This window comes from Erithacus rubecula, assembly GCF_903797595.1.
Source record: "Erithacus rubecula genome assembly, chromosome: 1".
NCBI classification, from domain to species: Eukaryota; Metazoa; Chordata; class Aves; order Passeriformes; family Muscicapidae; genus Erithacus; species Erithacus rubecula.
The window spans coordinates 52,551,252-52,623,340 of record NC_136658.1 but is presented as its reverse complement, the minus strand read 5'-3'; the positions used below and the strand labels follow the sequence as shown (position 1 = coordinate 52,623,340).

The window sequence follows — 72,089 nt, the reverse complement described above, 5'->3', positions numbered from 1 at the left end:
TTTTCCTCCATTTTGGGTCCCCCATGAACTGCAGGAGCATCTGATTTGGTGCAATGCTACAGGCTTGGAGCTGGCTCCCTGGAAAGCTGCTGGAGGCAAGAAAGAACCTGGAGTTGTTGCTCCACAGCCCTCTGAACATGAGCTGTCAGTGCTGGACTAGCAGCTGGACTCAATGATCTCAGAGGTCTTTTCCAAACTAAATGATTCTATGACTCTCTGAAGAGATTATAGGTACCAAATTTCAAATAACGGTTTTAAATATAGCCTAGATATATTTGAGTTGGTTTGGTGGTAGTTAATAAAGAAATCATTTTAGACTATAATTAAAAAGACCATGGTTTTGACATATAATCCATATCAAGAAGACTGAAAAAAACCACACAAAAATATTTTAACACTGTTCATGCCAAACTAAAGAGAATTGTAGGTTCTCTGAAATTTTCAGAGTAATGTTTAGTGTTTCTCATTTGACTCATTGCTACTGCCCTGCCAACCATCCTTTCAAAGAACTGCCTCCAAACACCTCATACATTAACATTCCTTCACCACGAGGAACCTTAGTATTTTTTAGGGGCAATATACCAGCTGAGCTTTCCTCAGCAAACACTGATTTCCACACCTCTTGCTGAATGATTCATGAAAAGTCAGTGAAAACAGATTACACATGCTGGCTTAATGGATGGACATACTTTATCCTGTTTAGCAGCTTTATCGTGGGGACAAGGGGAAGGATGGCTTTAAAAGAAATAGCCCTGCATTAGTTATAAAACTTGCACTACCTCAGCATGTTGAAAAATGCCAAATTAAGTAATTTCCTCAACATTACTTGTAATTATGCTGCTGAATAAATAAATTTTAAGGATAAAGGCTCCATAATGCAAATTCTAGCCTAATGCTTTACTTAATGTCATTAAAATGCAAAGCCCAGTTAGTGAATTGCTAACATTTCTGCTTCTGCCCAGCTCCATACAGATGAGCGTGCAGTACCTTAGAGCTACCTTCAAGCAACATAAAGGGGACAGGTTTTGATCTCAGAGTCATCCAATCTATAAAATGAACAGAAAATGCTGTGCTTGTTCAAAGTGAGTGTTTCACTAAGCCTAACTCTTTTATAATATTTCTGAACCGTAAGCATTACGAGGACGAATCCCTTAGTATTGAAGTATTGGATTACTGGATTCAGTGAGTTGCTTTGGGAGTCTCTTTTTTGATGTCCTTTATTGATGCAGCATTAACTTGTCAATAAACTATTAGAGACTATTAGATAATAGACTATTGCAAATTTTTTTTTTTTTTTTCATTGTGGGTTACTACCATCTTGAGAAGGATAGAAGAAATAAATGACATGTTATTGTGTAAGGTTTCTGTTGGCATGAAGTTATAATGTCTGGAGCTTCTGAGTTGTTCAGGTCAATCCAAATGACTGCTTTATATCTTTCCACTAAATATAATAAAGAAAAATTGTCCTAAAAAGTAACTATAAAAATGTGTGTGTGATGCACAATTTCCATGAAAATTTAGTGATGATAGAATTTGCAAAACAAAAAAATGCAACTTTTGTCAGGCTTACTCAACACCACTCCTCATCTATAAACTCGTCTCTTTTGAATACTTCTTTTAAAGCACTGTAAGAAAACAAAGGTAGAAAAAATTAAATTCTCTCTCATGTAGATGAACAACAAAATTTCAAGGTCTCTGTGACTTCAAGATAACACTATGATGGTTGTAGGGATGACACAGACTTACAGATTATACTTCAAAGTCAGAGGCACTTAAATTTTAATAAAAAAAGGCCTTCTGCCAAGCACAAACTACCACCTTAGTAACTAAATAAGTAAGCAATGAAAACAAGCCTTTAAAATTGTACATCAATGAGCTTCAGAGTATTGTTAAATTATTTTATTTATGTTTTGATCAATATTTTCAAACTTGTACTAAAAAATTATGTTTCTTAAAAATAAATAGGCTAATTTCTCAACTTTGGAAGTATCAAGACAAATTCCAGAGTTCTAGATAATTTTAATGAGATATCTATTGAGTTAATGAAATTAGAGTTCATTTGAAAATAGATTTATTACATAAAAACTAAGATAAGGTAAAGCAAGTTTATACATTTGATGTTGTTTTATAAATTTTAAATCTTATAGCAATTTTTACTACACTAATAGACAATTTAAGATTTTAAGACTTCCTAGTTAAGAAACAGAAAGTTTCATGTCATACATGGATCGAGACAGTAAAGATATCCAGGGAACATGAACACTGCAACACTAACATAAATTTTTCTGGAAATCCTTAACCTGGTATGAGTAATAAAAAGTATTATATAAGTGAGTTTAACTGTCCATCTTTAGTTTTAGCTCACACTTTTGTCTTACTTTTGCTTTCCTTTAATTCTGAACACTTTTTGCTTTTTATACATATTTAATTCCTAGTGTAGCTCAGATTCTTTCTTTCCTATCTTTTGTTGCCTATTTTTATTCTTACTTTATATTCTTTTTCCTCCTTTGAAATCTTTGTTTATTCTTCTCTCTTTTAATATCTCTTTCCCAGTTATATTTTCTTAAGTTCCATTCTTTCCTGTGTGATATTGCTGTTGCTGTCATTTCGCTTGTTTCAGATTTTTTAAATTTAATTTAATTTTTAAGTTTACACAAGCCTGCCTTTCAAAATAATTTTTGCTTGTGCAAACACCATACTTTTTCAGCTGTCTATCTGTCTCACATCAGTAACTTCTGAATGTGATGGCTCATTAACCAAAGCTGACAGAACAGTGCAGGGTGTTAGAGATGAGGCATTTCCCAACAGGTCTGGGGGAGCTGGCAGTGGGCCGGAGGGCAGAGATCCAAATCAGTGTCCCATCAAATGGGAGGCAGCCCTTGCTTGCCCTCATTCTGAGCAGCAGCAGCCAGAGATGTTGGTGCTGCTCTCAGCCAGACTCACATGCTGCAGCTTGCCTTGCCCTGCAGGGGAGGAACAGGGGTGGGTGCAGCCACAGACACCAGCAAGGGAAGAATCTGTGCCAGCAAAATCGGGCAGCTTCTTTGGTTTCCTTGATTTAACTTTAATTTTCCCCTCTTCCTCCTACACTTTCAAAGTTAAGTAAGCTAAGCCCAATGTTTTCACTCTGCAGAAAGCTGTCACAGTGCTCAAGCTGTCTGACTTGTTCCTGACATTAGTGACAGCTGACTTTGATGACCAGGCTTATTTCCCTGTGTACAAAGCTGACTTATTTACTAATGCTGGATGAGGAAAGCAGATAGAATTATGGTTATCAAATTGATTCTTTTAGGATTAAAGGTCCTAAGTTATTACATAAGAAAAGCCAACTCAGTTTCTGAAGGCAAGAACATCTGAATTTCTGTGTTTTTATTGTACCAGGAACAAAAATTTTATATTGTCCAACTTTTCAACATTTGTCTTTATTTATAGGGTATTTAATAATCCTATTCATTCCAATCAAGGAAGTAAAAAAATCTCAAGTCATCTGTTGAAACAGAGGAGGCAGGGAAGAAGGAGGAAATTATGCACAAGGTACACTAAATTGCTCAGGAAAAAAGATGCTTCAGCAAGAGACATGCCCAAATCTTCACCTAAAGCATATGCACCACAAGAAGTAAACAAGAAGGAGCTAACAGAAAACCCAGGTAGCAACACAATATATAAATTCAGCTTTTTACAATTTTTTTAAAAAGGCACAGCCACCCCACCCACTACACACTGAGGGAATGCTGCTAGAGAGGGCCAAAAGTATTCTCTGCAGAAAACAGCACAAGAACAAGCCTGCTGTCTTTCAAAATCCCAGTGACTCTGTGAAACTACACTTCCTTTTCCAAAAAAATATTTAACTGTAGGTTCCTCTCATATCCTACTTAAATCCTAATTAATAACCTTGATGATACAGACACTTGTGTAAGGGAGCAATTTTATATTTAATCTGTATGAACCAGACATGGCATATAATTAAAGTTATACTTACCCTTGTCCAAATACCATAGCTGTAAAATGTAAAAAGTGGGCATAATCTACTCCTCTTCCAGTCACTCTGTTTTGAAAAAGATGCATCTAAGTATTTTTTAGACCACATTTATTCAATATGCAAACCAATTGGTATAAGTGAAGTGTATACAGATTATATTGGAAATCAGATGCCACAACAGAAGTATGCAATATTTTGTTTACTTTCTGGATCATTTTATGGTCCACCTGAGAGCCAGACAACTTCATCTAGATGGGTATGAAAACACTATGAAGATCCAGATCAACAGGGAAAGACTAGTTAGTTTATGAAACATCAAGAGATGATGGATGTCAGTATTTACTGTGTTTTGGAGACATCTGTGGCATTCAGTCTTACCCATTTTTAAGTGAAAAAAATAATTCATAGCAATCTAAGCATCATTTAAACAACAATCTCTAGAGCTAAAGAAATAAAGGAGAATAAACCTGGTGAACAATATTGAAAGTGGCCTCTTAAATGAGATGGTCATGAAGTAAATATTTTACATGCAGATATATAACCAGTGCCTTGGAGAAATGATTTTTCAGTTAGTTTTCTATTCACACTTACCTCAACAATTCTAAATCCTCTCTCCAAAATCCTTGGGGTTTATATTCTCCTATCTGCCACAAAAAAAACGGTCATTTTTTATTCAATCTCTACCTTTAATCCCACTTTATCAGAAATGTTCATAAGAATGCATTTATTTAATAGTCTTCTTAGCCACTGCTCTTGAGAGCATCACCTACAATTCTGAATCAAAATAAGGTTGTTTTTTTTTTTTTTAAGATTGCATTTTTGATATAATATGCTTAATTCTAGATTGATCATTACCAAAATGTCATAAGGAAGCTGCTGAGGAAGCCATGGTAAAAACTGGTTTTATATATCTTTAGAAACACAGGAAAGCCTGAAACTCCTCCTCAAATATTTCCTCTATTTGCATTTCATTTATCTACTCTGAAGTTCAATAAATGTACTTTCTGTGGTCATAGTTTAATCTAATCTAGACCATGTCCTTAAAAATTAACTCTTTTAACTTTCGTTCACTTCACAAACTCTGATACATTAATTCAAGCAAATTACACACTTTGGATAGCTACCTTTCTAGATTAGAAACAATGGGATGATCACGTAAAAATCATAGGAAATAAAGGGGAAATGAACCACTGTGATCAAATTTTAAGGTAAAAGAGATGTGAAACATTGTTACAAAATAATTAAGGCCACTGAATTTGGATTCTGTATTTAAAGCTTAATCTGGATTTAAAATTAGAGCAAATGAACGAAAATAAGATAAAATTGAATTTAAAGTCGCCACTCCAAACCACAAACAGCCCCCTAAAATTAAACAACAATCCCATAAAACCTTCAGGGAAGCTTATCAATCACTGTGCCTCCAGCTAAACAAAGCTCTCATTTTATCTCCAGCAACAAAGGCAGGAACTACTCCCAGTAATTTACATGCTTGCAGTTTACAGTTGTAAAATGTTCATTCCTATGTTCTTTTAAACATTGGCTCTTTGAAAAGAGATCATTTTCCTCTTTTAGATCAAAAGAGAAGGAAACTGTGTATTGAATTTCAAAAAATCTTTCTGCTGGAGTTTAAGTAATGACTAAATGAGAAGCCATGAAGTAATTGCTTTATTCAGTTTCTTTACTGACATCAGCCTGTTTACACACTGAACTGAATTATCTCTTGTACAGTATATTTGTGTGACCCCAGCAAAACAGCCATAGCTGAGACTTGTTTCACTACAGAGTCAGATATTAGCTAGAGTGCCTGGAAATGCTCTTTGCCAGCTGTTCTTGACCTGGTGCTAACAGATATAGGAAAAAATCTCTGCACAGTTTAGCTAGAAATTCACATGCCACTGGGGCAAGCACAAGAGGCACTGACAACTGAGGCATTCCTCTTGTCAGATGTGAAACAACAGGGCAATTGAGAGCAAAGATCATGGTATGATGATCTCACTGTGACCATAATTTAGATTTTTGTTTTGTGTACGCCTAAAAGAGAGCACTTATGGCTGAGAAAAAACTTTGTATGAGAGGAGAAATTATTTTCGAATAAAATAACTCACGCAAGTTCTGTCTTTTTTTTTTTTTTTTCTTAAAACTGAAGTCAGCCCCAAAAACACAAAGTTAAACTTCTAATGTAGGCTAAGTGACATGAGCATTAAGTAATGACTACAGGAACACAGAAATGCCATTGTGTCAGTAAACCAGAAACTTATCTACATTTAATTAAGTTAGGGAATTTGGTATGCACCTTTTCAATTATTTAATAAACACATTTTTCTATTAAAAATTCTATACTATAGAAGTGCCTTCCTTTCAGGTAAGAAGTGCACCACAAAATAAACTAGCAGAAGCCCCTTTCCTCCAATTATATACATATTTGGGGGAAAAAAACAAAAAAGCAAAACCCACTGAATTGCAATATAATACTTGGTTTGCAGCAGTGCAGCTGCTTTCTTTGGATCTTGCTTCTTCTTTCTCATTGTCAGTCAAATTGTTGATTTTTTTAAACTGTGGAGTTGTATAACATTCTTATGTAAATGTTTCTTTATCCTCTGCTGAGAAGACAAGCAATACTGCAGAGCTCTGCAACAAGATGTGAGGATTTGAGATGTGACCTTTGGGTGAGTACATTTAAACCAGGAAATTTGATTATCATGCATAACACCATTAGGGACTGCTTCTCCTTTGCTTGATGTAAAAAGGCATGAGAAACTCCTCCATAAAGCCCAAGTTATTAGTGCCTATCTTGGAAAATTCTGCACTGAATTCCTGAAGTTATATAGTGCTAGGTTTGTCAGCCTTCAATTACAGTGAGAAATATGGTTCAGGGCTCCAATAACCTGTTGTGCAGTTCTACCCATATGGCTGACTATGCTGAGGCATCAATCAATGTTTTTATGCAAAGCATCATCCTCAAGTGCTGAAGTACAAGCTAACTGCATCTATGCTGCAATTGAAGTTACTATGTTGTAATAATTCTTGAGGTTTAAAAGCCCCAATTCGTGCAATGCTCAGAGATTTAATATTTTTACAATGAAGAGAAGAAAGGATATGATAAGAAAGTAGTTCTCAGTCTTGCCTTGCTCATTGTCTGTTATTTTTTATTTATCCTCCAGAAGTTGAATAGCTTGAGAAAAAGCTAAATACTTCTTGGCATCTGATTTAGGTTCAGCCTTCATCTAGTCCTTATTAGTGCTACAGTTCCTTGCTTGAAAGGGTACAAGCAGCTTAAATTCTCCCTTAATTCATTCCAAAGCATGTTAACCTTAGAGACGTTTATTTGAAGTGAGTTGGGAAAAAGTACTTTTTTCCTTTTGTTCAACAAAATCCTTATTTAGCTATGATGTTTATCCTCATGCAGTCTGTACTCTTAACTGATTTTAGAAGAGGAAAAAATTACATCAAATTTGTCTGGAGGCTTCAGCCAAATCAAATAATTCCCATCTCATAAAATATGCTTTTAGGCTCTGATTTTTAATTTACCATTAGAAAATTTTAAATTGTCCATTAAAATCACTACTGAGGGAAAAGAAAAAGTCAAATGAATGATTTTGTAGAACTTATTGCTGGAGTTATAATTATGTCCTCAGAACATAATTATTTAGAACTTTTGCTTTAGTGGGTCTTCTGAATAGGCAAAATTATTACGATTCTGAATTAATTAACATCAGGCTTTTAACAGATTTAATATATAACTTTGGAGAACAGAGAGAGGTCAAGCTAAGGCCAGGACTGGGTAGCTTAACATGCTCCTTTCTTTCAGGCATCTCAGGTGTCAGTAGTTTTGACAAGTAGCTTTTTAAAGCAAAACACAAAATCTCCCATGTACAAGCCCTAGAAGTATTAACATGCATTTGATGAGTGAAAGGTTTTAGAAGTGTTTCAAACCACTATTAATGTTAACATCATGCCAAACTATAAAAGTAAGCAGATTTGATCATAAGAAAATGACACCAAGTTCAAACAGCCCAGCCAGTGAGAATATTGCCAATAGAGTTGCAGGTTCATAAAAAGCAGACATCTGAGTATGAAGCTTTCAGTTAATTTTCCAATATCTCTTCCTAAGTTTCTCAATAGAATTGAGAAATTACAATAAATTAATAGAGGTGTGAATGAGGTCCCAGACTTAGAAAAAATAGGAGGGAGATTTTCCTTGATGAATACTATAGAAAAGCAGAAAATTAATTGAAATTGTGCACATTGAAAACAAAATATATATGTCATCATCTGAAACATCATAAGCATTATTGATAAAATAACATGGCTTGGTAAAAACTCTTATAAAAGCTCCAAAATTAGGATTTTATAATTCATATAACAGCTTCAGTACCTCATTCATTGAGTTTACTTAATTATCTAAGGTCTTATTTTGTTTTACTACTTGGAAGTACATTGAATTTCTATTGATTTTAGAAGGGGCACTAAACAAATTTCTCTCACAAGCTGATCTTCCATGAGTTGATGCAAATCAGTAATTCCTGTGCTTTATTTCACTTCTTTTGCACACTTTTAATAGCAGATTAGGATATTCCCTGGAAGAGTTTTTTTAATGCTAAGGGAGCTGAAACACCTGTGTCAAAATGATTTTTGCAGATTAAAGTAGAAAGCTGCTGTGTCATTCATGTTCATAAAGTCTTGCACACTGTTTTTAGAACTGTAATGGGAAGATACTCCTCCATTCCCTTTTCATGATCCCCTTACTATCAAGCTAGGGGATCATCATTCTAGCTACAGCCTTTCTATCCATATTATTTAATCAGTCTTTGACTATCCACAAAGATGACTAGCATTTTTCTGGAGGTTTATAAAGAAGCACTGAAATGGCATTCAGCCACTGGATCTTCATTAACATATTTTGGTTTTCAAAAGTTGGGAAACTTCCTCCCAGATTGCTGCATAAAAAAAAGTCAAAGTAGGTGTGATATGTTAGCCCAAGGATGTTTAGTCCTTGTGTTGTATAGGGGCTGCAACAGAAAAATGTAAGTAGAGTTAAACCAACAGTGATAATTTTTTTTTTCAAATATTCAACTATCACCTTCTGATTGGAAGGAAATTGAGAGTGGTTTACAGGCTATTTAATTATTTCTTCTTTTCCTTAAGGATAACATTCTGAGCACAAAGTTGTGTTTAAAAAAAATCACATCAGAACAAGACTGACTGAATAACCAAATCCAAGTAAGGAAATATGACCTTATTGAATTATATTTGTGGCATTCTACATAACTATCATTTGCTAAAATAATTTAATAAGAACTAAATTTTCCTCCTTATACTTCATGCTTATATTGAAATAAGTTATGCTAGGCAAAATATGTAATTTTACAAAAGACTTGGTGCCAGAAAATTATAAAGATTATATGCAAAACTTCCTCTGACTACTTCAGAAATGGAACTTGATATTCCGTTTCCTTCAGTCTTTCCTTTCATCCAAAATCCTCCCAAAAGATTTTTCTTTGTTAAGTGCATCTAGAAACTTGAAGAGCCATTTAAAATGACCCTGAAATATATTTTTGAAATTGAAGAACTCCTTCATAGTTCAGAAATTTGTCACTGGAAGATTAGTTCAAAACAATCATATTATACTTTAACCATTGACCTTTCTTTGGTGATGGAATGATTTTTCTTTATGGCTTATCTACAAATGAGACTTGTAGTGATCCCAGTACATCATGTCTGCCTTATTACTGGGAGTTAATAGTATTCTGAGGACTCCTTTTGTTCTCAGCTCTGCTGTTTATTCATTTTACCCAGGGGTTAGTGCTTGCCCAAACCATCAGAAACTGCTGAAAATCACATTTATTTTTAACCAGCTTCTGATTCTGAGACAAAAGACCTTATATGGAAATACTTAGCAGTGAAGACATATAAAAAGTAGTTTCCGAGAATATATTAGAGGACTAACATAAGGTTTGACAGAATTATTTCCTAGGATTTATAATAGAATTAGACACTGTTCAAAAAAACCAAGGTATTTTACATAGAATTGGATTAATAAAACAAATCAGGGCTGACTGATATAATTGCAGGTACACTGCTATCATTAAATGAGTTCCCTAATTTTTCCACAAGACAGTGTTCAAACATTTTCTTTAATGTTGCAGATAAAAAAATGAGTAAAAATAACAGTGTTTTCTAGTATTTTGAACAATTCCAAAGTGATGAATTTGTCTTTAAAAACTAAAATCAAATGAAAATTACTTAAGGGTCTCATTTTTCCTATTGAAATCCCATAATTCAATATTCTTTCTGTTTCGTCAGTTATACAAGTTGTCTGATTTAAAATAGTGAAGGAAAATATGTTTGCAAGAATAAGCTTAGTAACAAGGTTATATAAACCATGTAAGTTAAGGTTTTTCATGTAAATCAAAGGGAAGAGATTTTAAAATCATTCCTTCAATGAAAAAATAATGCCATTACACTGGATCACATGAGGCCAAATGTATTACTAACAGCTCACTGAAAGGTCAAAGTAAATACCAATGGAATAGAGCTCCCCAATCCTAAACTGTCTGGAAAGCAAGTAAGCCTGAGTAAGGACTTAAGTTTTAGTTTTAAGCTAAAGGCATACTTCAGAGATGGATTCAGAAAAAATTTCCGTGTCTTATCAAGTGAAATTCATGTGAAAAATAGGTCCAAGAGCCCACATTCTGATGGGTCTGAGGAGAAGGGTGGTCTGCCTTCATGTTTTTTTGAGAGGCAGTCAGTAGAAGTGCCCCTGCCAAGGTGGAGCATGATGATCACTGACTGTCCCCTACGAGGTCTCAGCGGAGGTTGCTTAATGTATGTGTAGCACATCAGTTCAATCGGGGCCATGCAGCAGGGTGCTATATCAGCAGGAGGCATTACTTTCCAGGCTTTTGCTCTTGCTAAATTCAGCAGAACAAAAGTTATTTCCCCTGAAGTTTGTTGTCTCGTAGGGATTGCCTGTGTTTGAACGATGGGCTTACAAAACAACCGGAGTGATGTAATTCTCTCCCTAAAACACATCGCTGATAGTCTGCTTTTTGCCCTGAAACATGATGCTCTGTCTTCTCACAGGTTTAGGTTGACTGATTTATGATGTGTACTTAAGGTGAGAGAAAAATGAAAGTTTATGGACTGCAAAATATGTTATCTGGTTAGAAGTGCTGGTTTATTTAAATCTAAACAGTTAAGAATTAAATATATTTTAGGAAGAGGGTCTTGTTTGGTTGATTTAGTTTGTTTTTTAAAGGCAAAAAAGAATTGCAGCAATGTTGGCACTTGGCTAATACTTTGATTTTAATGAACTTTAGGGGTTTTTTTTTACGTTAACTTTTTCCTTTAAAGCATCTGCCACAGCAACTAGAAAGTTTTTAATTCATCTGAAAGCATTTTTTTCCAAATTTTACATTTCTTTAAAAAAAACCAAAAAACGAACCACAGAATTTGCAAGGAAGATAAAATCCTTATCTGATTGTATCTATTAAGAGGAAAAAAAATGTGTGCATTATAAATTCATTATATGCCAACACACATGCACATATTTCAAAGCTGATGTGTGGACAAGGACTTGGGAGTCTAGCGGATAGATAACTCAACATCACCTGGATAATGGGCACTTGCAGTCTGAAAAGTAAACATATCTCAGAATGCATCAAAAGGTATGTAGCCAGCAGGTTGAGGGAGGTGATTCTGGACCTCTACTCTGTTCCTGTGAGACCCCACCTGGAGTGCTGCATCCAGCTATGAGACCCTTGATATTAGGACATGGATCTGTTGGAGCAAAACTGGAAGAGGGCCAAAAAAGATGCCCAAAGAGCTGGACTACCCCTCTTATGCAGACAGGCTGAGATTTGAGATTGTTCAGCCTGGAGAAGAGAAGAATCTAAGGAGACTTTACAGCAGTCTTCCTAAAATACAGTACCTAAAATACAGTTTACAACAAAGCCAGAGAGGAAATTTTCAGAAGGGTATGTAGGGTACAACAATGAGGAATGGTTTTCAACTAAAAGGGGATATATTTAGACTAGATATAAAGCTAGTAAAACAGTGGAACAACTTGCCCAGCAAAGTTGTGTATGATCTATCCCTGGAAGTGTTCAAGGCCAGGTTGGATGAGTCTCTGAGAACTTGGTCTCTGGAAGGTCTCACCACCTCTGGCAAAGTGCTTGGAACTAGATGATCTCCCAACCCAAACCATTCTATGATTTTATGATTCTATAAAAAATGCAAAAGAAGACCTGAAGAAGATCTATTATTTTAATAGATTAAGTCATATATTATTCTTATTGAATACTGCTGGGGCAGCAGTATTGGTAAAAATAAGAAAAACAGGAACAGCAATGGCATTTTCAGTATTGTGTTAATGCAATTCTCTTCAGAAAATTCAATTAGTTTACCATGTTGATAAAATGTATGAGAAGTGTTTACACCTCCTGTAGTTCTTCCCTTGAGGAGCTGCAGAGCAGAATTACAAACCACGTAGAGACAAGTTGTAGGATTCATGACAGACAGAGAGGGAATTGTCTTGTCAGTCTCACAAGTCTGAGGACTGCAAACGGAATCTCATCAAGTGCAATTTCTATTCCACTTTGTACATCAAATGCCTCAACTAAAATTCCACATTCTACTGTGACTGAATGAACCTGCTCCTTCTGGACAGCTGCATTCCCTGAGCCTTCCAGTACTCCGAAAAGATAAAAAAACTGTCTGTAAGAATTAAAAGTGAAAGATGAGATAAGTAGTGGAAATTTGGTGGTTGTTAGTGTTGTGTTTTTGCCTATCTAACTGCAAACAGAGATAGACAAGTTTCTTCAGCTTGAATTAAGCATCCTTTCATCAAGACCAGGGTACTCTTTGGTGAAATGGCGGGAAATAGCTGATATTACAATAAATTTAATTGCAAGCAAATACCAAAAAGAAAGCAACCCTTCTCCATTTTGTCGGTTTTGCTTCTGTTTTACAAAGGCTTACACATTCTTATATCTCTAGAGAACAGAGCATATTTCTCAGTTCCTTGTAGATGTGAAGTTTGTCTGAGGTGGCCTCAAAGTTGCTGTCAAAGGTGAGACCTATTTTTTTTGATCACCAGCCATACAAAATAATGCTGTCTCTACATGTACAGTAATTCCAAAATATAATCTGGATATTCCAGGGAGCCCATGATGGGAGCTAGCAGTGTTGAATTTCACCTTCAATCTAACTGAGCAATGATGTCTAAGCAGTATCTAGCAGGTCATGTGAGGTCAGGAGTAGCCCAAGTATGTTTGTGTTTCATTTATTACAAAATGAAATGGGATTTCCTGGTGATCCTAACTAGTTCTGATTCAATAATGTCTAGGTTAGCATTTAAATCCATGCTCAGTAGCAAATCCTATGATGGTCTGACAAACCCTTCGAAGCAGGGAGCTTTGCTCTGCAGCAACTTGCCACCAAAGGCATCTCTGTCATGTAAGGTGAGAAGATGTCACTGCTTAGTTCTCAGTGATTCATATCCTCTCTGAACACACTCATTCTGATCTTCTGATTATTTTTCTTTGGAAGTCTGTGTTTTTGACCACAAACAAAACTAATTCTGATTTTCAGGAACCTTGCACAGATAATTGCTGAATAAATGTGCATACACTATATAAAAATGTATATTTATATACAAATATAATAGTTAAAGAGGTAAATAATAATGAAATATATGTTTGTATATAAGAAACAAATCTCTCTTTACTAATAATGAAGAACACAGCCAAGGGAAAATTATAGTAAGCTGGAATCAATATTTAAAGCAGATAATATAACTGTAGGGGTTAAAAAATTAATGTTACCCTAAAAGACAAATCTGAAAAATCATGTGGTTATTTAAACCTAAATATCCAAATGTATTAAAATATGAAGATGCATTTTCAACAACTGCAATTTTAGCATGCAGATAGTTTGAATTTCTTGAATGTCAGAAACCAACCTTTTGAATGAGATTTTAACAAATTTTGCATTTAATCATAACATACAGCTGTTGAGATATAAGGCATTTTAAATTTGAATTTAGTTTCTACTTGAGTGGAAGTGTGAAGAAGATACTCTAAGCATGGTATTTTTTAAAATTGCATATTTTTAGTATGAAATATGACATTTAAAATGGCATATTTTAAATTAATTCATAATGTAAATAACAGTCAAATTTTCAGAAGTTTTTCTTCTGAAATTAACATCTTCAGTTTAGGGAAACTGCAGCATATGCTCATTTAAAGCAAAATGACTTATTCAAAATTGTATTGACATCTTTCTGACATTTGACATACATCAGGCATGAGAATTCAGATTGCTAATTGATGGATGAAAAAATTAGAAGAAGGAAAACTGCAGGTTGCTCTAGTAGTGCTAATCATATGTGCTATTCTTATGGAATGTGTTGAAAAATAAATTTAGATGTCTTCCCAAACACTGACAACTAGAAAATACTTTCAGTGATTCTTATCTGTCTGAAGAAAGCATGTAGTCCTATTGTGAGTATTTTGCTTTTTTTTTCAGGCAGTCAATTCTGCTACTACCTGTTTATAAACAATTATCAAAGTCCTATGAGATTAATCAAAATGAATCTTGAATTATTTCAGTTAATTATATTAAGTAGAAGATTGGCTGAGAGGGTCAAGTGTCTTAATATGCACTCAAAGTGCTCAGAATTCTGGGATAAAATTACTTTGATCTTTGAAAAAATTCATAAAAGAGGAACGAGTATTGCTAGCTGCATAACTGTATATTTTTCCAGTATATGCATTTTTTTCTAAAAGATTTTACTAGAGCTCTAGAACTTTACAAGATAAAATTAAATTATTCAGAAAAAAACTTACTTTCTTGTAACCTAAGCAGAATGCCACAGGTCTAGAAAGGACCAGAAAAAAAAAGGAAGTGAAAATTGCAATACATCCTTTCTATAAAAGACATTTATGCTATAAATTAGTTGTCTTATAGATCAGATTGAAAATATGGAGAGGAAAACAGAGTTATTTTTCTTTACTTCCAGAAGAATAAATACACTCAGTCATCTGGAAAGCTTGGGTTTTGCCATTTGTTTGGTTCTATTTGGTGTTCATTTGAGAGTACAGAGACTCAGGAAAAAGTTCTCTGGAATCCATGTACTCACAGCCAAGATGGATATGGTATCTGTGCTCATGGCAGAGCAAAAAAAATTGGTTATTCATTAGATCAATAAGACATATAGATACAGAAGGAATTGTATGCACTTAGTATTTAGCCATATGTAATTATACACATTATTTAATGCTAATTAAAATAACTCTTCTTGAAAAATGTGTTGCCAGACAACTTTGCTCAGATAAAAAGTACAAGCAAAGCCTAATCCTGAGCCAATATTGCAATATGTTAAAACTAAAAAAAAAGGATATGTTTCTCTGTACAGGTCAGAGTTTCAGTACTGAAAAGGATTTATTTTTCTTTCCCAAAAATAACATTTCACCATTTCACTGGAAGGATCAGATCTGTGATGAAAAAAAGTAATGAAATAAGTACACTCCAAAATACATTAGTGAAAAGTGTATTGCATAGGGCTGAGCTGAAATGTCAGTCTTAAAAAGCAGCATTGAATTAACAAGATAAGAAGAGTTTTCTTCCACGAGTTCCTGAGACAAAGATTTATCACTTGCTTGTTGAACTTGACTGACTGTGAAAAGAAACAAGCAATTTCACCTCACAGACAGCACATCTTCAGAATTTACTGTGACACCCCGACTTTCAAATTTTTCAGTCAAGTCCTCACAAAAGATCCCTATGATTCTACTTGCCAGAACTCAGGCTCAAAGTTTGAATTAATGCCAGAAGTGAAGTTTAAATTTGAAGTTAAAATTTTCAGCTGGAGCTGGACCAATTAAATTGTTCAGCTTGATTCTGTCTTTAAATTTCATCAGGCTATTTATGTTTCTGTTAGCTTGCTTTCCTGGCTTTGTAAGATATACTGCTTACAGTTAATGGAACATGTTTTGGGGCCCTTTTAGCACTCCTATTGTGGTTCCAGAACAGAAAAGAAGTTTCTGGGGTGCTTTGATCAAGACAGAAGATTTTCAAGAGAATTTTTTATGGCATACAGGGCTTTAAAGTCTGTGCTGTATGTGCTGCAGAGCTAGAGAGTTGAGATTTTTATGCATCTGAATTAGAATTAGGCTTCATGAGAGCTCAGCCACTGAAGCCTGCAGAAGTTCTCTAGAGAACACTTACAGAAAATTATTTTCCTCAAATCATATGCTTTTTATGGTTGAATACTGAGAGTCTGATTTTATTTCCTATGGAAATCAGGGTCAATATGGGTTTTTTTTATGTTCAGAATATGACAGGCCCTGGAAGGTAGTTTCTCAATGTCCGCTAAATCCCTGCGGGGGACACTGTGGAAGGCAAAGGAAAGGCAAAATCATTGAAATAGAAATGAATTTGCTTTTTCTGCATATTTTTCTGCTTCTTGAAGATAAATCACTCTTTATTTTTCCATTGAATAGCTATAAGGGAGACGGAGAGAATATATTATATTCAATTTCTTACTGACTTTATGGCATTCAAACAAATGGTATTTTGCTTTCAAATTATTTAAAATTCATTATTTCTCTGCATTGTCCCCTAGTCTATGGATCCTAATTCAAAATGATAATTCTGTTCTAACACTATTTCAGGTGTGATCAGAACCCTTTTGATAAAGTTACCCCCAAGCCTAAATTTGTCATCTGTGATGCTGTTTGTTGATGACATTTTGGACACTGACTCTACTCCGAGGTTCTTTGCCAGTAGTAAGGATTTCACCATAGTATCTCTGTCTATTCAACAAGAAGAAAACTTTTGTTAGTATCAGAAAATAGGGAAGAGGAAAAAGAAGTAAGGAGAAAAACTGTCAACTATATCAAATAATGGCAAACAAAAATAATTGCCTTTGGATCTTTTCTATTGGTTATCTTGCTCCAATATCATTACAGGACTTGAAAACCCTATAATGATGATGATTAGAGTTTTATATTGCAAAATATACATGATAATGAATAATGCAGGAAATTTTCTGTTTTTAGGACAATGATTTAGTTCTTACACAAGGTATAAGGCTATCTCATATAGTGAGGGAAGAAGCAGAGATAAGGGGAAAGATATTCTTCCTAGTAGATGCATGAAATAAAGGAATTCAAAGTTTCTAAAAAAGAAAAAAATACTAAATTCACTTATTCTTTAAATTTTAGAGTTTACTATCTAAAAATGTCAGCAGAATAATACTTTTAAAGCAACTCTTATGGTGATAACCATGTACCTGATTAATAAACTTCTGTGCTGAAGAACAAGCTCTGGTTTCAGAACTGAATTTAGTCCTAAATCCTATGTCAAAAATATTTAAATTATAATATAATAATAATAAACATTTTAATTTTCTCACCAAAAGAAAGGTACAGTATCAGCTTCTGAACTGAAATTTAGGTTTGCATACTCTGGTGCAGAAGTTTCAGCAACTCATATTTTTAACTTATTCATCAGAAGAGTATTGCAATTAGGAACCCAGATTAGAGAGTTCTGGGCCAATTTTGTATAGTGTTTATGAAAGAGTCTTTTAATGAGAGTCCTCAGCTCTGACCATAGGATATTTTTTGTTCAAATTTTTTGTAGAACTATCCACTTCCCTTTTCATGCAAATATTTAATAAATTCCTTGGAAGATTCATTCTTATTTGTGTTAATCTTTTATGCATGTAGTTGAATATGTGAGAGGGAAGGAAATGAAGCATTCAACTCCTAAATGATAGAACTTTCATGAGATAATCACAGATTATACTGCGTAAGATCTTTTCACACCCTCTTTCTACTCATTAATTTTCAAGAAGTAGACTTTAAAAGACATAATATTTTTCTTTGACATAAGGAAATAATTAAACTTTGGTTATAAAATATAATGTAACATGCACCATTTGAGCCTCCATAATCAAAATCTGAGACATAAATGAAGTATTATAAGACATGCTTGCAGAGTTTTTATTTGATAGTCATTGATCTCTATCTTCATACTTATTTTCACTTTATGTAGATATTTTTTACTGTTTTTGAAATAGATTTTTATTATCTCAGGTATTTATTACTCATTTACTTGTTTCTCACACATATGCCTTCTTTGTGATTACTTTATTAAAATACTTTATTAAAATGATGTTTGTGTCCTGTTCAAAGTCTTTCTAGTAATGTTCTAGAAGAATTTTTAGAGCAAAGATACCAGAGAAAAGCTTCAGCAAACTGAGATTCTAGACTTTAGGAGTAAAAGTAGCATTATTGTTTATGGTTAATCTACCAGTGAGGGAGTATGTTAGAGATTTTCTTCAATAAATTCACTTCAGGTATGTAATACTTCAATCTCCAGCCAAAACAAAAGTTTTATTTAGAGCAGATTTTAGTTTCAGTATGTACAGACCAATACTTTCCTTGGGTATCCCTGATGCTTTTGCAACTCATTCATTATTTAGACTTTCAATTAGAAAAATAAAAGGAAACACTTTTCTTTCAAGGATTTCTCCCATTAAACTAGTTGAAATTCTGGCAAAAAATGTGAAGTCAGAATTTAGTCAAGTAATGGATACACTTGTTTATACTTTGAATGAGTAACTGGATGAATTTCCAGGTCACTACTCAAGTGAACTGGAGGTGGACTTGCCAGTTAGTAGTTTCCTGTCAGTTAGCTTATGGCAGTGCCTGGTATCAAAGTGACGCCTGCAAAGCAAGCAGCACTGTTGATTTTAAAATAACAGCTTCACAGTTTAAAAAGGGATCATGAAAAGACCTATTCTTTTCTTGACTACAGTTCAGAGTTCCCTCCAGGCCTCAAACAGTTTCTCTTTCTTTCATGCCATTGTCAGAATTAAATTTTCCTCCTCTTTAATTTGAGAAGTAAAATTAGTTTAATACCACATCAGAAGCAAATTCTACTCAAGAGCACAATGAACTGTACTTTCTTTCATGGATGTATTAAAGATAGCTTAAAAAAGGCTAACAGTGATAAAGAAAAAGGATATGAGTTTCTTCCTATGCTATTGACATCAAAGGGTGATATTTGAAACTAAAATAAAAACTACAACACTTATAAAGTATTTTTGGGGTGTGTGTGAGAACGTGAGGTTTTTGTTCTCAGTTACACCAATTTAAAAGAAGTCTCAATTGATTTGTACTTGATAGCTGGCTAATTCAAAGGGGTTCATTATTGACTTCAGTACTCAGTGGTACTAAAGATACTTTGTGTTTAGTACTGAAAGGATGCCAATGTGTGTGTCTGTATTTCTGACTAGTCAATATTGATGTTCACCTTAGCTGTAGGCACAGTAAAGGCCAGGCCTTTTGATTTTCTTTCTTATGAGGTGAATGCAGGAGTGTGTATAAGGTCATGGCTTTCTGTGGCGTGTGATGTGGCATGTAATATTATAATCTATTGCATTCTGTATCTAATGTGATTGTATAGATTATTTTTGGTGGACATGGTTTTCTAAATATGGAATGGCAAACCAAAATGTATAGCCTAATGTGCTCTTTTGTCTTAAACAGAAAATCAAATATTTGGGTACAGATTTACAAAATTGGAATACTGTTGGTGTGTGCTTCAGTGTGCTGATCTCCAAAAGCAGATACTTAGGCCTCTTGAAGCATCTCCATTTCTACTTGCTTTGTTAGAGAACCTAACAGTTGCAAAGCTGTTATCTTTCTTTATTTTGATAATATTTATTAACTTTAAAAGCTCACAGACCTTATTTAGTATGTTTAGTCCTATGATTTTGTAGACATAAGTGCATGTATGAATTAATTTCATTTGTTCTATGTGAAGTAGATAATTGCATTACATAACCAATTAAATCTGCAAAAAAGGACAACTTTATTGAAGAAAAACTTCTCATATCATGGTCTTGTAAGTATCTCAATATGAACAAGTATTAGCACTCATTTGGAACCTGAAAGAAGATTAGCAGGTTCCTCTACAGAAGCCAGCTTGGACAGACTTAATAGTAGGATTTGTCACCAAAGCCATTCATACAGTGGTTTCTGAGATCCTGTGAAAGAAAACCATCAGAAAGTCCAAAATCAGACTTTGTCTCCTCCTATACTGGGAAGTAAATATCAAGCACAGGTCTAACACAGATAAGGAAATATCAGATATAAATTTCAGGTGGAAAAAAAAGAAATAGTGTACTTAGAAAGGGAAGGTAGATTTTTTAATTATGCTGCATTCTTAAAAGAACTGGTTTTTATGCTCACTGAGCCAAATGAGAGAAAAATATAATTTCACTATACGAATAACCCAAATCTGTGCAATAGAAATGTAAATTTAGTGGATTTCCCATCAATTATTTAAAGCTATTAGATTAGACAGTACAAAGAAAGAGTTGAAGCTGCTGTTTAACTCTAGTGTTGAGACTGTGCTCCAATATGATTTTTCTGCTTGAAGAGTGTTTCCATGAAATCTTTACATATAAAGAAAAAATTCACTGAAGATACACAATGAAATTTTAAAATTTATTCATGAAATGTCTATTCTAAGTTAGTCTTGTTGTTTACATGTATTTTTTAAAGTCCTAAATTCTGAAAAGTGTTCAAAGGAAAGGAAATAGAACAGTTCAAATACATATGCCTTGAAATTACTTCAGAGGCTTAGCTAACAGGAGTAAGAGTTTCCATTATATAAGCATACATTTGCCATCCAAATGAGGGACTCATTAGAAAATAAAAAACACATGTTGGAGCAGTCTGCAATGCACTTCTTTCTATCACAGTGCCTTTGCTTATGCCAACCATGTAATTCTATCTTGATCCTTCCCAAAACAGTTCAGATGTATTACTGTACAAACATTTATATATTTACTGACTGTAATGAAACTACTCCAACTGCAAAAATTTGCTCCATTATGTTTGTGCAAGACCAGGCCTGCTTCAGAGGTTAACAGTGAAGATTCAGAGAGCAAAACATAAGCAGAGAAATTCAGGAGTCATACGCTAAGTTACAATAAGTATGAACTAGTTTGTGTGATGTTAGCTAGAAAAATTTCAGGATTTAATTGTGACCACTCCAGACACTTTTTAAAATATAGAAAAGCAGGTGTAGTAACAGCAGTATTTCTCAAACAACCAATCTGCAGTCTCAAAGAGTAGCAGAGAAGCTTTGACATTTTTAGAAATGACGGAAGCAAAAGGATCATATGTATATCTGCTATTGATTCTCAAATTAAGAGAAAGAAGAAAAAAGCTTAAGCAATGTGCACAGGAATGCACAGGAAATCCTGTTTTCAGTGCTATGCAGAGTAAAAATATCTACTGGAATAAATAAAGGACATTTATAAGTCATAAAAAACCCCAAAATCATTAAATTATTTGAAGGGCAGAGTAAACAGACAAATCAAAAAAGAAAAAATTCTGATAAATTCTGTTAAAAGTGGAAAAAGACAGTAAAATGTGCAATATCATAAGCAACATAAAAATTATTACAAATATGATGCTAGCATGTTTGGATTATTTTCCATGATACAGGTGTTCTAAAAATATATAAAAAGTATAAGAATATATAAGAAATAAGGTAAGAATATGACAAACTATTGAAATATTTAACTACAGATGATTTATTATTCAAATTTTAAACCATTAAATAAACAAACATTTTCAAATGAGAAATTTATGCAGATAATTTACAAATGAATGGAATGGTTCTACCTTTCAAAAATACTGTATATTTTAAAAAGTGTGGCCATTTCTAAATCTGTCACAGGACAGATTCTATTAAAAACATTTTATGTTCTGATTTTATGGATTTTCTGTATTTACATATCAGTTAAATAAGAAAATAATTGTTTAAAATTTTTTATCACTATGCCTCCAAGGAATCAATCCCATATTCAATTTCTTTAGGTTTTATGGCATGTCGCATATAGATCATGTGAAGTGATTTCCTGCCTTTTTGATGACACTGCTGCTTCCACTGAATATAAACAGTAGGACTAAAGAATTTTTTCCCACCTTTTAACCTTTAGAATGTATTTAATTTTATTTACCAAACATACATGATTCTCTAGTGCAATTTAAGAATTGAAATAATTTGTTTTAAAGTGCATTTTAGTTAAACTCAATGATGCTTGAAATGTCACCAATGTAAATAACTTTTTGAAGGCAAACCCAAAGAGACTCATTTTATCTCTAAGAAGCTTAAATGTACATGGAAACCATCTGTGTTTTGTCAAAGACATTAAAGTACATTTTCTTGTACTGATTGTTCAATCATCTGTGAGCAATTCTGCTTTGAACTGCTTTGGATAATGGAATGAGTTACTTTTAAAATTCATGGCAAGAAGATTTTTTGCCATTTTTAGCAGAAGCAAATACTAATGTGACTTTTATTCTAAATGTTAGTAAAGTGTATGTGGGAGTCCAGGGTCTGGACAGGTGTATATTCTGGGGATCTACTTTTTAACATGTTTTTATTTGATCAGTTTGAAAGCAGGTTCCTTGTAAAGTATTCAGGAATCTTTGGTCCCTCCTTCCTTCCTTCCTCACTTCCTTCCTTCCTCCCTTCCTTCCTCCCTCCCTCTCTCCCTCCCTCCATCCCTCTCCCCCTCTCTCTCTCTCTCTTTGGATTACATCTACTTTGATGAAAGGCCCCACATTGAAGCAACTAAATTAAGTGCATTGCATCTGTTTCTCCCAGAACCTTCTCCAGGCTGACCATCCCCAGCTCTTCCAGGCTCTCCTCAGATGCCAGATAATCCAGCCCCCTTGTCATATTCATCATATTCATGGCTTTTCACTGAACTGCCTCCAGCATGTCCAGATCTCTCCTGCATTGAGAGGGCTGGGCACGAACCAAGAAATCCAAATGTGTTCTCAGCATGGCTGAGCAGAGGGGGAATCACCTCCCTTGACCTGCTGAAAATGCTGTACCTAAGGCAATGCAAGAAATCACTGACTTTCTTTGAGATGGGGTACACTGCATGTTCATGAGATATTTTCAAACTATTGCTTCAGATTTGATTGTCTCTCATTTCTTCTACGCTAGATGCTGTTGATGTTCTGGATTTTTTCTTCTCCTGACCTTATATAAATTATAATTGTAACATATATATATATATATATATCCCTTTTTTCCTATTAATGGCAACATTTAATTTTTTTCCTGGATATAATAAAAGGAATAACATGCAAAACCAAAATAGATCATTAAAGTGAACAGAATTGCCACACTCATTGTTTGGCATGTCACTTTCATATACATTTCTACTACCTTTTATCAGTGTTTCTATTCCAACCATAAAGTTACAAAATCTATCTGACTCCAAAGACATGTAACAAGGGTAATAAAAATTCGATATTTTTTTTTTTCCCTGCAGTAGAATATGTTTTCTTTAGGAAGAAATTATTGAAAAAATTGTTACTCTCTTGTGAAAAATCAAGGATGTTTCAAGAAATTTTATGTTTATAAGGAGTCATATAAAGATCTTTTTCGGAGATTTTTAGGTAGTCGTTTAAACGTAGGTATAGTTCCTGTTTTCACTCATCTAAAATTTTTACATCAAACTAAATAATTTAACCAGTGTAGTAAAAAGGAGCAGAAACTGGAAATGAGTAGATAGTTCTTTTTTTCCCCCTTTATTGTTTTTACTTTTTGAAAAAATTATGGCTGCTAAGAGGTTCTTTTTCCATTTGTAAACAATACTTAATCTGTGACATATGTGGCAACCAATATATTGTGTCATTTAAGCAAACTTTGCATTCATAATAAAAAAATGTGCCCCTTCTCAGGGTTATTTGATCTATAAAGTTGGGTGAGTTATATATTCTGTTAATTTGTTTTACTAACCATTACAGAATATATGCCATTATGATGTGATATTTACTTAGAAAATTAGTTGAAAAACAAATGAAAAAAGCCGTCTTCTATTAAATCCTTATGAGAAGTTGATGTGGTTTTTTTTCACTTTTTTTCTTTTTTTAGTTGCTAGAGAACACAAAGTCACCCAGAAGAAGAAACAAATAAAAGAAAAGAAAATGCAAAGAGGATGACTCCTAGCCATCAGACACAATTCAACTCTACATACCACTATTCTTTTACAAAGACTAGGGTTTTCTTTGGGAGAAGATCCTGTTCACAATATAATGCTCATTTAAATGGGACCTTAGGAGAAGGACCACAGACTGTGCCTTTAATAATGCATTGCTTTGGAGCACTCCTGGTCTCTGAAATACAGCTCCATATCCCACTACCCTTTTGCAAAGGCCTCGAGCATATTTTGTCTAAATGCTAATAACATTGTCCCTAACAGTTTCTGGGCACAGTCTGGGAGGTTGAATTTTCCAGGGATTGTTCAACATAGTTGGTTCTCATGCAGTAACCTTATGCCAGAAGCAAAAAGAGCATCCCACAGCAGCTGCAGACAGCTCTGTTTAGCCAGCTCCAGTGCTCTTGAACACTCTTGAGCATATTTTAGTTTACTAGTATAGGCATAGCCAAATATTTTCCACCAGAGTTTTCCAGTAAAATATCAGTGATATTTATTAAGATATCTCTGAGAGAAAGTAATAATGGTTTAGTTTAGGAAAGATTTAATAGTTGCAGCAGACAAATAATTGCAAGTGGTAGAGATTTAGGCAAGCTGTTTAGCTGTTATTGTTAATGAGAGATTAGTTTGAATAGACCAACAGCAATGTGAGTTTACTTATGAGCTCAGAAGTGATTGGTAAAAGGACTAAAGGAGTACCTGCAGTGACTACCAAGTAAATTGTACTAGCACTATCTTCAAATATTTATGGAGTTTTCACTGACAGCTCTGTCAGGGGTGGGTTTTTTCCTCCTTGAAACTGTAATAGTGTTCATTCAATTAGAGTTCCATCAGGCTGACCAGGTTTACAAATATCTGAATATATTTTAAAAATAACACATAACTTTATATTATTTGCCTGTCACAAAACACTGGTTTAAAGGGCTTTTCAGCTGTGTGATCTAGGATTTTGTGCTTGTCTGTCAAGCACAGGAGACCTGCAATCTAGGTACCCTGATGTTTGATTTACACACCTGTGCATACAATGTATGCACATTGTATTCTTCATTTCTTTCTGGTTTTGGAACAAATGGAATAAAGCTGGAGGGGTTTTTGTTTGTTTGTTTGTTTTTGGGTTTTTTTGTTTTTTTTTTTTTGTTGTTGTTGTTTTGTTTTGTTTACTTTTAAAGTAAATCAATTAATTAATGGACATTTTTCAGGGGAAAGGTACAAACAATTTAGAGTCTGCTCTAACAACAGAAAGCAGACTAGGAAATGCAGAGTGAAGAATGAAAACATTTGCTTACTAGGCCCACATCATGTGTTAATATAAATAATTTTTTTGGCTTTTTTTCACCACCTACTTCAGATCTTGAGTACTGGTTACAATATATCTCCAAAAGTGATACAAACAATTACTATTGCATGCATGACAATATATTGCGTGAAAAAAGTGTTCCAAAGATGGGCTGGATGCCCCATTCCTGAAGTGCTCAACATCAGGTTGGATGGGACCCTGGACACCTGATCTAGTAGAAGACATTGCTGCCTATGGCAAGAGGTTGGAGCTAGATGACCCTTTAAAGTCCCTTTCCAGCCCAGGCCATTTTATGATCCTGTGATTAAAAACTGAAAGCAAATATGTTGGGTCTAAAGTTGTTATATCAGAATCTTTCATCTTGCAAGTCAATGTGAAACTACAGTGAACCAGTGCTATTTGCAAAGATGTAGGACTTAATTATATTTGTATTAAAACTGTGGAATAGAATTGAATATGGTAATACAGCAACGATATTTTCAAGATAAGTGATCAAATGTAATTATTTAAAGGGTCTTTTTTTGTTTAATGCTGTCATGTACTATCTAAATTAATTCCGATTAATTAATTTAAAAAATTATATGTATACATATACATACGCATATATATTAGTGTTTATCTTTTTTCTTCTTTTTGCCTTTAATCAGAGTCAGGATTGAAAGCACGTTGACTGAGTTTCGTGCTCGGACTCAGTTGTTTATTAATTAATATCTATAGTACAAGAGAGTGCTACAGCACTTCTAGCTAAGGTTAAAAGCGAGAAAATGGAGCTCTATTTCACTTGTTACAAAGTCTTTTAAAGATAAACAGTCCAATTAAAAGCCAATAGCTTCATTATTTTTACTTTTTGGCCCAATGACCAAACACTTGTGACCTGCAGTGCGGCACTTTCCAAAAAATATTGTCTAAAACCAAGAAGAAGAAGAAGAAGAAGAAGAAGAAGAAGAAGAAGAAGGAGGAGGAACAAGAAGGAAGAAAAAGCCTTTGCTTTAAAACCTCCATCTTGTCCCATACTTATTACTATATTCTAAAACCCCAAATTCTAAACTGTTCACCATGTGATATTGCAACTTTTATTCAAACTGCACACCAATTATTCCAACTCCATCACTTAATGTTGGAAGCCTTCTCCAAGGCCTCAAGTCAAAAGCAGTGTTCCCCTGGAGATTAGAGTCAGAAACACAGAAAGTTCAAAACTTCTGGGTTTCAGAGTTCCAACACATCTACATCTATCTACACCTACATCTACATCTACATCTGCATCTACATCTACATCTACCTTGTTCTACACTGCTTACATTCTAATCCAGTTGCAGTGTTTACCACCAATTTGGAGATTATTTTTAAGTCTTACTGACTGCTGAAACATGTAAGTGCAAAATTGCTTCGTGTCTTTGGAGACATCTTATTGTGGCTTTTCAACATGAGACAACTGATAAGAACAAGGATTTATACCAAAGCCTACAATGAGACAAGGAGCAATGGTTTTAAACTGAAAGGGGATAGGCTTAGGTTTGGATAGGAGACAAGAAAGAGTGTTTTTACAATAACAGTGGTGAAACACTGGAAGATGCTGCCCAGAGAAGTTGTGAATGTCCCATTATTGGAAGTAACCAAAGATAGATTGGATGGGGATTTGTTGGTGGAAGGTGCCCTTCTACATGGCAAGGGAGTTGAACTAAGTGTCCTTTAAAGACCCTTTCCAACCCAAGATTTGATGATTCTATGAAGGTCTGGCCCAATATTTAGCTGCTGTGTAATCTCTGTAAAGGCACAGAGAACCTTGGTAGAGAACTTATGTGGATGAGTACTGGCAGTAAGTGTGCAAGTATACTAGAAAGAAATGTTGAGATTTTTAATCTGTATTTAGGATTTTTTCTTTGATGCTTTTTATGTGTATAATTTCAGCTTGCAAAAGTGAAAAGCTGTTATTTCTTTATTTAAATGTATTGTTTGTTTTCTGTACACTTCTATATTTACTGGAAACAGTAAAACTGGTCATTGAAGAAACAAGATATTACCTACCCAAAGGACAGCTGCTGCAGATGGTTTGTCTTTGGCAACCATATGTCATATGCATTTGGCAAAAAGGTATATGACTTTTTATTTGCCAGCTATTGTGCAGTAGCCAGATATTTTTGAAGTAGATCTATAAATAATACATTTCTCCACCTCTTTGTCTCTGTTGTTCCTTCTGTCTTTGTTTTAAACCTAATAATATCTTCTGTGAAAAAGATGTAGTCTGCAAAATAACAGTAGATGAAGGTCATATAAATTCAAAAGGGAAAAATGAAAACTTTTTAATTCTTCAGGACTTTCCTAACAAATCCTCCCTCACAGAACTGGAAAACATTGAAGAGACATGTCTCAAACCTGGCGACGCATGATTTCATGTAAGCATATAGAAAATGTTGCAACAAGGTCAGAGTATTTTGTTTTGCAAGGTGTCTCTAACAGGCTGCATGCATATAACTGGATGTATAAAGACAATTTAAGATACACATTTTAGTCATGCTATTACCTCATACCAGGATGTAACTTGGATAATGTCATTCCTTTTAAGTCCTCCATGGGAGGGAAAGTCACCTGTGATTGTAACACTCTGTGATAGATATTCTGAGAAGACAAAGCACTAGAATCTATGTGTAGGAAATACTGCTTTGTGACTCAGAGCTGCAATATAACATTTCCATTTTTGAGGTGAATAGGGATCATAACCTTGAAATCACTAAAGCAACACCATGCTTGCTCCTAAGATTGATTGAGATAGTCAGGTATGGGCAATAATCCCGTTTCTCTTTTCCTTTCTTGTTTACTTGCTGGAAAATCTACTTACCTGTACAGTACCTGTCATGGAAGAGGCCCTTAGTGAAAAAGGGTGTTTGTTTTCCAACTGCAAACCTTTGCAATATACATTTGAGGTAACTTGATAAAATTGGCTTTGATGTTGATGTCACTCTTTAGGGAACTATGCTTTTTTAAAAGGAGCTAAAAGAAGTCAGATAATTCACACTCTAAAATTAGGGGTTTTTTTCTACAAAGGTCTTGTGATTCAGAAGTAAACCACATTATTGAAATGTTAAAGAGTTGAACTTGGGTGAACACTTGGGTGAATGCGATGCCATTTCCAAATCAACCGCATTGAATGTTTTTTATATAATTTTATAACCAAGTGCCTTTGATAAAATATATTTAATAATATGTTATCTGAGGGTTTTTAAAACAATAATATACTTTCCACTCTAAGGAGGGTAAAAGTAAGAGGACATTCACCTAAGTGTAATTACAAGAATAAAACAGCTGAGTGTGAAAAATAATATTTGTTTAAAGACCTTTCATGAAAAACAAAATGTTGAAGTTAAAATTAAGTTTTAGTTGCAAATAGAATTATTTTCCAAGCAAGTTTCTGAAACAATTTAATATACCGAAAAGAAATTTCAGTTTTTATAAAACCTGCATAGCCACCATCATAAGTGTTTATATCTTTCTGGACTTCTTTGTACTGATATACCTGTTGTTGGGATAGCATGATTAGCCTTTCTTTTCAGGTACCTGCATGAAGCCAAATATATATTAAACTGGCAAAATTAAATTAAAACATTAGAAGCAGTCATCAGGTTATGCTTCTTATGTCAAACTTAAAAAGGTAATGTTAGGTAACCTAGGGAGTAAAATATGTATAACTGAATAAGAAACACAAAGATCATCTCCTCAGTCCAGCCCTCACAACAATTGTCAGTTTCTCTGCCAACTAGACCCAACTCATGGTTTCTAAAGCTGTATAATCCTAAAGACTTCCTCAACTTACATATTCAGTTCTTCCTTACTTGCTTTCAGTGATGCATTCTTTATTTTCAGAGTAGGAAAAAAGAGCCACTCAGAAGTGAGAAACAGCAGTACACAGATAAAGGTCACCAGCAGGTGTCTTATGGACTGGCAAGAAAGGAAATATGACGAAGCAAAACTATCTTTATGCTCTCCAGTCCTTCCAAACATTGTGCTTGCTACCCTTATGAGATCACCTGTGTTGGTACTTTGGGATGATCAGACCAGGTCAGACCTTTCCTGCTTACCAGCCTCTGAGGAAAATATCTCAGTGAATGCACATTTTAGGTTTTTTCTTGGAATATTCACCAAGTCATTTGAGTGGAAATGATTGAAGGAGTTCTGAATTTCAGTAGGCAAGACCAGGACATTTTGCAGATGTTACGTGTATTTATGTTTACTCTGGAAAAGTCTACTGAATGATGAACACATAAGATAAATCCAGTAGGAATTAGTTAACATGAAATAGTTAAGTAATTAAAATTTTATAAATTAATTACACTTTAAAGTTTTCTTTATATATTTTTTTTTCTGGAAGAAAAGTTAAGGTACCTTAAAAATTAAAGATATTATTGAAATTTTTTAAATAAAACTCTGTGAAAAGGTGAATAAAACTTCTCTACTTCCCTTTCACAAAATCATGTAATACCTCAGGCTTGTTGAAATCCATGATGTGATAATAAGTTGTTAAAATAATTATTCAAAAATAAAGGTTGATTAATTTCTCATTTTTACCATTAAAATAATGTTTTTTACACAAAAAACCACAGCTGTAATATTTGGTGCTGATAAAAAATACAAGTGAGTATGTCTAAATTCAATAAGTGTGTCCTTTAGCTATGATTACAGTTCTCCCCCAAAAGGCTATGTAATTTTCTCTTGAAACAAATTGTAGTAGTATCACCAATCCATGCTAAAAGGTTTTAAATAACAAATTGTTTTACCCAAAGGGTTTGGATAATTTCCACATAAAATTGGCCCTTAAAAAATGTCAGAACTATTTAAAGTGATTAATGAAAAAATCACTTTTAGCCCTCATAATATTTTACAATGCCAATTGCTTCAGCATGTTTCAATAAATCAGTTATGCAAATGCCTGTCTTTTGGAATACAGAATATTGCTTTTTCACTATCCATCAAAACTGTAAGGTAACTTAGAGATAAGGTGTTGGTAAAGAGTGAGAGAAAAATTCTAAAAGAAAGAAAAAATAAAATGTCTGCTTTTTTTATTTTATGGTACTATTGGAAGCCATTACATGTAGAATGGCAGAATAACTTATTTAAAAAGTGAAAAAAAAGAGCTTTTCCATTTATTTTGTATATATATTTTTATATGTTTACAAGATAAAGTTTCCAATGTCATTATTTAAATACTCAACTAGCTGTTTTTAAAGGACCATTTAAAGGACCAAAACCATTTTCTAGCAAGTTTTCTTGAAAACTAAGGAAAATAGAAGTTTTAAATATTATATCAATAATGAAGGACCTAGGACTCTGAAACATAATTTGATGCATTGTACAAGTTATGGAGCCTCCCTCTTGAATAAGAACAGCTAACAAAAGATGCAGAAAACCCAGAAAGTTGAAATGTTATTCATCCAGTAATATATAGCTTACTGGATGTAGGACTGAAATCTTTCCTGACTATCTAGAGTGACAAAAATGCTGAACTACAGAATCATATAATAATTTAGCTTGCACCCCAACCATTATCCCAGCACAGTCAAATACACCACCAAACCATGTCCCTAGGCATCACATCGACATGTGTTTCTAATTCCTCCAGGAATGGTGACTCCACCACTTCCCTACTGCCCGGGAGAAGAGACCTATGTTGTATCATCCAAGGTCTCATCTGCTAGTGGTCAGTAGGCTCTGAGGGTGTTCTTTTAACAGCATCTGCCACGTTGCTGAACTTCTATGCCTGTGAAGCACTCAGACAGTTCTTGCATGCTCTATTTCTGGTAGTAAATAAAGTCCAGCAAATTTCACCTAGTCTTATCCATCATATTACATAAGGTCAAAAAGTGGGGACTAAAGCCAGTTTTCATTGTATTATATTATTTCAAGCAGGGTCTCAATGGGCCTTTTTACTGTCTTTATATCACAGTTTAAAATACTTTATCTCAGTCAGATTCTGTTACTCTGAATAAGTCTACATAAGTTAAATGAAGATGTGTGAATTTACATTAACTCACCTGTTTAAAATACACTAAGATGTAGTCTGTAATTAATTACCCTCAAAAAATAAATACATTTATGCACTTGCAAACCATATGCCTTGTTACGTTTGTATGTCTTTATGTGTGTGTATAAAAATTAAAAATGTTAAATATATCCTCACAGCAACCAGTACATCTATCACCTATATGGAACCATTTTTAATCTGAGTAATACTAAATTGGCATATTCAAAAATGATGTTAAACTACCCAGAATGAAGGATCAGCTTAAAGATACCGGTAGCTCAGGGAAACCTTTTATTTTATTATTTCGGATTTTACATACAGGGAAACATGCTCTCAAGTTTTTCTGCACCAAAATATATGCTAGAAAATTAATTTTATTCAAGGGAGAATCCTCCTTTAATATATCTTGATTTGAGCAAGGAGACATTGAGGAGAAAAAAACCTTTTAATGAGGTCTGGCAAAGTTACAACTTCTGCCTGGAATGAAAAGAGAGGAAATATTGTAGCATATGTGATCTACCTTAAGGCACATAACAAAGAATTTTAGTATTAAAATAAAATAAACTTTAAATCAATTTACTTGTTTTTTAAGTAAATTGTCTCCTCTTTTGAATTATGCATTACATTAATTTGTCATAGTCCAAGATAATGAGCTATATGGTTGTGGAGATTGATCATGGAGATGATTCAAAAATATTGATTACATTTGTTGAACAATTCAGAGCACAATTTTTTTACAGCAACTTCTTCTACATCATACTTTAAGTTGATAATTTTTTCTACATATTTTTATTTTCTTACATAGAAATACATATTTTATTAAAGTAAAGAAATTAAACTTCACTGGTCCTGTAAATTTGCATCTAATGGCTTGGAATAAATGTTTGTTGATTAAATATTAAATATTTGTTGATTAAGCATATCTCTAGAATATTCTTGCAGTTCTTTGGTGGGCAAAACAAATGGACATGCTTGATAAAATCTCCAGTTTATTATAGGTGAGCTACTTTTCATTTGCTAAGCCAAATCATACCTCTCTTGACTTGTGGTAGGGTCTTATTTTTTGTGACATGGGATGGCCTGGGTGAGGATCTGCTGTTAGCCATTTCCCTTCCAGTTGGGTGCTTCTCACAGAACATCATCAGTAGAAATACACAGCGAAATCCTCAGCAGAAATAAATCCATGGTATATCATCAACCTGGACAGAAATGTGACTGGATACATCTTGTCTCCTAGAGAAATTAATTTCTTTTTGTGTCAGTGTGGAGAAAGACATTCCTTAAATGCAATTCAAGTCACTGAAGATCTGGAAGCAAAGATGACTTCCTCTCCAAAAAAAAAAAAACCAAAACCAGAAACAAACCACTTAATTTAATTCCCCATATATTGATAATGCAGAATGCTAAGTGAAAAATATGCCTTTTCTAAGGTCTTTAAAGTTTTATGTGGATTAATTTCAGCAATAACATTCATAGCTGGGAAATATGCCAGTTTTGTCTGCTCCTGTGTCTCCAAATACGAGAGAAATCACAAGTTCCTTTTATACATACTTAGGCATTTCTTTCTATTGAGATACTTATTTTCAAATATTTATATTTTCATGTGATAACTGTGCTGCTACTTTTCAACAAAATAGTAAATTCTTTTCTGCATAAATTGAATAAAGCAATTGAATAGTAAAGCTAAATATCTAAGTATGAATTTTAGTATTGGAATAAATGTATTTTGAGTCATCACCTGATGTGAAATAGCTGATTACTAAATTTGGAAAGATAAAAAGCCTCTAAAAATCTTGTTATAAAGAAGAGTTTATATGTTTTATTCAGTGAGTATATAACTGAAAATATTTGAAATATTCAAATTTAGAATAAATATTTTGAGACTTGAAATGCCTGTGCATAGCATTAGAATTAAGTCAGTTATCTGAGGCAGGAATTCAACTCTTGCTTCTGGAGATGAAGGACTATCTTAATATACAAAATGGATGGAAAAAAATTCATATTCTAAAAATGTCCATATGAATTTCAAACCCTCAAGCTCTCACCTTGCAGTAAGGGCCAACCACAATCAAACTACCACTCGATGACAGAAAGTCATAGAACAGCTCCAGACTTTTTCCATCTTAACATTTCAGCAGCACCTCCACCTTATAGAGTTATTTGTCAAAGAGTACCTCCAGTTTCAAAGATCATTAGAATTTCATTTAGCATGAGTGTTTAGATTAATTTGAAAAGTACTCCAAACTGTTTGCACTGCATGTTTTATCACACATCAATGTTTTAAAACTATGAATCTATGTCAACTTTGTCCTTAGAGGACACTGTGACATTAGGTTTTGTATTTGTGTCCCTTTTGATGTTTTATTTCACTATTAAATAAAAGCTGCAGGAAATTCTGAACTATCTATCAGTGTGACAACACTATAAGAATGTTAGGTAATACATAAGTCTTTATTTTTGCTTCTCACACCTTTTAGGACTTAGTTTTCACTGTGTGCAGTTTACCTTTTTCAGGTTTTATAATTTTATAGATTAAATTAAGGAGGTATAAATTCAAGACATCTGTCAAAAATAATCTATCTTTGAATAAAAATTTAATATACCTGTATTCTGAGTCTGTTCTGTCTGGTGCAAAACTCAAAGCAGCACTAGAAAAATTATTTATATTGATTCTGTAGCAAAATATATTAGGTACACCTATCTGAAAATTATATAAATAAATAAGAAGTACAAAATTACCTAATTCATAATCTATTCATTTTCTCAGTTTTACATGTCTTACATGCAATTCTTTTTAAATATTCATTTCCATAGATGAAGTGTGAGGTTTTAATATTAAAAATTCCAAAATCCTTTCCTTCATTCTTGAGTATTCTGTTTATATCTCATAACATGTTTTGAGTAACCTTCACAGTTAAAAATGCAGGATATTTGATCCTTCATTTAACAATATGTTTCTTTTCAAAATTGCTGCAAATTGATATATTTGGAAGAATAGATATATTTAAAAAAAACTTCCAGAGCTTTTTAAGAGACACACACATAGAAACACATGTACACACACAATGTTACACACTGTTTTATAACACCTGTGCTCAGCATTCCTCTCATATGAGGTTGATCTTACTGACACGGTAAAATTAACTCTTAAGAAAAATCTCTTCCTTTCACAGTTTTAGGCTTTTTTTTTTTTTTTTTTTTCCTTAAGTAGGCAGCTTTTTCTGAGTGTTCTATCTCAGGATTTTCTAACTGAATGCCTAAGAACATGAGGATGGTTTTTTTCTGTGTTAATGGGCCACGTTAGGTTAACATTGGAATTTTTTTTGGTTAAGAAACAAATTTCGACTGACATTTACATTGCTAGAATGAACAGCTCTGTGAATTCCTTGAATATTAGTCAAACTCAGTAAGTTTTCTCCTAGATCTATGTCACAATTATCTGGTTACAAAGCTGTGATCAGAGAAGGTGTTGCCCTCATCTTGCCCTGGCACATGAAAAATTTCACTAGAAAGGTATCTAAACAATCACGAAAGGCATTTCTTGCACTTTAGATCAAAAATCTTGTTTCAACACTTTCAATAATACTTCCTTCACAAATTTATCATCCTTTTTAGAAGAGGAAATTACTAAACCAAGGAAAATCTTTCCATAGGATGTTTAGAACAATAGATAGATCTCTTAAAAGTTCTTGAAGATTAATGAGAAAGGTGCTTGCCAAGTTGAGCTCTCCTATACACAAGTTTATTGTACTTTAAAATGTAGAGAAATGTAACTTTTGTAATCTTTGGCATTTAAAATTATGGTTTGCTTCTTCTAACTCTTCTTTTCTTCTCGCCAAAAAAATTGTCCTCAGAGTTACAAATATATAGGTCACCATGGAGCCTGGTTAATTACAGTGAGAAAGTATTTGTATGTCTCTTGTTGTGACTTGACCAGACTTTTAATAACAATTTTTTTTTTTTTTTTTTTTTCATTATAATACAGAATTTTAATGAAGCAAGACTGAGGTCACAGCAATGAAACTTTCAAACACCTTTCTTTCAGTCTTCACACTGAAATGCCAAAAAATACTCACTGGTAATTTCCTATATCATAAAAGATTTGGAGATTTATCTATTCTTAGTACTTATATAATGGACAAAAGCAAACTAAATATATTAGGGGATTTTACATTCTGTAAGCTCTAAACAGACAAAGGCATCAAAGTCAGTGCTGCAGGCATAAGCAACCTACAAAACAATCACATTTCAAGCCAGTTCTCATGCTTATGGGCTTTTTCATAAAACTAATTATTCTTAAACAATGCCCTGTTTAAATTGCAATTTGGCAGCTGTTACTTAAAACCACATGCTTTTCTTGCATACTATAGAAATAGCCCAAACAACTCTTCAGTATTGTATATTTCTCTGCCAGGGGGCATATCCCCATAATTTAAGATCTAGTTACTCTTTACATCCAGACTTTCTGTGTTTTAATTTCTCTTTTGTCAGACAAGGGATTTTAACTCGTAATGAAAGGATTAAAAATAAATCATACTTTCAAGCACTGATATTAACATGATGGACAAGGGAAAGAAATATCTAACTGCTGAATTCTGGTTTTGATTTGCCTTCAATCAATCAGCTAACAAACAGGAGTGAAATTCATGTCATTTTTTTCTACATAAAAGAATGTCTTAACATGTAGGCTTTATTTTCTGTGTAGCTTCAGGAAAATATTTTTTGGTGTGACAAAGTACCTCTTTTAGCAGTTTTCTGCAAAAACAGCCTCCCATGGTGAGTTTCAGCTTTTGGCAATACTGTAATGCAGATTTAAACAAAAAGTACATGCAGAGTAAGGATTAGCAAAGGAAGAGGAGAGTATAAAAGAGATTGTCCCAGAACTACTTGAAAGCTCTGCAGACAATAGTATTGCTGCTTTTAGTCAGAAAAAAAATAAACGAAAACATCTAACAGAATTAATTGTAGAGAGGGGTAGTAGTCTCCTATTCACAAGCTCTCAGAGTTCAGAAGAACATTTTATGAGATTTAAATACAGAATACTCTGTCTCTGTGGGTGACTTAACTGGAAAGTATCCTCCTTCTATAATATTTGCTACTAACTAAACTGGCAATGCCTATTGTTTTAAATTTTTATTGCTCTCTCCAGTCTCATAAAGCAATAATATAGAACTTCTGAGACAGATTTGCTAGGAAAAAAAACCAGAGTGCAATTACTGTTCTTTCTCTCAACTTCCCTTGCAGAGGCCCTTGCATAGACTTTGTTTCTATTATTCCCAAAGTAATGAATACAGTGTAAATGGAAAGACACACTGATAATTGGTCTTCTTTCCCATATCTCATCCTTCAACACCTGATAGATCTTACAGCAGTTTTCTTGCATTTTATTTCTTTTTCTGTGAAAATACCTGAAGGATTTCCAAGCAAGTAGTGCTGCAGGTAGATGTGCTGGGGAGAATGATGCAGTTTTCCCACAGCTATAAAGAGTTATGCCTGTACTTCTGGGCACAGACTGGCTCCCAGGACCTTGGAGTGTAAACACATCTCTTGCTTGATTTTACTGTGGAGTGCAATGCACAGGAGAAATACCATAATTCACAGTAGGCTTACAGTATATATGCCAACAAAACCAATTCTCATCTATTTTTCTATTTTTTTTTTTTGCTTTTTGTGGGCAGAATAAGTCCTGTTCTGGTCCTCCTGCGCAGTTCTGTGTGTAAACTTGCTAGACTATGTACAGGTGCTATCTTAGAATCTCTTATATTTATTCAGATTAGATTTTATGCACTAGTTTGGTGGGTTGTGCTAAGGAGGTATGGAAGTAATGCAGCTAACATCCTACAGTTCACTTTTCCATACGTTGATACAGCCTCACATTACTAGGTAAAAACAAGAGAGACTGTAGTGTGATCCTCCTTACATATCAGAGAGATTTCCTTAATTAATACAAAAGAAGCAAATGATAAACAACTCCTCTGACTATAGGAGTTTTAAATTGAGAATGTTTTGAAGTGGAGTGAAATAATGTAAGGGTGACCTCAGAATTTCACTCTCATATCTTCATAAGCATATGACCTTCAATTGCTGCCATTAAATTTCTGAACAGCACATACTTTATGTTGATTAGATGAGGAGGTTGCTGTATACTTACATGTATCAAAGATCAGTGTTTAAGCATTGGTCCTAGTTTGTAGTACTGTAAAATCCCCCTTAGCAACAGCAATTTTTCACACATGGTCAGTTCAGTTTCTTGCGAAAATTAGCTGGGGAAAGTGTGTATGTGCTTTGTTCAAACCCTGTAGTGCTCTCTTTTTAAACTGTCCCTGCATATAAAGTAAAAATAAATAAACACATGAATAAAACATTGAATTTTAAAAAAAAATTAATGAATCAGAGAGTTAAGTAAAAGTAGGTTAATGTCTGAAAGCAGGAACTAGATTTTACATTTGAGAATACTGTTCCAAATTTTAAGCATCTACTAAGGTACCACAACTCACTGTTCTGAACTAGATAGAAAATTAGATTTAGACAGATACACCGACTCTAAACAGTTAACAATTTGTCCAAGGAGATGAATAATTTGACACGTGGAAAAGAAAGGTTATTTCAACAGTCAAATGTCAGTAAAATTTACCTTTCTGCCTATTCATGTAGTCTTCCAGCAAAGAGAGAAGTAGTCCTGGTATGAGCTACTTTGGCTATGATAATTTAAGTAAGATCTCTCTTTCCAAATGGACTACATAGGCAAGCCTACCATCCCATTGACAAAGCAGCAGTATAAAGGCATGTAAAATCTGCTACACCCTCATTCCTATTCTATTCAACAGTTTTCTGATTGAACTTATTTTTAGGAGGTGCACACTTTCCAAACAAAAAGATAGGACTGTGTAGTTGAATTTTAAAGCCAGCAAGATGCTGTAAGAAAGGAGAACAACCTCTTCCTTCAGTTGCTGCTGTGTAGCACTAGACTTATGTTCTAAGTGTTCACCAACAATACCCAGAAAGTAGTGTCCTTCATGCATCTAAAAAATAAAAAAATTCTGAAGCATTAGCAATACCCTTAGTTTATGAACTTTAAATTGATAATTATTTTTAACAGTCAGTGCTATTATGCCTAAGGGATTTCTGTTTTCATCCAGATGTAAGACTACTGACTAGAACAATTTAGATTAATGTAGTTTCTCTATCTTGTGAAGTATTTTTGTTTGATTATTGCCTTCCTGGTAGGTGATTATAAAGGGCCTAATGTGAAGTACCCAGAATCCCAGTATAACATTTTTTCTGCCACCTTCTCTGACCATGAGACTATTGGATTTTGTGTTACATCAAGCCATGCTTTTGCAGAGAGCCAGGAAATCCATAAGGTTTGATACAGATATGGCTTTTCAGCCTCATGGAAGGGTAAGATCCTGCTCATGCTTTGTGTTGAATTCCCCCCTTATATTAAATTCTTTATGTTAAAAAGTCTTTGCTTTAAGCCTTTCTTAGGCTGAGGCACTGCATTTCCTAGCTGCAAGGACACATAGCTGATGAATCCTAATTCATACTACAACTTAGATAAAATGTTTATTTACTTCCTAAGGTGCCAGTAAATCTGGCAGTATGATGTAGCAAAACTGCAGACACCAAAGGGTATACCCTAGACAAAGCAGGTGTCCTGTTGGTTATCATTTTTGGTCACTTATCTTATATTTTAATTTTTGGTCCCTTATTCCAATCCCTCAATTTATAAAATGCAAAATATAAATCAATAATTTGTTTCCAAGGAATATAGTGAATAGATATATATTGCTTTTTCCTACTAGTTAAAACTGCAAATTTGGCAGCTTGGTAGGTGTGAACCATATTTAGCTTCCAGTTTTGTGACAACAATGCAGTTCTGAAATTCTTGGCAATTTATCAATGTATTTGACTGGCAACAGGAGAAGATTCAGCAGAAATATTGATGTGACGGGTATTTTTTTGTTTGGTTATTTTAAGTTTCAGCCAGTTGGTTTGTACTTAGAGATATGCACTAGATGTGTAGCATTTTCTGCTACTATATAAATAGAAGACATACTGAAGGTTTATGTTTAGTTGCAAATACTGAAATTCAATTGCAATAAAAAATGTTAAGGAAAAAAAAAAAACAAAAAAACAAAAACCAAAACAAAATCAAAAAAAACCCCCTTTGACTGAAATGTAGATGACCTTGACCTTTTGTATACATTTTTCTCATTGCATTTGCTGGTCCACTTTCTACCTGCAACTGAATATAAATGACAGTTCTGGGTTACATAGAAACAGAATTCTCAGCTAAATTATTTTTGCAAAATTGGTAATATTATGTGAAACTGAAAAAGCTGACTTTGATTTCTAGGCCCCATGGTGCGTTTGCAAGGCTGGTGTTTAATGATAAAAGATTTTGTTCTTAAACCGAAGAAACATTAAAAATACAACACATAGAACCCTAAGACGACATGTTTAGCCACTTCTTGGGAATATAACAATTGAAACCTAGTTTCTCTGACAATTTAATCTTCATTTTTAAGTTGTAGAGCCTCCATTTTTTTCTATGTTTATTTAAATAAAGCAACCACCATACCTATAGCTGCTCTTATAATCTGTGTAAGTAGCTCTTTCCATACTTTCACTGGTGATAATTTGATTCTATAAATCTATTCTCTTTTCTGATTATGCTTAATTCTGCAGAGCAGTCTAATTATTTTTTCTTTGCCTCACTTTCCTTCAAGCTATTCCAGATATTTCTCCTGTCTGTCATTCTTAGGTAGTGCATTGATCTTGGATGAAACTATCTCAAGCTGTTTTCCATTGAGGTCATATAGTTAGTCACTTCTAGAAAGTAATTCTTTATATGAATCCTTTTGAAGGATTATTTCTAGCCTCTGTAAGAGCTTATTTCTTAATGGAGCTCCAGCACAAGGAAGACAGGATTATTAGCAGACAGTCTGATGTCCCCTGTTTTTCATCAAGCAGAAGCAGGGTATTGTCCTACTGCCAGTAGACTTAATGTTTCCATAATGTTTTGTCTTGTGTTTTCTGAGGATGAGGTAGCAGGAAATAAGTAGGGTTCTCTTAGATGCTTATATTCCTTAAGGAGTACTTTTACAAAAGGATCAGTGATGCTGATGTTCTGCCTGTATGCAAGCTTTGTCAGTTTTTCTGGGTTTTTTTGACAGTTTGCTTCATCTGGTGGAGGGTCCTTTGCCTTTGTTAGCACTGGGAGAGCAAAGGCACTTTCCTTTTGGCCTGCAGCATCAGACTCCCTCTTGTTTATTCTCTCTGATGATGCCAGTCTTGCATTCTTTTCAGGGCAGTCCAGTTCCAGCAAAGGGAATCATGAATGTAATGAATGTGTGTTTCTTCTTCTTCTTTTTTTTTTTTTTTTTTTTTTTTTTGTCTCCAGTTTAGGGTGTTATTGAGGGCAAGCTCAAGCTCTGGGAAGTGGGAACAGAAAGATTAAATACCCAGAGGGCCAGGAAAATCTTACAGAAAATCTCCAGCTCTCTGAGGAGTCTAATTAGTAGGGCCATTCAGACTGCAATTCTCTATCACTGGACTTGAAGTTGATGTTGAAGCCCAAATCAAGTGAGATGTCAGCCTGTGTTTCCTAGTGGCCCAGCCACCCCTTGCATCCTAAAGTTACCCACATTCGTAGCTGCCACATTCTCAAAGCCTATTGTTACTTTCTGAAAATTAGAAGTTTAGATTTCTAATATTCTGAGTAACAATTTCTGAAGGCTTTCCCTAAGTCTGATCTCAGTATTTTGAGTGATGATGCCTGAAAATTTTCATTAAGTCTAAACTCTAATATGTGAGGTAGTGGCTTAATTCAACTCTTGACATAGATCACAAGAGAAAATGAATCAGTTCATTTCCTGTTCCTTTAGCACACGATAATTCACATAGTTTAGTGCAGCTTACAAGAGGTCTGTATAAGAGGTAGCTGGTATTGGAAAGCAGAATTTCTCTTCAGAAGTAGACAATTAAAATTATTTGATATTTTCTAAAAAAAGTTAAAGTCACATACTCATGTTTTTAACATGGATTACTCATTATTTAGAACCTAAATACCTATTTCACAGGTGTGGTATCACTGAGTTTTTGGATGTTGATACTTCTAGTTACTTACTGGAAGGCATTGCAAGGGGAATGAAGATGCACATTTTGGAAAAGGCAATGCTAAAAATTGGTATTTGCATACTATACTACTGTTCTAACATAAATGTAAGCAAAAGAGTGAGGTTGAAAAACGAGCAGTTAAAGATGTGCTGATGCTGGTTTCAGAGAGACAATTCATATCCTGTTCACATCAGCGGAGTAACTGAGTATGTCTACTATGCCAGGGTTAAAGAGGGTGTTGCTGTTTCAGACTGCACTCTGTGTTTTGCCAGAGGGAGAGGATTGTGTGCATAAGAATTGCCATTAGAGCTCTCGGGTTTTTAAAAAGGAGGAAGAAAGAAAAAGACTCATAAATATAGAGGTTTTTGTTTCTCAGCAATTTCATGTTGCCACCTACTTGCTCTCCTCGTGCTTTCCATCTTGTCTCCTGGAGCTGCCTCTGACAAGTCCTGCCGAGTGATGAGCTATCCTCTGACATTATTGAGCTCTCAGCAGATACAGACTTGCTTTTTCTTTAAATTTATGTTAATTGTTTAGCATTGTATCCTTTTTTTTATTTTACTTACCTTTTGATGATTTCTTCAGGTGTGTTCTGTGAAGTGAAAGGAATTTTCAGCTTGGAAATATCGGTATGGGTTTATAGGGCAGTGACTGATACCAGTAAAATTGTGAAGTCAAATGACAAATTGTTGCAGAACCCAAAGAGGGAGAGCCAAAACTGAGGGAAGAACTCCTGTGGGAGGAGAGGGAGGGAGATTGCAGAGACACAATATTGAGATATTTTGTCTTACTTTTCTGATAAAATGTCTCTGGCTTTTACTCCAAGAAGATTTGAAAAGAGAAATATCTTCTTTTACTTTTGGTTTTCCTAGAAGCCTTTCTTCCCAAGAGTGTTTACATGAATATGAAAATACTGACTACGTCTCTTTGAAAATACGGTCATGTAACAGTGGTAAGGATGTGAATGGTTCTGTGACAGATCATGGTTTATTTTTAACATGCTTGTGACTGACTGATTTCATGCAAAGTAATATAAAATCGTCAGAGAATATAGTGCCTTATTTTCTTTAAATGTTCCCTTCATAGAACTAAAATAATTTATCAGTGATATGTACATTTGCTTTAAGTTTTGTTTTATTTTTTGTTTGTTTTTAGGTTCAAATAACTATAAATGAATAAATTGTCATGTCTGGATTTTACAATAAAAACTATTATCAGCATTTCTTTGTGAAAGGAATTTATGAAGTCTGAATGGCTAATTCTCAATAACTAACAAAAAAATGTTTCAGAGTCACACAAAACAGAAAAATAATTAATCTGCTCAGACTCATAATTCTCCTATTTTAATAAAGATTTTCAGATAGAAGGCTTTAAGTGCCATGTAAGTTTTGGACATAATACGTTTATAGCATACAAAAAAAAAAAAAAAAAAATCATGTGAAATTTTTAATTTTATCCAGTTCAGTATAAGAGCAGAAACCCTTATCCAGACTAATGCTGTATGTCTGGAAGCTACTTAGAGCACAACTGCAAATTGGAACAAATCTTGATCCACCTTTTGAATTTGACAAGCAGACTGATAAAAATGTGCTTAAAATTTTCGTGATGAAGGGAGTGGACTCATGATATAGTATAAAAATACTAACTGAAATTATGGAAGTGATATTTACTAGATTGAAACAAAGATCTCTTGTAATCCAGTGTAAAGCAATGAAGTAGAACAGTTCTGTTTTAGAGTGCCCATGCTGTTTGTCTCCTGTTTGACTCTGAGCAGTAAACTGAACTTTGTACCACAGAAATCCCTTCCATGCTCTGCATTATACTTCCCTTTCTTTCTTATCTTTGTGATGCAAGTAGTAAGTCTGAATTTTCTGCTAGTGTAAATGAGCAGAGCTACTTGAGCCCATAGATCTTTTCAATGACTGGATGGAACAGAGAAGGAGAACCTTTGTCCAAGATCAATTATTTCTTAATTGTAAGTAGTATCACAAGTCTATTAAAGACATATCCTATGGGAAATGAATTATCAGTATAAAAGGGATTGATGCCAAGGTGCCTTATCAGTTCATGCTTATTCAGCTAACTGTGTTCCACTTGACTGTGCCTCAAGTACTCTAAAAAATCCATGCTTTTTAGTTTAAATACCTCTCCGTATTTCTGAATTGCATGTATTCTTGCATTTTCATTAATCATTGTTCCTTAGCTAAATGCTACACACTTGACTTAATTTTTCCTGTATTTTTCACCTATTTTTCCATTTCTGTAGTTAACTAGGTCTTTCTGAAGTCTTTTGGAATTCATATCTAGAATTTTCTAGAATTTTCTGATTATGATGTAATAAGATGTGATATTTCAAATGTGATCACACTAGAGATTTTTAATAAGGGCTGTGTCTTTCCTGCATTAGAATAATCTTCATACATGAATAAAATCCAGAAATTACTTTTGTTTTCCTTTTATAAAAATACTGCTAATATTTCTTATGACTCTTTCATTGTAAAAGTCATCCCAAAAAGGATCTATCACTGGAAGGATGTTCTTTAAGGAAAGAAACAGCAGTGTAATCACAGCCAGAAATGCATCAATGAGCTGGCATGGAGTTACTGTCACTCTACTAAACAAATGAGGACTTGAGGGAACAGACTTAGTAGAATATTTTTTTAGTTATAATTTTCAATAAAATTTCAAGCGGTATGGTTTGTTTGATATTTTCTCTGGAAATGGTATGGCTCCTGAGAGCATGGCTACTTGTACAAGGGAATGTGTTTGCTTTCTTCTTAGAAATGCTACAGTAGAAATTATTTTGTCAGTATAATATTTATATGCAGCATCAGCAACATCTTTCCTATCTCACAGCATACTCAAGCTCTTTCTACCTTATTTGCTTCATTGTTTTTTCCTATGAATTGGCAAAACCAACAAAAGCATATACTAGAGGTCTCCAGAGCTGTGACCTTTGTCCCACACTTCCATGTTCTCCCTTCTCTGCTTCCTCTCACACCGCAGGCAATAAACACTTTAAACAGGGAGAAGCTTTAAAGGTCGGTGTTCTGCAAGTGCCCTAGGCAGGGCTGGAATGTTCCTGACACTGCTGGGATATGACCTTGTCATAAATTCTCAGGTACCACTCTCTGCCTTAGCACAATCTATTTGAGTTATGTCAGAAAATCTGAGATAACTGATTCATGATTAAGGTTGACTTCACAAAGTCAGAGGCTTCTCTAGTTATTGATTTTATTCTATTTCCACACTATTAAAGCATAGTTTAGCTGCTGGCTGACAGCCCCTTAGTACTGAGAATTAAATCAGGAAATGAATGGTAGTTTAATGGAAATATTAGAACTTCAATGACGTGTGAAAGATTCTGACTTGTGATGTGAACTCTGAGCACAAAAAGAGGTGTAATACGAAGTAATGATCAGTCTACATTTGTAAGTGAAGCTGCAGGAAGACAATGCAGGTTAAATATATTGCTCTCTTCTAACAGTCCTGCTAAGTTTCCTGAAGGTATAATAAAAGTAACTACAACATAAAGCAAGTTGAATTTTATCCCAATAGTAAGCACAGCAGCAATATTAACAGTAGCTGAAAGTTACAAGGACCTATTCTTTGTATTTGAGAAGCAAAGGCATTCTGAGTGTCTAGCTACTAGTCTGTGAAACAAAATTTCGAAGCATTACATCACGGCCTAGGACACTTTGTTTCTGATATATATTTTCTCTTTTTTCTTCTTTTCTTAGCAGAAAATCCACAGATTACTAAATTCTGCCATATTTCTTTTTATCAGTACAACAAGCCAAAATTGTACACAGCCTATTTAGCAAAAAATCATTCTTAAGGAACATTTCAAATTCTTTTTCAGCAATGTTTCTAATTTAACTCCAGTCCAAAGATGTTTGAATCAGACCATATACATAATAGCCCCATCTTCTTATCTTTCTCTGGCTTACTGTTTGGCAAAGTGCCCATGGCAGATCCAGCAGTCAATAATTAGTTTTTGCCACCTGGGTTAAGTCTCTTGTTAACATCTGCTCTGAGTTAATTCTGAATGTGAACCTACTCTCTTGACAATTTTCTGGGTTTGTTTGTTTCACGTTGTTTGAACATTACTGCATCAAATGTGTGGCAAAGAAACTTTTACTGACTTGTCTGTGTAGCCAAGATAACAATGGTCCTATCTTAGATTTCTAGTTTCATTGGCTGTCTTGGTTACTTAACAGAAGATCAAATCTAAAGCTCTCTTACACAAGGGAAAAAAAAAAAAAAAAAAAAAAAAAAAAAAAGATAGTGACTGTAATACTTCTGCTAGTGTTTTCATTTATCAGTCTGAAATCACGATTTTTCCATGTCTAAGCCTAGAATATAGACAGCAGTCCTTGTGTCATTATTTAGTCAATATTTTATGCCATTGTTAGGATTACTCTCTGAGATGCCCTTTTCCCATCCATCATTATCTGCATTCTTCCCTCTGGGATGCAGAACTTTATTTTAGATCATAACAAAATAAATGCTTTCTAATAGTGTATATTTTGCTATGAAATGCAGATTTTTAACATCATTAAACTATTTGTTTAATATAACTTTAAGAACAGCCATCTGCTAATTTCACCAGTGGCCATTTTCAGTCTGTGTAAATGGTAAAAAGGTTAAATTTTGGAGGCAGATTAAGTACAGCAGATTGTGTGACACCACTTTCAGAAAGTGTATATTAACAAGCCATACCTGTATAAAGTCTGATGCATGATGCATCCTGAATAATATGTATTGCAAAGAACTTATTCATCTACCATCAGATCACTTACTTTTAAATATTTGAAATAATTAATCATTTATTTACTTCCACCAAACAAATCTAAGCCTCAGTAAAAAGAAATACTGAAGAGAGTGAAAACCAAGTTTTTATCGGTTCTGCCAAAATTTTGGGATCAATGTCAGAATTCCAATGACCTAACTTAATTATGAGTTTTTGATGATGTAACCTAGCCTATTAATGGATTTTAGATATTGGCACCATACTGGTTTTCTCTCAGGCAATTGTAATTTCATCAGTTCCAGACACTTAGTGAAAATTGACCTTTATCTTCCAAAGCTTCCAGCAGCTATCTCTTTTAAAATTGTCTAAAGCATATTATCTAGATCTGATAGCATTACAATTCTAACATTAATAAATGTCCCTTATTGCCCTCTTAATGGTGATAAAGTGAGAAAATCACCTGACGTGACATTTGCTTGGCTTTTCCCCCTCAAGCAGTTAATTGGAAATTCAAATTTTATATACATGAATATATAAATATAGTGTGTATATATTTACAGTTAAATGTACATCCTGACATTTTTACCACTATCTTTGTTGCTGTGTCATACTTTATTGTGCTTGCTCCCTACATTTTCACTTCCCTTATTAATTTTCTGAAGTTATTTCTAGCAGTGACTTAAAATGATCAATTTCTTGTTCTCAATTTGCTGTATAAAAGTATGAATGTATAAGTGCATGTGCATAGCATACATGTGTGTCTGTGGCCCTTTATATATTGCTTGTATACATATATTTATATATGCACACTTTATGTGCACTTAATGTTATCACAAATGTAATATTAACCTAACTAATCAGTTCCTCAAAATGTTCATTGTGGCTACTAAGATACATTTGAATACAGACAGTCCCTCCCAGCATCTTTTTAATTATGAGTATCTTATGAAATTTATCTGATCATTTTTGATCAGTGCTTCATTTCTGAAGATGCTCCTCAAAATACAGATTTTTCTGGTTCTGAATGTGCTGTTTTAACTTAAAATATTGCTTCATATCTGAATGCTTTCAAATTTCTGTTCATACCACAAGAATGGAAGTTCACCAAATTGAAATTTTATTGTGTGCTATGAAGGATTAAAGAATCTTGTCTTATTTTTCTATTGCATGATTTTATAGCTTGTGGGGTACACCTTGTACTTTTTTCTTAGGCTCCTAATCCATAGGCAATCAAGGTAATTTTTTAGTTGTCAGTGACTCAGAAAAAGATAAAGTATTTTTCATATATATTATAATTTTTCCTTGTTGACTTTTCTTCCTAGTAGTTTAAAATATTTTTTTTTCAATACACATTAATCTTTCTGCACAATTTGAGTAATAGTGCTAGGACATTTATTCTCACAAACATAAGGGCTGTGGTGTATAAGTTTATTAATTTTTTTTCTTTTCTTCTTCATTTGCTCTTGTATATTGATTTCTTTAGTTCTAAATGTGTCAGCATTTTTTTCTCTCTTTCTTCAATTTTCTGAGTTTTTTTAAGGAAATCCTCAGTATAAAAATAATTACATTCAGCAGGGAAGTTGGAGCTTCTACAGAATAAAATATGACCGTCTTTGGTGAATTTTGTGGTTACATTCTAGAAATGATGTGAGAGTATGCACACCACATGAACAGATGAAGTATCCCTTATAAGGCAAGGACAGCTCTTCCTGGGCTAGGAAGTGTGGTGATACTAGAACAAGGATGCCAACCTCCACTGTATCCTCCTCAGAGATTCATGTGTTGCACCTCACATCAGGAGTTTACCTTAGTGAGTCTCACTTTGTGAGCAAGAGGGGAGAATGAGTTCTCACTGATGTTGAATTGAGCTGGGTGAAGTGCAAAGGGGCTTGAATGCACCAAAACATTCTGTCTGAGCTGGGTTGAGATGTGCAGGAGTAAGCTGCCTGCTGGAGATTCAGCTGGCAGCCCCAGGGACACAAGAAGGCAGCCTGTCAGCTGTGAAAGGACAGGGACCTGGCTCTGCTGGAGGACTTATTTTGCTATGCACACTGAATCTAAGCTGCAAAACCAGGTGAATGAAGAGTGCCAACTCTGCAATGCTTTATCTTGGCCAGCCAAGCATCCAGGAGGAGTACAAGGTATCTGCATGGTTGAGTGCGTGTTTTCCACTGACTTTGTTACAGTTTACTTCAGACAACTACTCTCAACAAAACTAAGTGGAAAGTTGCTTGTATCCCACTAGTCACTTCCTTGGATACCAAAATTTGACTTCTCTTTTCTTTTACTTTCTTTTTTCTCTGTTTTTAATTTTTTTTTTAATTATTTTTGTCATGGCTATTTTCAGATTAAATATATAACATATGAAGAATTTGTGTTTTTCTATTTTGATAATAAAGTAAGTCTGTAATGATTACATGGGAATTAGATTGCAACTACATAGAATATTATAACTATGACTTCTATATCCATAAAAACCGTAAAAAATACGGGACCTTGAGTGGGAAGAGTTCTCCCTCTGTATCCTCTTGTTACTTAGGGCAATGAAAAGGAATCCAAGCTTAACTTGATTCTTCTCTTTTCTTCTTTAGAGACTAATTTGATGGACTACATGTCTTCTTTTATCAGAATCGTATGCCTGAAGTTATGAGTTCTAATTGAACACATGTATAAAGTGTTTTGCACCATGACTGCTGCTACCACAGTGGTCTAGAGGTTAAAACTTGACTCATAACATGAAGTTCAAAGGTCTCATCCAGCCAAAATTCCTATGATTCCTACCATAATTACTGCCAGAATAGTTTTACCTAGATATTATATAGCATTAGCCACCAGGCTGCAGATGGAATTAAGGTCAGATGAGCCCCAGAGAGCATGTAAGTCTCCTTTATTTCAGTTATTAACCTGCAACATGATTTTGGATTGTGGCCCTAGAAGAGTTTACGTCCTTGCAGGTGTTATGGTGCACCTCCATATGACATATTTTGACATTAGAGCATAGCGTGGAGGCATTTCAGAACAAAGGAATAGAATTTCATTTGGATGAAATTTCAATTAAATTTGGTGAACACCATTTGCAAATGGGAATCAGACTAACTTGTGTGAATTTGGGAAAAAAAAAAAAAAAAGGAAGTGTAAGACTTGAACTTTTTACCTTCTGTCAAGTGAGATTTTTTAGCATCAACAATTCCTTGCTATAGATCCACTAGTTTTAGTCCCCAGGATATACTGACATTGACATGGCCATGAAGTATCCTATTTCGAATATGTAGAACATAGCTTCTCTGAAATTCATGGCCCCTACTCCCACCTCTTATGCACGAGGTAGGTTGTTGTTGGTGACTTCTGAACAAGGACCTTTCAAGTAAGCCCTGAGGTGCCCTTTAAAATAAAATTTGAGATGACAATGTCCCTTCAGACTTCCTTCTTTCTTTTGAGATATTGTATTCTCTGGATGGGAAGAAAACTGAAAGATATTTCAAATAGATCCTTCCTAGTCTCACCTGAGAATATGAAAAAAAACATTAATGGATACAAATACTCTTGAAACTTTAATCAAAACCTGCACACATTGATTACATTTATTTCTTCACTATCTTCCTCCTGATTATAATATATTGAACAAGATTTCCTGAGGAGTAAGTAATTGTTCTTTTCATAAATTCAACACATGACCCTATAGAAGGGCAACTGCATGCTTGACTGCAGATTGCCTGTTTATTCTTCATGATCTGTCTGGCAAGGTTAATTACTGGAAATCAAAGAAAAGCTTTTTGTTTTTTCCTACTCAAATGAAGAGAAAATGTACACATGGTCTTCATATTACAGCCATTGAAGGTTTCTGATCCTTTTCCTATTCATTTATAATATCATCAAATGAACAAGCAAGGGCAGAAAAGGCAGAATCTGCACCCAAACCAGAGGGACTTATGGAGCTCTCATCTATTAAATTAAAACCACAGATCTGCTTAATGAAGTTTTCCTCACATCCAAATTCCTCCTTTATGCAGAAAAATTTTAGTAGATAGTAGATCTTTAGGAGAAAAGGAAGACTACTCATTGCATGCAATCCCTGTGTTAATGTTGTTCTGTTCAGATTCATAAAATTCCCATTTGAACAACTTGCTCTGGTTTCTAAATAAACTATTATATTAGTAATTTTAAAAATTTGACACCAATTTTTTCTCTTTCTCATAAGACTTCTGTGAACCACTGCTCTTAAGGAGGAGCTTATTTATTTCTGTTATCAAATGTAATGATGTTAGGGGAAAGGGTATATAAGAAACGTGACTGAAATCTCATGAATGGTAGGATGGTAGATTCTTCTAAATCAACAACATTTTTCCTGGAAGGAGTAAAATTATATCCAATGTGACTTTGAAGGTAAATAATAGTCCTGAATTTCTAAAAATATTTATATGCTGTAAACATTTTAAATATGCACATTTTGAAGAGAAGCAACAAAAATATTTAAACACAGGGGTCTTAATTTTCTATCAATTTTTTTAAACGGCATTTAAAGGTGCAAATTCCCTCCATCACTTCCATTGAAAGCGTAGATGGTATATTATAATATTATATTTGTCTTCTCAGCAAATCTGAATTTAGAAAATTCCTGTAAGATGTGATGCCTGGCATTTTTATTGCTTCTTATGAAAGAAGTCTTTTGTATGAGTGGCTTAAAATATTTCCTTTGTTTAAATTATTTTAAATTACATGAAACTATTTCATTTTCTAATTTTCTGAGATGAAAAAAGTTTGCCAATAGTCAGTGCAACATCAATGATAATTGATAATAGAAGTCCTAGGCGTGACAGGCTTCTAATTTAAGGTCTTCTCTTTAGTTAAGTTAAATGGAAACTGCAGTCTGGGTGAAGGATCTTTGAATCTCCTCAACAAGAAGCACAGTACCAAATGGCTTGTGATGGCCAAGGCGAATGAACCCATGAAGGAAACTTAAACTGACAACTAGGCTTAAAAAAATATTCGTCTTTTGCATATCTAACTTCCAAAATATTTCAACAGCCAATTTTGTGTGTTGTCCTTGTGTAAGCACTGACTGCACAAGAAAGCTACTAGGTGCAAAAGTGCAGAGTCTGTGTGACCAAATGGAGTCTGGTTCTGGGGCAATTCCCCAACTTCCTTGTATGATCAATGTAATGAAGAGTTTTCGTGTCTTCACCAAATGTAAAAGAGACTGAAAAGACACACCCAGATATAGCTATGTTTGATTGCACACAAAGAAAATAAAAGAATAATCCTTCCATATTTTTTCCAACACTTTTCTGCAGCAGAGCACAATTGCAATCCTTAATCCTACTAAAAGGATGACACCTCTATAATTAAAGGTTGCAAAATCTTAATCTGGTGTGACCTCCTGCACACCATAGGCTGCCAAGTTTCATTAGAACCTCTTGAACTCAGGGACTCGTTTGACTACTACAAACATTCCAGAATGGAAAAGCAATCTTAAATGAATGTTGCAAAGGATAATTTTATTCTCAGATCATCACAAGATTAAGCAACTGATGAAGTCAAGCTCATCCAGACTGTGAAAGATAAGTCCTTTAAATGATAGATAGTAATTCTGATAACAAAAGAAAAAATGGGGGGAAAAAGTACACTGTACTTCAATACTTATGGATTGTTGGTTTTATTTTTTGGGGGGTTTTTTTCCAAGTATTATTTTTTTGAATACTGTGACTTTGAGCAAAACATGAATCATATAAGACAAGGATCCCTAAACTTATGCATAATATTTAATGGCATGTAAGCCACAGGCCTGAACAGAGCTGCTTCTTCTGTTGTCTTCATTTATGACACAGGGCTTAGATCAGTTGTGGCTGCTGCTTTACATCATCTTTGAGGCCATCATTAACCCTAAACTTCTCACAGACACTTGAGAGACCACAGTGCCTAAAATTCAGTAAGGCACACTCAACGGTTTATCATGATATTGAGACAGTGCAAAGCGGCCAAGTGTTTTCGTCTTCTTTTAAGCTCTGTATTTAGATATTGAGAATCTTAAAGAGAAGATTTCCTTTGATAAAAAAAATAAAAAAACAAAACACCAGAACATTGTTTTTATGCAAAAGATATAAACAGTGTGTTCTAGAGAAGGAAACTTCCAGTCAAAATAGGGTGATCATATCAGAAAATAAACTTATTTGCACCTGATGAAAGTTGGAATTTTATTTCTCTAAATTTTATTTTAAAGATTTCAATGGTAAATTTGGTGGTTTTTTTTTTCTATTCTAAATGATGCTGATAACATAAATTGGACAAAAATATGCATGCAAGTGTGGAATACCATGGGAAACAAATGAAACTTTTCCCTGTGGAATCATTACTATGAAGCAACTTGTCATTTGCACACATTTATCTAGTGGTTGAATGGACAGGAACTAAAAATAAATGCACCAGCTTTATGTGCATTGTGCAGCCTTCAACCAGGACTGTGTCAACCAGAACTGTCTCAGTCAAACAGCCTGTGTGAGTTTAATTCTACACTGCAATCAGGGGCTGCTTGGCAAGGAGAAAGGGTGCTGAATTTTGGGGCTCTGGTGTTAATAGTTGATACATCAGGTATCTTCAGAGAGATCATCATCCTACTTAGAAACAGGAGATGGAGCTTTCTATTCCTGCCACTACTGTGTCTATCTTTTGCCTGTAGAGAAGTTCCTGTCCCCAGGACTATATAGTTTATGCAGAATTTTATGGGAATAGTCAGACTTAAAGACAGATTTAAAGATTAAGTATGGGAGTCACCATGCCTAATGTGTTGGAAACTTGTGATTGCAGCATACCCTAAGAAGGACTAAGCTCTAGGCCTGCTTGCTTGAATCAATTTCTTTTAGTTCCCTATAAAAGCAATAAAATGCTAAAGATTTGCCTTCAGAATTACTAGATGAGTACTTTGTGAGTACTGTGTGCTTTTTTTTACTGAAAAATTGGGGGGGTGCTTATTTTGTTTGGTAATGAGGACACTGTTCTGTGCATTCCTTTTTTTCAGTTCTGCAACACGTGTAATTTAATGGGTGTTAATTCAAAGTTTCAAGTAGTAGTGTCTTTAGTAGGACTCCTGACCCCTCGCTGTTTAAAATAAGAGATTCTTTTGATTTTACTGACCTAAATAACAATAATAATGTTTCACTTCAAGAACTCAATATCTTGTGTTATGTAAGACATTCACTTCTGTTTAGTAGTAGTGAATTTATTACAGATTAACATTTGCCCAGTAATGCAGCCAAAGCTTTCCACAGAGAGAAATCCTATTCTCCAAACTTTTAAAGCTGAAAGAGTGCTGCTATTCATAACCTAATTTTAAGTAGCTTCTTTTAACCATCATCTTAAAAAATGTCATTAATTTTGACATGATTTTGAGAGGAGGGGAGATAAATTGTAAAAAAAGACTGTTTCTTTCTCCTTCATCTTTGTTTTTCAATACAGTGATTCCATAATTTTTCAGTGATTTTCAAATGCTCATTTTCTTCTCTTTTGAATGTATTTTATGTGTTTATGGAAGTGTTCAAAATCTCCTGATACAGTATAAAAGCAATTAAAACTGTAAAGAAAAGCTATAACTGATTTCATGCTTTCATGTCCACCAATTGAAATAAAGAACTTGAAAGAAACTAATAGTACACAGAAACAAATACTGTTCCCCAAAAATCAATATCTGGGATTCTATTTTACAGTATTTACTTATGTTGACTACTATTTTCCAGTCAGTCTGAAATTAGATTGCATATGTAAGTACTGCTCAGCCTTAGCTAAGATGATCAAATAATGTCCTCTATGCTGATTAGCATTGTGCCAACATCTGAATGCTGCCCGGACACCAAAGGGAATTGCTAGTTAATTAAATAATCACTCAACAGGTGACCTGTTGGTGAAAAAACCAAAGTAAAACAAAACAAAGAGCTGAATAATTAACCTTCTAAATTTCAGGAAATGCAACAAAATCTAAGGAAATTCACTGAAACAAAACCACCACCATCCAACCCTTAAAAACGAAACCTAAATACAAACAGAGTCACTGGAAATGAACTTCAGATGTGAAAGGAAAGCTTTAAAATGTAGTTGTTAATTTAATATAGGCACATAAATATCTGGAACTGAACTTGAAAACTGGAAAAGTTGGAAGTTTCCCAAGGGAATCAAATTAAAATGGCATTCAGCACAGTGTGCATTAAAGTTATTCCTAAATTAGCCCACTGAAACATCCACTGATTTTAAAGAGAAGGTTCATATGCATCATTATATGTATTTCATTTCTCTCTGATCCAAGTAACAAATTTAAAACGTTTTATGCTGCCACCCTTTCAGCATTTTTTCAGCTCTGTGTTTTTTGTTTATGCAAAGCCTGGATATTACTTCACTAATAGAGAAGGAAATTCCTTGCTTTCTAGTTTGTTCTCTACATTGAAATTTCCATAATGTCCAGCTGACCAGGAAAAAGAAGAAAAAAAAAGCCAAATGCAAATGTACATAATCCCTAAAGATTGCAGTATGTGCCAAGGCAAAATATATGTTTAGAGAAGGCACAATGCTGCAGAAATATTTGCATGGCATTTTTATTCAAGCTGGAGAAATAACAATTAATATTCAATAGTTTTGCACATCTGAGTTAAATCTAGAAAATCAACAACTATTACATTAAGACTAGCAAGCTAACATCGTTGATTTGTCATTCAGGAAAGTAAAACAGTGTTTCTCTTTGAAAAGGAAAATTAAGTCATAAAAACACCACAGCTTTCTGTGTTTCTCAATCTACAATCTGCTGGGTCTTTTCAAATGTATCATAAATTTACCTTATCAAAGGCATTAGGTGTCTGATGGACCTATGAAATTAGAAATCACTGCTAATGCATCTGGCAGGATTTCTGCATTGTGATTAAATAACTAAGATTGAAGGCCTACAACTGAACTGAGCTAAGCTGGACTTCCAGCAGGTATGTGCCTGGCATCCAAATTTATTGTAACTATATCAAAAGGCTACTGAAAGATGGACTGCCTCCAAACATGACAATATTTGAGAGACACTCGATGTAAGATATACATAACACCTTGTGTGTATGTATAAAATAATTTGTAACAAATTAACAAGTTTGTAATATTATGTGTGAAAGTATTTTCTTTCATAGATAAAGTGTAGCTTTAGATCATGAAGAAGTTAGCAATACTTTTTGTTTCCTGATCAGCTTTTTCAATATTGTTAAATATAGAGACTAGGAAAGAGAATGACTGCTGGCTGATGGAAAACATGTATCTTAGAAACAGCTGTACATAAGACACCCTGAAAAAACAAGCAACCAAATAAACAAACAAAATAAAAAAAAAAAAAAATACCCCCAGCTAACCAGGACTTTAGAATTTGCACAATATATGCATGCTATCATTTCTTGTGTGGAATGAAAAGAGGGAGGAGGTGTAGCACTGTAAGGAGTGCTCCATTTTGTCCATAAGAGTGCTGTGGGGTTTAAATCTGTGAGCTACAACAGGAGATTAAAAAGGACATATGTGTTTTCATTTCCTCCTCTTTACTTTTGTGACTACAATTTGCTTGTTCTGGAGGAAGCCTGTTGGTTTAGAAACTGCCATGGGCAGACAATTTTCTCAATTGCAGAGCTAGTAGGCATATAACATTGCTAAAACAGCAATAAACAAACACAAATCAGAGTTTGGGCTCAGATTTTAAGCTCTTTGTGGGCTAAGAAGAAAATTGATAGAATTCCAGATGAAATAAATAGAAGAGAATGGTCTTTGTGAATAAAGTTCATAATAAGTGACTAAGTTTATAAAAAAAATAGTGGTCATATGATTTCATTCAGAGGGAAAGATATAAAATATTTCATACATCTTTCAAATAAAGTGTCGTGTTTGAATAAGCTGGACTCCTTCAGTGTCTGGGAATAATGCCATAAAGTACCAACAGCTGACCTCAGTGGTGAAGGAGTGTATGGTCTCGCCTAAGAAAACGTTCAGATGGTGAAACAAAGAAATCCTACATGGTCAGGAAGTAAATCTTTGTTTAAATCCTCCAGATATCTTACTTAATTTTTTCCCAAATATTAGTTTATAAGAATTTAAAATATTCCCCTAGCCCTTTACTCCTCCATGCCCATTTAGGTCAGAAGCAGAGTACCTTGTAGACTTTGATCCTGGGCAAATCTAACACAAAAAACCTGAAAAGACAGATGGTCCTGATGTCAAAAATGTTACCCTATTGTTTTAGTTTAGTTATAAAATCATCCAACCATAGTCATGGTCAAATGACTAATATTGACAAACACTACTTACTTTCCTAGCAAGACAGAAACTATGGAGATACCAGTGTACAACCAAGATTAAACTACTGTGTTTTGACATCTTATTGCTCATGCTCCGCTTGCTGTGTGATGTATTTTAGTTTAATATAGTTATTTTATAATTGAGGCTGACTTAAAATTTTTTCACTGGCAATTACAGACTTACAGTACATGACTTAACACATGGTAGCACAACTGGTCTCCAGCTTGTACCCTTATTTCAGTCTAGCTGCACAAGAGTGAGACAGATAAGGATCTTCATTTCCAGGCACCAGTCCTCTGCTTGGGAAATTGTTTAACACAATGCTATTGGTATGGCAAACAAACAATCATCTTAACATTAACGACACAAAAACACTGACTCTGATGTAAACTGAGGAAAACATGAAGAAAATCCATTCATGAAAGAACAAACAAGAAACAAAACATTTAGTTTTGACTTATTGCTCTGTTTCAAGTTGAAATCTTTCAGTTTGACATGGAAAGTTGGAGACTAATTTGGATATTTATTTTGTCCTTTTATAATTGAATAATGTTTAGTTCTAAGAGACCTTTTCCTTCTAATTTAAACATTACATTCTTCATGAATAAATATTTATTCATTGCATATGGTCTTTTCATTGCATGCAGACTGTTTAGTTTTCAGACTGAAAAAGGTCAGTTCATCAAAGAATACAGGTGTAATAATGAAACAAAGCAACCATTTGTATAATTTAATGGCGGCAAGAAGTCCAGGCAAACTGCCTGACTAATGACTAATTTAATTTCTTTCAAAATTCCTCAGTAAGGGAAATATGAAAATATCAAACATTTCTCATAGGTCTAGGTTAAAACTGTGTATCTTTTAACACCTAGAATATGGACTGAAGCTGCATTTATTCACAAAACTGAGCTAAACCCCTGAGCATACATATATATTAAATGACACTTTGGAATGTTTCAGGACAATGGAATGAGAATTAGTCTTATGTTAAAGTGTTTTAACAGTTCTTTACATATTTTTGGGTTACAGTGGAGATGATTGCTTCAGTCCTTTTTCCAGTTTGACACTGCCACAAGCTGTAACTTTGAAAACACACTGATATAAGGGGTACATCTTTATTTATAGATAATACCAACATTAAGAGAAATAATCAAGTTCACAGAAGAATCATTCTCCCTAATGAAAAGCATGTTTTTGTAGAAAAACACATACATGTGGTTTTACAGTTAATGTTTCTACTACTTGCACGGGTTGAGATGAGTATTTAATAACAAGGTGAAATGCAACTTACACCAAAACAAACATTTTCTTTTCCCCCTCAAATAAATCAATTCAGCTACTGAGAGTCATAGATACTGGAAAGAAAAGAACTCTAAATAAAAAGCAAGCAATAATTATGAATTATGCCATTTTTCAATCACAATCTATGCCTATTTCTTTATCATTTTTATATTACATAAACCTAGATAAAGGCCTGTCAAAAAAGGACAAAAAGTTGGTGCTGAAGACTGTATTACAATACTTCTCTACAAGGCTTGAATAAACTGAAAAAGTTTGAAACTAATTTTCAGACTGACAAATTTGCAGATATAATTTCTTATGTTCACAGTAGCCTTAATTGAGAGAAAAAAATGTTAAAATATTTCAAATTTTTACCTTTTTCTTTTTTGTATATTTTTTTCCTTTTAATTTTGCATTTAATAAAAGGAATTGACTGAAATATATGGAGATAAGGTACTTATTCTCTGACTCAATTCTTAAATCAAAAATAATTTCACTTAATGTATTAAAGTACAATGAAATTATTAAAGAAAGATGCAGGACAGATAGAAACAGAGAGGAATATGTTAGAAAAACATTGTCTTAAGTGGCTGCACTACACTGCCTGTCTCACAGAGCATGTTGTACCGATTAGCTGAAAGGCAGAATGTTAATACACCAACCCATCAACTATATGCATAACCATGCCATGCCAAAAAATTAACTTATTTATGAATCCTTGCATAATGACAAAATGTCTGTGGCAACCTAGGGAAATTAGGAAATTTAAACAGAAGAAGTGAATTCTAACTGATGTTGGTCCTAGGACTTCCATGGAACTTGAAGGAAGCAGTCAGCCAGTTTCAATGAATGGTAGAGTAAATAAAGGCTGTTCTATCAAATTTCCCTTCCCTCTTTCCCAAACCAGAATAATATATAGCAACAGAGATGGAGAACTAATATCTTAGGTCATTGCTCTTTTGTTTGGTTTGGGTTTTTTTAATGCTCTTGAGGAAACATAGGCATTCAAATTTTCTTTCTTCTTTTTCAGATATGTGTCCAAAACCAAGACCCATCACCTGACAATTGTGGTCTTGAAGGTGCCATCACTGGAACAGATACTGTGGGGGAAAAAAATTAAAATCTTATCTAACTTTCTTGGTTAGTGGACTTCTAAGTGTTTCATTGTGCATTGCAAATTTTTCACCCTCACCTTCTGCTCACCCTCATTAATCCACAAGAATTAGTTACATGTCTCTCTCTTTCTCTCTTCATCTCAGTGTATAGTTTCACAAAACAATGGCTTTTCTTTCAAAGCCAATTTGCAGTAGCTGTGCCATTTTCTCCCTTTGATCATAGCTCACCTGCACAACAGCTTGAGCAGCAGCTGTAAACTGGCACACTAAAATTACCTGTGGGAATATGACACCATTTTGACCCTCACAATTTCATTCAGCTGCGTTTGTTGAAGGGCACAAACAGGGACTATATGGGGAACTCATAAATTGTCTTTCCTGAAAAAAACAGCGTCGTGAAATTACATCTTTTACCTACTTGCTTTATCTTTTACTTCTCTCCTTGTTAATCTGTCAGTTGACTCCAAATGCTAACTACCCTTTTCTGTCAAACTGATCGGTTAACATAATGAACCCCATTTCATGGCAACTGTTCTCAGTGCTGCTATAGTATCAAGTTTGGTTCTTCTTTTTCAGACCTGAAGAATATTAAAAAAAAAAAAAAAAAAAAAAAAAAGCAATCAACCCATGGCTAACTCATTTTTGTTTTACCCAAGTGTATCAATAGAACAAAAATTAAAAATTATTTCCTTGCGTTTTTAGCAGCATGTAATAATGCAAAGTAATGTTCAACAGAAATGAAGAAATTGGGGGAAGAACGTTTTACCTGCAACACAAATCAAATACCATTTCCTGTGTGCAGGATTTCCATTACTCTTGTCCATAACATCTTTAGAGTTATAGCATGAAATTCTAACTGCCCATTTGCAAAGCTATGTTTAATTTTATTTTCTCATTTAACACTCACACTCAATTATAGTGAAATTTACAATTAAAAGAGCAGTGCATTACACTGGGATAAAAAGAAACTTGAACAGGCTGCTGAAGCAGTGTCAAAAATAGTTTCTCTCCCTTTTACATTCCTTCTCTCTGTAAAAGCTGTTAAAAATGCACTTGAAGGAAGTACTGACCTAAATTCATTATGCAACCATATGACAGTTTTCCTTTTTCATTCAGGTAAAAAATGGTGCTGGCAAAAGATCTGGCATCTTCATTCACATACATAAATAATCATTTAAATTAAAGCCCCAAGAGAGGGGCTTGAGCCCCAAGAGAGAATAGATGGTATACAGGGCTTTCATTCAATTATTAAACAAAACAATATCTAGTGTATTCCAGCATTTTTTGGATTTATTCAAGTGCAGAAAAAATATAACTTTGGTTGTTAAATTGTGTCTGGTTTGGGTTGTTTGGATTTTTTGGGGGAGAACGTTCGGGGTTGGTTTTTTTTTTTGTTTTTTTTCTGTGTCAAAACATCAGGCTTAGTTATTGCCTCTGATATCTGACTGATATTTCATAAAAAATTGATTTAATTTCTTTTTCATAACAGAGTGTTTTATTTAGGATTTGATCTAGAGAATATTCTGTAAAGCTATAGCCCACAGGGTAAAACTCCTTCAGTGTAATACTTCTATTTGTACTAAGGAGGATATTGTGAACCACGTAGTCCTTTACTTTTTCTTTCCTCTGTTTTTTGGGGTTATTTGTTTTGATTAACATACAGGCAAAATCTCTACAGTTATTTAAATCAAAAAGCAGGTACATGAAAACAATTCTTTATCTCCATTATTATGTTTACTGACATAGTTATATGAGTAAAGATACGGAAAACCTGAAATTCTATATAGGTTTAATTTGGGCTTCAGAGGAGAATTGAAAAAGTCAGTAATAAAGAACTTACTTTAGGAACTGAACTTTACTTTAAGATTGTATATTCAACTGCATTTTCACCCACTTCTGAAAGCACACAGTCAGAAGAAGATTAATGTATTGAGATAGGTAGATAACGCTAACCATTTTTAAATAGATGTTTTTCACGGTTTTTAAAGCTTCCAACACCACTTACATCTTGAACAACTTGAGTAATGCTGTCTGAGCATTGTTTGAAATGCCACAAAACTCTTTCATCAGGATGACAGTCCGGAAAAAAATATGACAAATAATTTCTCCACACAGATATTTTGAAATACTGTGTTTTGATGGGTGAGATTAAGTGCTTTAGATGGAGGACACGTCTTGCTTAGAGGGACAGTGTCAACTTTAGCATTTTTTTCCTTAAATAAAGGCTTTGTTTTAGTGCTAAAAAACACTTTATATTCAGAGTTAACTTCACCATGTTTTCTCTTCACTATTTTGCACCATGTGGCTTGTTTTAATTTTTCTCATATTTTGAAAGTACAAGCAAAGTTGTCTTTCCTTCTTTCTATTTAACTACCCCTACAGAATAATAGCATATTAATAACACTACCCAGAGACCATCCTCTTTTAATTCCTAGCATGATGAAATTTGGTATTCTTATAATGTCTTCCAGAATTGTGAATGATAATTGGATAAACTGTCTTGATTTTCGAAAAAAAAAAAAAAAAACAAAAAAAAACCCAAACAGGTTTTAAATTCAAACCACGTTAGCACATATTTTACATAATGACCTATTCTAACGTCTTCTTATCAACTGGAAAAAGTGGCACTCTGGACAACAGCTGCATTTTTATATACAGAAGACCATCATTTTTTGAATCCTGTTACAGGCTTTGTATCCAGTTGTAACAAATGCACTGTTTTCAGATACCCTAAGAAGGTGAAGGATGGTGCTGTTAATATGACAGGAACTAGGAGATTCAAGCACGTGATTCAAGTACTTTGTTTTACCACAGAAGACTTCTGTGATATTAACCAAGTTGCTTTTCCTCCATTCCACTCGGTTTCAATATAGGACAACAGGATGTTGCTCCTTTATTAGATTGTTGTGAGGCTATTGAAAGCCTAATCATTGCCCAGTGATGAAATCACTCAGCCGGGAGCAAATGACTGGAAAGCCTGGTATGTCATTTAAATCTGTCTTCATTGAACAGTTGTTAAAGAAATAACTAAAGAGAAGGATCACAGCCCTCCAGCCTGCTGCAGAAGGGCACAGCTGAATCAGATTCATCCCTGTCCATTGGGCCAAGTGACTCCTGTTGAGAGTTTTCAACATTTCCTATGCAATACCCTAACCAGCAGATTTCTGTGTAAGAGTGCCATCAATAATACCTCTATGTTTTAATTTAACCCAGATAGTGCAAGTGACTGGAACTAAAGATGATCATCATTCTGAGCTTCTTCTGTAACTTTGTAAATTAATAAAGTACTGACAGGTTCTTTGGGCTTTCAAGAACATTACCTACCTACATGGTTTCCTTAATTTTTAGACAACAAATATTTTATTTAAACTACAGAATATTTCTTTCAGTTGTGCATGATTCATGTACACAAAGAAATGTAATTTTACTTCCACACTTTACATAGCTATAAAGAGAAGTAACATCAAATACTTGTGCACGTAAGAACTTAATTTTCATAAAGTCATCAAATATGCTTCTTAAAATAAAATAAAAATGAGAAGACTCCACTTTCTACTTTTATTTATTTCTATACACTAAGATACACATGAAATAGGAGCATATATTGAGAATTTTATGAGAATTTCAAGTGCTTCACTTGTATGTTCTATGGATGATTATCAAGGAGAGAGGCTTATAACCTTTGCACCCTGATTTCAAAATATTTTTCCTTACTATTTAAGAATCTTTTCAATAGCATTTATTTCTTTGAAAACACAGTCCATAAAAATTTATCTTTGTTACAATTAATGTTTATTTCTCTAAGCTTTGTTTTTTCTTTCGTAATTAATACCTCACTCTAACTTGGCATGTGAAAATAAATACAGACTAGGCCTCATGAACACTAAACATAGTTTCTTCTTTTAACTTTACCACATGGTGAGTGAAATTATGGCTCCATGAAAATAAATGGAAGAGATCTCATTAACACCAGTATCATAAGAATCTCACCCATTTTTCTCTCAGTTGCTGCATAAGAGACAGATCTTTTACTCCTTCGGTCATGGAAATACTATGAGGGGCTATAGCTCAGTGTTGAGCTTTCTTGCAAGCAAGCAGGAAGCTCTGAGTGAAATCCTTCATATCCCTTTAGGCTTGTCTGATGCTTTATTCACCTGGGTGACAGCCGTGCACAGGAGTGTCGCTTCTACACCTGGCACTGCTGTAAACAGAAGGGATTAATGTCTCAGTTCAAAACACTTATGTTGCCTGTTTCTCAGGACACTCATCTAGAACCATCCCTGTCTGCAAACTCTTTGCAAAATAACACCTGAAACCTGAATTTTTTGCCTAGGTTACTGATTATGCCTAGACCTCCATCCAGCTTAACCTCATGTTCACTACAGCTCAATGACTTTCAACCAGAGTGAGACTTAAGCACGCAGCAGTTTTCCTTGAGCCTTAATTTCTATTGGATGAATAAAGATGCTCCCTCTGTGCTGGCTGGGAGCCATGGACTGCTTCTGAATGCCTGAATGATTAGGGAAAGAAGGACCGCAGGATGCAACGGGTGTGTTTCAGCAGGAATTACAGGGATTTTCAAATGGGATGATTGCATATAGCAGCATGTGGCTGCTTATGTCTTTGGAATACAAGGACATGTATTTGTCAGAAATCAACTCATGCTTAAAAGAATATTTTAAAATAAAATATATTTATACTATATTTTATAGTGCACACTATACCATATTTATACAAAATGTATTAATTCTTGCTGTTTGTTAACATTTTGTTGGTTTTAGGGTTTTGTGTGTTTTGGTTTTTTTTTTTTTTTTTTTTTTTTTTTGGTTTTTTTTTTTTTTTTTTTTTTTTTTTTTTTTTTTTATTGGTTGGTTGGTTGGTTGGTTGGCTGGTTTGGAAGTTTTGGGTTTTTTCTCACAATCTATTGAGGATTCTTGAAGCTGAAAATTTTAGATTTATGTAACAGCTCATGAATTCCAAACAGTGCAGTGAATAATTTTACTTACATTCAATAAACTACCAAATCCGTAAAAAATAATTTGTAGGAAAACGAATGGAGTCAACTTGTCCTGTAGTAGAGGGGAATTGGACTACATCTTGTTAAGACCAAAAATATATAATTTGGAAGTAAGAATTTTACATGCTGTTATTATTATTTCAGGTTGGAAGAGAGATTATTTATAGCACATAAACTGCACAATAAAAGAATACTCAAGGATTACGCTATCAATTTTTTTTTTCATTATTCTTTGGGTCAAATTATATAGAAAATAGACCAAAAGAATATCTGTTATAGCTATTTTGACAGAAGGGCATTTTGACAGAAGGAAATTCAAAAGTTCATTGACTTTGTGTCTGTCATCCTCTCTGTTGAGAGACCCATATCTTTTTGATCCATATTAAAAAATATAAACTTATTTTAATCACAAATAAATAGTTATCATTATCATCTTACTGCCTTTAAACACTCTCCATAGAAATTTGGCAATTATTTCAGTAAACTAGTGTATACAATAACATAAACCTTGCCAGAAGAATTCTAAATATATCTTTGATCATGATCTCTGAGCATGATCTTTGCTCACTCAGTTCTGCTTAGATTAGAAATACTATTTAAAAGTAGGTTAAAAAGTTTGAGAAAATCCCAGGGGCTTTCCTTTATTTTATTCTAACTCCTTAGTTTTTGGACATTACCTTGTTAGAACTAGTAAGAGTTGAGGTGCACAATCCATTTATTCAGACATGCATATCTTCTCATCATCCCTTAATCATAAGTAAATATCAGTGACCAGCCCTCTATTTATGGCACTTCTTTCCAAATGTTTATAGACACAGCTATTCTCATTATTTTTCTCAAAAGACTGTTGCTTTGGAAAATTAGTATTTTTGAATTTTTATTTTCTGGCTGTCTCTCTGATCTTCACAGAAAAATGAAAGGTACCTATTTCTTAAGGAACAAAAAGTCTTTTGTTTCCTAATTAAAATACCCTCTAAAAAAACCCAAATGAACCACACCAAAACCCTCCCATATGATTTGATTTATTACAAAAAATTTTCATTATAAATTTCCCATATTAAATTTTTAGGGATTTTTTCTGCCAAAATTCTTCCATTCTTCCACACGTTTACAGCTACATTTACAATCATTTACAATTTCCATAAAAAGAAGGATTTTCTGAGTAGTTCTACATAATCAAATAAAACAGGTCACATTCATAAATTTTGCAGAGGTACTGTCACAGTACTGCACATCAGGAGAGATGTAAAATATTATTGGACTTTTAAAGAAAAAACAGGGTTAGTCTCCTTAAATGTGATGTCCCTTGGCAATCAGCATGCTATCAAAATTTGCTTAATATTAAAAATATTGATATTTTGAAATGTTGGCAAACTCACACTGTATTATTGGAACCTAATTTGAGATTCTTGTTTCTGATGGATGATGAGCCCATTTCCTGAGAAATGTTGATTAGAAGCCTCTCACTTACAGAAAATAATATAAAATTATACAAGCTATAAAAAAATATTGGAGATATCTCTACCTTTAAGAGAAGGTTGTGGTCCTGAAATGAAGAAATACAGAGAAACTAGAAATGGCAGAGAGAGATTAATGTAACTTTTTCCTCTTTACGTAAAACAAGAGGAGAATTATGTTTTTTTCTCAAATACTTCGGTAGATTAGAAATTATACTTAATAGACATGCATTTTAAGAGCAAGAAATGGCTTTGAATAGCAAGAGGGGACAGTTGCTTTTTTTCTATAGTTACTTTCACACAAATTAGGTAAAAAGAAATATTAAAGTTGTTAAGTCTTTGTAGATTTGAACCTGTTTTTACCATTTCTTTATAATAAGAAAGGAGACCTCTGTAGCTGAGAGTTACAGCTGTAACATCACCTCATTACAAGACAGGGATTTAAAAAGAAATGCATATACCAAGACTCACGGAAAAAACAGCAAACGTTAGCAATAAATATACATAAATATGATATATACATCTACATATATATGACATAAATATAATCTTTGAAATTTGAGATAGGATTTTTATCATCTCAGACTGCCAGGGAAGCTCCTTCCATCTTTATCACTGTCAAGGCCTGAGAGGGAATTCACAGTTTGGTTCTCATCAGCACCACCAGCCATGTGTGTGGAGGTCATTGCTGAATGGCAACCAAATGGCAGCAACACTGAACAGCTGCCTCAACAGCTTTGCCAGTGCAGGGGGTGAGAGAAAGTGAGAATTGAAACATAGGTCTCCTGGATGCTGTTGCTACTGAATAGCCCTTCTTCCTCCTTTTTTTTTTTTTTTTTTTTTTTTTTCTTTAATCAGAGGTTCACTGAAAGTTTGAAAGGCTTCAAGTGCGAGGTCAGTATTGCTAGGTCACTTAGCTGCTTGTCAAACAGTTGAGAATAAAACAAATCTGCAGAGGCCCCACAGTATACAAATGCATTTTTTAGATGGGGCCAACATGTTTTTATCACATGTAACATCTGATTGAGGAACTGCCTTCTACAAATATTTGATGCAAATGAGAGCATGCTCTCACATGAAGAGAGTCCTGTTGATTTCTGTGAGAAAAAATGATTTGCAACACTGAGACTGTTGTGTGGCTGGTAAGGCTCAGCTGGAAGCTTGTCACAGTTCTAAATTTTTGCAACATAGAAATCAGTCTCTGCATATTTTCTACAACTTCACATTTGGTTTGAGGACATGTTTTAGCTGGTCATTCAAAATCACTCATAACCACTCTTCATTTAGCAATTTATTTAACCAAAGAAACTCACACAGTATTGAAAATTTATTTTTGTTGCCTTTTTTATTATTTTTTGAAAATTTTGCCTAAATATTTAACCTTTGTGCTTTAAGTATTCTATGCCAAAGCTAATTGAAAAATTAAAGCTTAAATGTTTTTATCTTATAAGTTGAGAGTTTGATCCGTTCATGTGTACTTAGCAGATAATCTCTGAACTGAAAAGATGCTGATGGGACTTACATATGGCAACACCAGAGCATGCCATATGCATTTTAGCATTTTAACCACTCTGATTCAGGCACCCACAGGATAACATATTGAATCAATTTCTTTGTGAAAGCTGCTCTTGGAAAGGGAGGGAATTTAATTGAAAGTGTGTGTTGAGGAGGATAAGGGTACCGGACGCTTAAAATTAATTTTGTCTGTAACCTTCAAGCAGTATACAAACTAATGAGATGTAGAATTGCCACTACATCTGTTACCATTTGCTCACATTTAATATGAACACCTAAAAAATATATATATTCCCATTATGGAACCCTATTTGCTGAAAATAATATAATTTGTGCATACACATTCATGCTGTGTCTTTAGTGCATGAGGAAAGCAACTAAATGGGATACTTTTCTTCTCCTTTATATTAATATTTAATTAAAAGCTCTAGATGCTTTCATTTGACAGATACTCTTTTAGCCATAGGAAAAATATACATACAGTAACAGTTTTTTGTTTGATCTCTTTTTTTTTTTTTTTTTTTTTTTTTTTTGGTTAACTTACTTTCATACACAGACAGGCACAGATACTGCATTCCATGATAAAGACACAATACTGTTAGCAATTTTTATGCTTGAGGCCAGGGAAATTGTATCACACTAGCTTTTGACTCCAGATCAAGAACTGTGGCTGCAGCACGACAAAAATAAAAACAGAGAAAAGGCTTTGAAGGTTTCAAATGCTGAAATTCTTAAGTCTGGCTTGTTAAAGTGGTTACTTGTTCACAGTAGCATTTGCTGTCTTGCTAATGATCTTCTGGTTGGGATGGATCCAGACAGCGTATCTGATACAGAAGTTTGAAATTTCACAATAAACTGTTTCACCAAGACATTTGAGGGGGGGACGGGGGGAGGGTAAGAGAGAGTGTGGGAGGAGAAGAGAAGCAGCAAAAAAAATTAGAAACCAACCAGAACTACAGCATCATGAGATACAGAACATGGTTATAAAAGAAGTGATTTCTAAGTCAAAAAATATTATAAAACTGATACCCAAGTCCTTCACTCACAGCATTGTCAAAATTCCCACTGGAAATACCATTCTTTGTAATCTAAAAATCACAAGTTTGAAGTCTTTCATGAACCTGTTTTTAAAATAAAGTAAAAGAAGTGAAAATCCCATGTTTTCCTACCTTATAGCTGTGTAATAAAGGCAAAATAGAGCCTTGTGTGCCCATAAGGCACAGACACCCTAATTAACAGATCCTCAAGCAGATAAAGCTGTTTCCAATTAAATTAAAAACTGCATAGTGCTTCTCAAAAGTGTCTCAATTCACCATTCTGTTTGCTACTGACAAATTATTACTCTAGAGGCCAAAATTTCTGTCAGTGACTTACAGGCATTTTGAATAGAATAATTTCTAAAAGGGCCTCTGCCACACTAAGATGTAGAGACATCTGGAAATAAAACAATTCTTACTGATTACTGATACTAAATATAAATAGTATTGTAAGGCTTATATCTCCTAATATTAATACTAGCACAGATTTACTTTCCATTAATGTAGTTTCACCTCAACTGAGGCTATGATTAAAAGTGGAATACAGTTGTGTTCTTCAAAATTTTTGTCTTAATATTAATGAATGCAATGGATCATTGAGGAATTAAAATGTTGCCTTAGTAAATCTGCCCAATAGCATTAACATTTAGGCAATAACTTTTAACCAGACAACTAGATATCTTGAAGCTTGGAATATACATTTCAAGGTGGAACACTGTTAAAAAGTGCACTGCTATGCACTGCTCAGTGTATATCTCCTTTTACTAGACCTTTACAGATTTTGTGTGGAAGACTACTGAAGAGAAATGTCAGCCCAGCCCTGTGTAAGTTTAACCATGTGTATGCATGGGTTACGAGCTACCACAGCTTTTCCCCTGTATCTCATTTATTGACCAACTCTGAGCTTCCTGAAATTTTTCATTGTGAAGGTGGCAAGATACTGGAACAGGTTGCTCAGAGAAGTTTGGGTTTCCCCATCCCTGGAAGTACTCAAATCCATAGGACTATGAGCAGCCTGGTCTAATGAAATATTCTGTGCCCACAGCACTTGGGCTGTAACTAATGATATAAAGGTCCCTTCCAACCCAAACCATATATGATTCCCCAATCAGGACATCTAGAAAATAATATGTCTTTCAAAGCTTGTGTTTGCAGTTCTCAGAGAAGGCAAGAAATTTTGTTTTAGTGATACAAATAAATTATTTCCTTTGGTTCTTGTGATATACACCTCTTTTTTTGTTTATTATCACAGTCATTTTTTCTGTATGTGGTTAAATAGCCATCCAAATGGCTATGTGGAATGAAAAAAGTTACTTTTCAAGCCACTTTAGAAAAGATTTTCTAAAGAGGGTTCTGAAAGAGGACAGAGAACTCTAAGTGCCACTGAAAATTGATCAGAATTTTATGCATGCATTTCAATATTTAGGATTTGGGGTTTTTTTAAGAAATATTCAGCCAGCAAAATCCAATACGAAGTTCTAGAGAGGAATCAAGCTTATGATAACCCAGTTTTTAGAAAGCTGTGACTTCTTTTATTAAATTTAGTCTTTGCAATTAGATGGGAGATAGATTTTTATGTTAGAAATCCTAGCTATGAGGAGTTTATACTGTGAATTCACAGATGAAACACAGTCTGAGGTATTCTCTTATTTTCAGAAAATATAACAATCTCAATTCTTTACCCTTTTTCTAGAGGAAGATTCTGCATGAGTCTGTTCCTGTTCCTACTGCTCTTCCATTGCAGACACACAGGACTTCTGTTTCTAAATATTCACTTCTGTGAATATTTAGGCAGGTATGTACACTAGGCAGCAAAACAAGAGGGAAGACAGATTACAACATCATTGAATACACCACAAAAACCTGTCTCTGGCATTCAGGCTAACAAATGCAGGAGAGAAGCTATAGCCAGCTTGCAAAGCATTTATATCCATATGGAGTTTTCTATCACTCTCTGTGAGAATTGCTGTGCTCCCCTGAAATCCTGTGTGTTACAATCATAGGGAAGTTATGTCCTGCTAGAGTAATAGTTTTACAGAAGAAAAGTTAAAAAATACATTGCTTGTTCAGGGTGCTGTGAGAGGAGATGGGGTCTGTGAGGCATAAATCCTGCTGAAACACACACAGAAAAGAAAGAGCCAGGGCTTGTGAAACCTTATCTGCATTGTCTTTCTTGGAGTCATACCCACAGCCTCAAAATCCAGTCTGGGTTTCCTTAGAAGCAGCTGGATGATGCAGTCAAAAAGACAGCCAGGTAGCAAAAGGTATGTTTGTGCAATAAATGCACAAGTATCAAGGACTCAAAATGCAATCAAGTAATCAAAATCAGGAGTGAAAAGAGGACTGAATTTCTGGAAGGAAAAATGTGCACTTTAAGAACCTGTAGCTAAGAGAGTGCTAATTTTATAGTCATTACCATTTCTATATCCCAGGTAGCCTGGTTAAATAACATTTTAGAAAGGCCAATGAGCTGTCCATGCTACTGTTTAAGATTTCATTCCATGCATGAGGTAAATCATGACAGAAACCCCTAAGGTAGTCTTTGAAATGCAACCTACATGGGTTATGATGAAGGGAGATGAGAATTGGACTTTTCACGCATTGTTAACCTTTAAGAGATAACAATTAAGGCCAAAATAGGCTGTGACAGTCATCTGGATGAGTGTCTTATTGTAGGTATAATGGAAAGATGTTAATACAGGAATAATTTTATCAAAGTGATAAGCTTGGAGAAATAGAACAGAATAGAACAGTTGATTTAGAAGGAACCTACAGTGACCATCTGGTCCAACTGCTTAAATCTAGTCCAACTGCCTTCATCCAGTCTAACTGTCTAGACAAAGAAGAAGGATGCCAAAAGATGCATTCAGCATACTTCTGAATCGAGGTTGAACAATATCATGTTAGAGTGCAGAAAATAAAAGATCATAATAAACAGAACACAATAATATGGATTTTAAAAATATCTTAAATGTGTTACATAAGCACTAGGTATTTAAAATCATATTGATGCACATATTATTACTTGTTATTTAGATGTATTACTTCAGGTGTCTCACTGGAAATAAATTATTGTCATTCTCTGATTCAAAAGAAATTGCAAATATTTTTAAAATCTAAAAGTTTGGATTTTACCAAAACAAAAACTGAAGCAAAATACCTCAACTGGCACAAACAGTTTACTTTTGTACCAATTTTATTTATTTCTCTCTTTGCTTTGATCCAAAACTTTCATATTAGCACATCCACAGCAAAAAAAAAAAAAAAACCCCAAAAAAAACCCAAAAAACCCCACCAACAAAAAACAAAAACCCCCAAATCAAACCCACAAAAACCACTCAAGAGAATTAATTATTTAGCCCATTTCTGTAACTCATAATGTCATCAAAACTATACCTATGATATTTTAAAAATACAAATCTATAAGAAACTTTATTTTTGTTTTTTTGGATGGGATAGAAATATTAACTGTCTTTTAGGATCAACCTAGCCCAGCTTTAAATACATATCTGCAATCAGGCACAGGTGTCACAAACTGGGGATATCAAAACAACCGATTTATGTAAGGGATTATAAAATTTTTCCCTTCTGGAGATAAATCTGGATGTTTATGCACCTTTTTCTTTTTAAGTGGAAAGCAATGTGAATCGTTAATATCATCTTTCTGTGAGTTAGGAAGAATTTTTACTAACAGAAATAGTGCAACATATGAACAAAAAGGCTTTGAGCTATTATGAAGGTGAAAAATGATGGCAATATGATATACAGATCTTCAAATGGCACCTGAACAGCAGGATCATAAATTTATATAGTTTTACTTCTTCCTTTTTCCAACCATCCTTTCTTAACGGTTATTGAAATGGTTCAGGGTCTTTACTCAGCACCATGTTCAAAGGCAATCAACATCCTAAAAATAATCTTTCTGTATGCATATGTTAGTTTATAGTCATCTAATGCATTCCTAATTGCAAGGCATTTCATGTCTTAGTCATTTTAGAATACATTTTCTCCTGAAATGACCTTTAGGATGTTCTATGTATGTTGTACACACACACATACATAATTAATGTACTGAAGCATGGCTCAGTGCAGAAGACCAGGGATGGCATGGACAGGATCCCTCTCCATGCAGCATTTCTGTGACAGAAAGAACTAAATTTATAAGG

At 34.1% G+C, this 72,089-nt stretch overlaps 1 long non-coding RNA gene across 1 annotated transcript; it reads right to left on the bottom strand.

Annotated features, from left to right (window-relative positions):
* Positions 1-31,716: 31,716 nt before the first annotated feature.
* On the bottom strand, positions 31,717-37,650 carry LOC306804814. The gene is made up of 3 exons (XR_013775008.1): positions 37,485-37,650; positions 32,367-32,662; positions 31,717-31,810 (listed from the first exon to the last, which is right to left on the bottom strand). It is a non-coding gene; the product is annotated as an uncharacterized lncRNA (long non-coding RNA).
* Between the last annotated feature and the right edge of the window lie 34,439 nt (positions 37,651-72,089).